Below are 57,471 nucleotides of genomic sequence, written 5' to 3'. Positions count from 1 at the left end.
ATTCATAGAATCATAGAATCATAGAATATCAGGGTTGGAAGGGACCCCAGAAGGTCATCTAGTCCAACCCCCTGCTCAAAGCAGGACCAATTCCCAGTTAAATCATCCCAGCCAGGGCTTTGTCAAGCCTGACCTTAAAAACCTCTAAGGAAGGAGATTCTACCACCTCCCTAGGTAACGCATTCCAGTGTTTCACCACCCTCCTAGTGAAAAAGTTTTTCCTAATATCCAATCTAAACCTCCCCCACTGCAACTTGAGACCATTACTCCTCGTTCTGTCATCTGCTACCATTGAGAACAGTCTAGAGCCATCCTCTTTGGAACCCCCTTTCAGGTAGTTGAAAGCAGCTATCAAATCCCGCCTCATTCTTCTCTTCTGCAGGCTAAACAATTCCAGAAGAGGGTGAAGATTGCTGGTGTGCTGCCACTGTAATCCCCCCTTAGCTACACCCCCGCCCCCCTTCAGCTCCCCGTCTGCCCCCCCGTCACTGTCCCAGCCCCCGCCCCGCGCACACCGGGGGCTGCGGCAGCTTTCCCGGGCCGGGGCAGGGAATCGCAGCCGGCTCCGCGGGGAGCAGCCCGGGGCCAAACCCGCCCCCTGCAGCCCGGGGGTGCCGGGGGGGGGCGGGTCTCTCTTACCTTCCCTCCGAGCGGGGCCCCCCGGGGCAGGGGCCGGGCCGGGAAGGGGCCCTGGCCGGGCTGGGGGCTCTGCCCTGGGAGAGGCTCCCGGGGAGCAGCGGGCAGGGCCCGGCTGGAGGTTCCCCTCTCCCGGCTGCAGCCCGGGCTCCGGGCTCCCAGCACCAGCCGCCGGGGCGCGGGGATCTCGCCGGGAGCCAGAGTCCCCGCAGCAGCTGCGAGCCACTTCCTGCGGCCGGGCCTGAGCCCCGCGATCCTCCCCCCAGAGCCGCCCCCCAGCCGCTCCTGGGTCCTAGCGATCAACCCACCGATCTGCAGGCCCCTGCCCCAGAGCCCTGGGCTGGGGCAGCTTCTCCCAGCGCTATGTAGGGATCCTGCCTAGAAGCCCCAGGATCAATGCGGGGACAGAAAGGAGCTCAGCAGATGGTCCAGCTTTGCTCTTTCACTTCCATTCTTCTTCACTTCTTTGGTTTCCGAGTAGCAGCCGTGTTAGTCTGTATTCGCAAAAAGAAAAGGAGGACTTGTGGCACCTTAGAGACTAACCAATTTATTTGAGCACAAGCTTTTGTGAGCTACAGCTTGCACCCAATGAAGTGAGCTGTAGCTCATGAAAGCTTATGCTCAAATAAATTGGTTAGTTTCTAAGGTGCCACAAGTCCTCCTTTTCTTTTCACTTCTTTGGGTGGCTGCATCTGCCATTGAGCAGCCGGATGGAAGTACCTGAGTCCTCTGTCTAGGCACACAGGCCCAGTAGCTAAAGCCAAGCCCCACTGAGAGCAGTGGGAGATTAGCCTGGAGTGTCAGGAGTGGAGGCTTGGCCCATGGGGACCCCAGGCACTGCAGCTGCTGCCACCTACATTGTGAATCCTCCAACCCATTGCCAAAGGGCTCTTCCACATTCTACAAACTGGCCTCACCGGCTGACTGTCTAGGAGAACAGAAATCCTTTGTTAGAGCAGGAGAGTCTCTTCAATGCAGCACTCTTTCCACGGCTTCCAGAGGGTCACAGTGAAACACCTGCGAGTCTCTAGGAGGCTCTCAAGAAGTTCCCTTCTCAGTCACTTGACACCCACTCGCAATGGTCTCTGGCAGTGGCATTGCACAGGGGAGCTCAGCAGATGGTCCCGTCTATGGCTTCCTGAGTGGGAGGGAGGTTGGTCTTGTCATTTAAGGCCTAGCTGTCAGAGTCAGGGTTCCTGGGTTCTCTGACTTTGGAAGTGGGTGGAGTCTAGTGGTTGGAGCTGGACTGGTATCAGTACCACACTTCCTTCCTGCCTCTGTCAGTGACGTTGTGTGTGACCTTGTAGCCAGTTGCTTTCTATCCCTATGCCCCAGCTAACAGGGATAATACTGACCCACCTCAGAGGGACTGGCAGGGGTCACCTTGGTCATGATTCAAGTTGGAATGAGTTGTGCTCTTGGTAGTGAAGGGCCCAGATTCAGTCCCCATGGATGCCCAGGGTGTCTCTATTGTGGCCGTGGTTTGACTCACCTAGCATTACAGGCTGTTTAGCCCGGTCCTGGCCAGGCGTGGTGCATCTTCTCCTGGCCCTCTCTGGCCCACAGCTCCATCACACACAAGAACATGGCCCACCAAGGACAATCTCTCAGCTCCCATCTGGTGTTCAGCTCCAAGATGGATGGTGAGCCTAGCCAGACCATAGAAAGAGAGGGTGGTGTTCTCTGGTGGAAACTGCTGGAGCTTCAGACTCTGCTCCCACCTCCACCCCCATGCTAAGGGCTTCAAAAGTGGTCCCTGACCCCAGGTAAACAAAGTAGTTGAGCTGCGGCCAGGGTGGGTGGAATTACAGCTGGGACTGATCCTAGGAGAAGGGCAGATTTCTCCTCTGCTCTAGGGAGATTCCCATCGGAAAAGTAGCTGAGGTGGGGGTGGGGGTAATACAAGCACCACCCCTCAGCCCTTGAATAGCAGGCAACTAGGACTTTGGGAGCCAAGGGACTGGTGTATCTTGCTGGAGAGCAGAAAGGGCATTGGAGAAATTGTACAAAAGTCAATGTCACGGCTGGGTCAAGGGCAGCCAGACCTACTGGTCAGAGCCAGAGTTCACACTCACATGACAGGAGTTGAGAGTCAGCTGGGTCAGGATACTGGAAGATCAGCAGCAAAAGGCAAACTTGCGATCACAACCACAAATCAGATGCCAGGAAACCAAGCCAGGGGAGTGGCAGCAGAAACAGGTAGCACACGGTCCTCAAACTGGGGCTGAACTTCATGGGTCCTAGGTAAGCAATTTTCAGCAGGCTTCCAGGTGGAGGGTTGGAGGGTGGCTGCTCCCATGAACCCTGCAGACCCAGGTTGAAGACCCGTGGGTCGTGACAGTGAGTGGTCTCTCCCCTATCTCTTGCAGCAGGAAACAGGCTCCAGGATCTTGGACACATCCTTTGAGAATAAAATGAGGATATCATGATGAGAAATAGGTCTCTCTACCAGGGCTGGGATCTGGGAAAGCTCCCAACCAGGATATGTTTCAGGAGGCCCCTGTTTGTTGCAAGAGCCCCAAATGGCAGGACGAGTGAACAGTTCTTACCTCCAGGAGGTGCATTGGATCTTCCATCTGAGCCTCAACGGGACCCATGTTGCTTAGTTTCGCAGGATGATATGACCTGTCCCCACTGCTCCCTGAGCTGGGCTGGCTGCAGGATATATCTGTGTGAGAGGCTGGGACAGAGCCTGAAAGGCAGATGTGACAATCAGGGTTCTGTCACCTCAGGGGGAGAACAGGGGGTCTGAACCCCAAAGACTAAGCAATTGAATCAGCTGATTCAATGAAGAATTATTGTGCCATACAGGTACATCATAAGGTCCTATCATGGATTGGTAACCGGTTAAACACTGCTCTGCACTGACTGCCCTGACCACATGTGGCCCAATGGCCCACCACACCCCCAACTTAGCAGCTCCAGCTACCAAGAGAGCAAGAACCAGAGGCCTTCCTGCTCCTGGGACAGAGGAGTAGGTTGACAATCTACCTGGATGTGAGTGTTGGCCTTCCCCATGCCCATGGGCTACACTTCATTCAGGGCAGCGCACAGGAACTGCGATTCCTATTCTGGATCGGGGCGGGGGGGGGGTTCAGTTTGCTAGTGGGAGACTGTACATGAGACCTTGCAGTTGCAGGGTGACCCAGGCACTAACATGGGCATGGAAGTTTGAGGAACAGGGAAGAGGCCTGTGAGGGGCAAGGGGGGCAGGGATTTGGGAAGCAAGAGCAGAGGATCAAACGCTTTCTTAATGTAGGACAGGATGATCCCCATTTCAAAGACAGGGAAAGTGAGGTACCAGGTGGGAGAGTGACCTGGCCAGGATCACGTTACCACTCAGTGGCAGGGCTGCAGTATAACCTGTTCCTTGCTCTCATCACTGGACCCTGCTGCCCCTTCTGTATGACCACTCCAGCCATCCCCTCCCATAGGCCATCCCCACCATTCTCCAATATCACACTGTTTCCATAACGGAAGCAGGCTTGTAACAGAGTTCACTCACCGATAGGTACCCCTTCCTGGCAAGGCCTGGTGTCACAGCTTTCTTGTGGGGCTTGCACCCCTGCCGAGAGTCGCTAGGGCACTCTGGCAGTTTTTTGCCTGGGAACTCAGCCCTTCAGCCAGGTGACTATCTTTTAGTTCACTCCTTCCTGGGTCGCCCTCATCCCAAACGAAAAGTCCAAAAATGTCTTTAACCGAAACAAGGTCCTCCGTCCCTTTGGGGGCTCTTCCTCAGCCTGACTTTGGCTCAGCCTGCCCTTGCTGGCCTTGGTAGCCCTTTCTATGGCCTTGTACGTCCCCTTCCTTAGAGACCATGGGAGAACCAGTCCTACCCTGGATTCTAGGTCCCGCCCCAAGGCCCTGTACCGAACAGTTAGGCCTGCTCCTGTACCTTTGCTGTGGTTTTCCCTGGCTTTCCTCTCAGGTGGAGCTCACTCTGTAATCCATTTGGCCTAGCTCCAGGCTTTATTGCCCACAGGCCAAGCCCCCCTGTCATATACGCTCCTCCTTAGAAACTGGCCCACATGAGGGGCAAGTTCTATTCTTGTCCAAGCTTCATCCCTCGTCATCTCGTTGCTGTCACCAGCTGCGCGCTTGTACAGCCTGCACCCACTCCACTGTCTCCCACTCCACTGCCAGTTCGCTCACCAGAACTCAGAGGCCATCCTTCTCTTTTGCAGTATCCCAACGCTCTTCCTGCAGCCACTCATTCCCATTAACAGCTGCTTGCAGAGCCTCTTCTGAAGCCTTTAGCTTCTTCTGCAGCCTTTTTGCTATGCCACTGCACACACCAAAACCTTTTCCATCAGGGTCGGAGCGCCCACCATGAACTGCTCCACCCTTGTGTTTGTCCCTCCTTCAGTCTGCTTCATCTCTGGGCCAAGCATTTCGTCCTTCACCAACCTGCAGCACCCGACAAGGTGTATTGGTGGAGGCTCTGCAAAGCCCATGGCCATCCCTGCCACTACCACGTTGCCTGCCTCATGTGGGTTTCTATCAGAGGAACCTTCTCCTTTCTTTCTAACTTCTTGGGGCCCTGGCCCCTCCTTTTGCCACTCAGCAATTTCCTAAGCAGGCCGGGTCTTTTGATATGGCCTGCTTCTCTGCACCCAAAACAAAAAACTCTTGTCCCCATCTTGGCATTAGGCCACGCGTGTACACTTTCTCATGCCCTGCTCTCCTGGGCTAACCTTCTCCGCACAGCCCAGGCATGCTCTCTGGGTCTGCTCTTTTTGTCCATGGGCGTTCCCTTTGCAAGATCTCTCACAGGCATTGCTGCTGCTGCGTCTATAGCTCCACCTGCACTTCCTTCTGCTCCTGTTGGGTTTCTAGGAGCTGCTGGAGAAACCCCTAGACCTGCTTTGGCTGCTTAACCAGTCCCTGGAACTCAAAAGGGAAATCCAGTGACCGGCTCGGTCCCTCAATACACCCGCTTGGGAGGACAGACCTTCCTTCAGCAACAAAGACTTCCTTCCATCAGTCCTCATGGATCACAGGCAGAATTCAATCCTCCTGACTATGCCAATCATAAATAAATCTACCCCCGGCGGCCAGACATGGCATCACAGCCCTCTCGCTGGGCTAGCGTCCCCCGTCCATGGTCGCTCCAGCACCATGGCAGTTTCTCTGCCTGGTAACTCAGCCCTCCAGCCAGGTCACCACCTTTTGTCCACCCATCTGGGGCCCAGCTTGTCTCACACTAGAAGTCCAAAGAGGTCTTTCCACAGAAAGAAGTCAATCACTGGGGCTAGAAGTCCATCACTAGAAGTCTATCGCTGGGGCTCTTGCTCAGCCTGCAGCCTCCTTGCAAGGCTTGGTAACCTCTCCGGGTGTGTGTACACCCCCTACTTTGGGGCCAGTAGGGGAACCCAGTCTCACCCTGACATTAGTAGCAGCCCAGGGCCCTGTACCCAACAGCTAGGTCTGCTCCTTTCTCTTTGCTGCAGGTTTCCCTGGGCACTTCCTGCCTCTTTTCTCTAGTTTCCTTGCTGCTCTGAACTACCTCGTTCTCATTCCTGTAGATACCCCAGCTGGGCTGTGTCACCACTGAAGTCTGGCTCTTTACGGGGAGGTACATGGTGCCTCTCAGTTAGGGCTCATTCTGTAATCAGCTTGGCTAGGCCCCAGGCTGTGCAGCCCAGGGGAAAGTACCCTGTTACAGGCCTGCTCTGCCCACTCCTACTGTTACTCGGCTGGGGTCCTTGCTCCCCATTTCAGACCTGGTTTCCAGAGGGGCTGAGTACACAGAGGCCCCACTGCCTGGAACTGGAGTTTGCTTGTTCTGGTGACTTTGACATTCAGGCCCTTCATCATTCAGAGGCTGACAGGTGTGGTGAGGGGGCTGGAGAAACCCTACTGCTGAGTGGAAGGAAGTCAAAGAGTTGGGATTCTGGGAGATGATGGGTTCGTTTGCCCTGCTGTGGGAAGTGGAGCTGGAGACCGGAGATGCCATGTGAATGAGATGACCTGATGCTCGCTTCATGCCCGAGGGGCTGGAGCCTCCTGCCAGAAATGCTCTCAGGAGCCCAGGTTTGAGGACGTCTCTGGGGAGCCCCTTCCTAGGAACAAAACCAGGGTGGTACGGTGATGGAGACATCTCTGTCCCAGAACTGGGAGCCAGGGACGGGGGAAGCTCCCAGCCACGCTATGCATCAGGGATGCCATTTCTCCCCCAAGAGACCCACAGCCCCAAGGAGTAAATGGCTCTTTTCTCCATGAGGGAGCGGGGTCTTCCATCTAAGCCTCTTTGAGAGCCAGCGTTGCTTGCTTGGATGGGACAAGGTGCCCTGTCCCCACTGCTCCCTGATGTGGCTCAGCTACAGGATGCACCCCTCTGGGAGGCTGTGCCAGATCCCAGGGCCTGGAAGAGAGCTGGGAAGGAGGCTCCTCTTCATTTCACACCCAGAGACCCCATAGAAGGGCCAAGGGGAGAATAAAGGGCAGGAGGTGAAGCTAGCCCTGAGCCTCTGTCCCACTCCCACTTCCTCAAAAGTGGAGCTTTCCGAGCTTCAGTGTGGCTGGGGCAGTGGCCCTAACACAATGGCCTTTCTGCATCATATGGGGCAGGGAGAGCTCTGCCTGGGCACAGGGGAATGGGATGCGGTCAGACCAAGGAAAGGGGGGGAGGGGAATGGGTGTGAGGGAAAGAGCTCCTGCCCCAGAAGAAGGAAACCTGGGGGACAGAGGGAAGGACCCAGCTCTACAGAGAGGGGAGAGAGTTTCTCTGAGTACCAGGGGCCTCCATTTCCCCTTCCATTAGCTCCCCATTTACAGGGAGCCAGAGCAGCAGGGAGTGGGAGTTGCTGGTGGCCTCAGAGGCAGAGCCCCTGCAGTGCCTTGGGCATCTGGCGCAAGTGCCGGATGATGAGGAGCTGGTGCATCACATTGGCTGTGACGTCCTCCTGCTGCAAGGGAACGAGGACCTGTCAGAGACTCAGACGCCCCTGCGGAATCAGGGCACCTGGAACCAGCAGCATTTCCACCCAGCACCCGCCCACCTCTGAGGGATGGATTCCCCCTCCTGGCCCCCAGAATGGAGTCTTGTTGTCCTTTCTAGTGACCTCCAGTGCCAACCCCCCTCCTTGCAGGGTGAGCTCCTGCCACCTCCCCCTCAGTGCCCCCGACAGCTGTTCCCCCTCCAATCCACAGCTCAAGTTCTCAGGCCCCACTGCTCCGCCCCCACCCAGGTTGGGCAGGGAGGGGGCTCTAGAAGGGGGGGCAGGAGGGATTCTGGCAGCAGTGAAGTGGGATGTGGGGAGGTTGAGACCTTTCCCCAAGTCATCCCAGCCACTAATGCTGAAGCCGCAGGATGGCAGCCCTGGTGAACAGGGCAGGTCAGCAGCCCCTGCTGATTGAATCCTCCCATTCTCTCTAGAGCGGGTCCAGCCCTGCCAGCAGCAGGACAAGCTTCCCCCGCCCATGTGCCTCAGCCCTTCCTGGTCAGTCGCCATCACCCGTCAGTCCTTGGCCTCCCAGGCTGCCAGTGATGGGAGCAACTCTGGGTGGTGGCTCGGGTGACAGGAGAGGCTCGCAAAGGGCACTTAGAGGACTCTGCTGCCCTTCCCAAGAACATAAGTCCGTGATGAGGCAAAGCTTGTCATTAATTAGCCTTGCTGAAGCCGCAGGATGGCAGCCCTGGTGAACAGGGCAAGTCAGCAGCCCCTGCTGACTGAATCCTCCCATTCTCTCTAGAGCGGGTCCAGCCCTGCCAGCAGCATGACAAGCTTCCCCCGCCCATGTGCCTCAGCCCTTCCTGGTCAGTCGCCATCACCCGTCAGTCCTTGGCCTCCCAGATTGCCAGTGATGGGAGCAACTCTGGGTGGTGGCTCGGGTGACAGGAGAGGCTCGCAGAGGGCACTTAGAGGACTCTGCTGCCCTTCCCAAGAACATAAGTCCGTGATGAGGCAAAGCTTATCATTAATTAGCCTCGCTAAAGAGCTGGGTTGGAGCTGCTCAGGGGACAAGCTGGTTCCCTCCTGGTCATGGAGGTGAATTCATCTCCCTACCCAGTAGCACCTGCTCTCACTCTCATTCCCCACCAGTCTCCTTGCTGCCAGGCCAGTGAATGGCCATAGGATGGGAATGAGGCCTGGGCCCCACCCCAATCTCCTGAGTCTAATGCAGCTGCTTACCTTGTCCACCATCAGCTGCTGGGCTTCCCTCAGGAGGGAGTAGGTGAGGAGCAGCCCAGCCTGGCTGACACGCAGCAGGGGGTCATGGATGGCCAGCACTGCCATCCGGAGGAAGAATCTTCTCTGCCCCTCCGAGAAGAACTTTCCAAAGACCTAAAGCCAACTAGATGTGAGGCTTCAGCAGATTGCCCAGAATCAGGCTCCAAATCCTAGACTAGAATGGCATCTCCATCTAGTGGCTCCAGGAGGCAGCCACCCGCACTTCCAGAGCTGTGTCATGCCCTGGCAGAGTGCCCTTACCTCCCCCACCTTGGCTGTGTTCTTGTAGCCCAGGAGCCTGCTGTCCTGGTGCCAGTCCCAGATCCACAAGACTTTGGCCTCATGGATGATCAGGCGTGGGAAAGAGACACAAACACACATTTGTCATTCTGGTTGCAACTTTTAGGTCTGTAATCGAGTGACCAAAGAGATTGAAGTGTTCTCCGACGGGTTTATGAATGTTATAATTCTTGACATCTGATTTGTGTCCATTTATTCTTTTACGTAGAGACTGTCCAGTTTGACCAACGTACGTGGCACGGGGCATTGCTGGCACATGATGGCATATATCACATTGGTAGATGTGCAGGTGAACGAGCCTCTGATAGTGTGGCTGATGTGATTAGGCCCTGTGATGTTGTTCCCTGAATAGATATGTGGGCACAGTTGGCAACGGGCTTTGTTGCAAGGATAGGATCCTGGGTTAGTGGTTCTGTTGAGTGGTGTGTGGTTGCTGGTGAGTATTTGCTTCAGGTTGGGGGGCTGTCTGTAGGCAAGGACTGGCTTGTCTCCCAAGATCTGTGAGAATGATGGGTCGTCCTTCAGGATAGGTTGTAGATCCTTGATGATGCGTTGGAGAGGTTTTAGTTGGGGGCTGAAGGTGACGGCTAGTGGCTACTACAGGACAGGCCCAACAAAGAAAATAACAGAACACCACAAGGTGCCACAAGTACTCCTTTTGTTTTTGCAAATACAGACTAACACGGCTGCTCCTCTGAAACCAGATAAAATAGAATATTTCAGCTATTCTATTATGTCATAATCTGATCTGAGTAAACGTGGTAGGACACCTCATATTATGCACTACTCCTATCCACACACACACACACACACACACACCTCCTGGTGTTGGGAGGGGAACAGGAGAAAGGACAAAAGAAGCAAGAGAAGAAGAGAAAGGAGGGAGGGAGGGAGCAAAAGGTGAAACAAAAAGGACAAACCCTAATGTCCCCAGTGATTCTAAGGGACAAAATTCTAGGTGCGGAATTAAATTCTGCCTCCTTAAGCTCATGTTTTCCACGCCTAGAATTTAACTGTCCCCAGATGGATCAGACTGAACAGGTTTCAAACCTCGAGGAGGCTCTTACCTTCTAAACAGGGACGTCTGTTTTCTAGTAAAATCAGTAAAAGGAAAGGAGAAGACTCGAAAGAGGTTCCGCCTGGTGCTCACGTACGTGAACCCTAATACTCTCTCAGTCCTCAAAGAGAGACCTGGAGAAGGAGACTTGCTGAAGCAAAGCCACAGGGGTCTCTGAGGTTTCCCTGGCCCCTCGCCCCTGTCCTGCCTGGCTGATGTCAGCATCTCTCTGTGAGGTCACCACCTCCCCACCACCTTTGATCAATAGTCTGAGGTCCTGCAAAAGGCCTTTGTGATGTCACTGCCACTCCCCTCCCTTGCTGTGCTAATGTCCTGCCGCTGGACAGACACTTTGGAGGTTTGAGCTGCTCCCTGTGGATCACCCCAGCCAATGAGTGTTCGTTCTAGGAAGCAAGCTGGCTAGACAGTAAAACATCACACGCTGCTCCCCATGCTACACTCAGTTTTTCAGAAATGAGCAGACTTTATGGCCAGAAGAGAACATTAGAGCATCTAATCTGACCCCCTGCGTATCACAGGCCTCCAGTATGACACAATAGCTACTTTTTGGGCAAACACATTCCAGAAAGGCATCTAGTCTTCAATAAATGACATCAAGCGATGGAGAATCCACCACTTTCCTTGGTAGCTTGTTCCTGTGGTGAATCATCCTTGCTGTTGAATATTTGTGCCTTATTTGTAATATGAATTTGTCTCTTTTCACCTTCCAGCCATTGGGTCTTGTTATGCCTTTCTCTGCTAGATTAATGATCCCTTTAATACCCGATATTTTCTCTCCATTAAGGCACTTCAACACTTCAATGAAGTCACCTCTCAATCTTCTTTTGATAAGCTAAACAGGTTGAGCTCTTTCAATAGCTCACTAGAAGGCATGTTTTCTCCAGCCCTCAGAACATTTGGTGGCTCTTTGCTGTCCCATCTCCAATTTCACAACATCTTTTTCAAATGAGGACACCAAAACCGGATGCAGTATTCCAATATCAGCCTCACTGATGCCGTGTCCCCTCCTGTGATGTTACTGACATAATCTGTAACTGGATAGATCACTGTTGCAACCACTGTTATATATTTGCAGCCACTATTGTATAAAGGTTGTCACGTAAGGGGTCTATGGAGAGGTTATGATTGGCGGATTTTCATTATGCTATCTGTATATGTGTATCATTTTTGTAGTTGAAGTTATGAATACTGACTCTATACTGTCTGTATTTCAAACTTGTGCTATGCTTCCGGGGAACACCCCAAACCAGTTGGTGTCAACTCTGCCTAGCCTGCTTGATGGCCCATTAAGGACCATCAGCTATACAATCGACCCATTGAGAGAAGGCAGATACATCTTGTGACTCAGCAAGGTATGCAGGGACCTGCCTATGGACAGAACTCATGCCACGGGCTATGCCACGGGCTGGATAGAGTGTCCTTGGGACAAAGAAAGCAAAGACCACATGGCAAGAGACTATAAAAGGCTGATGCCTCGCCTCCATCTTGTCTTCAATCCTGCTTCATAACCTCTGGAGGGACTTTGCTACAAACTGAAGCTCTATACAAAGGACTGAATGACCCATCCCAGCTGTGGATGTCCTCCAGAGACTTGATTTGAACCTGCAGTTTATTCTATGCTACAAGCCTGAACCAAGAACTTTGCCATCACTGTATGTATTTCATTTAACCAGTTCTAGCTCTCATCTATATGTTTTTCCCTTTATGAATGAACCTTTAGATTTTAGCGTGGGGCAGCAGCGGTGACTGCGGGCGGGAGGTGGAGGGGGCCTGGGCTGGTGGAGGGTCCCACCGAAAAAGGGAAGGATCTGAGGGGGAAGGGCAGGCTCAGAGTCAGTCTGCCCTGGCAGTAGAGGAAGGGGGGCACTAGGCCTGTAGTGTAGGAGTCTGCTCTGATAACTGAGCATGCTCAGTACACCATAAGTAGCACATTCCTATGCAGAGCAGAATCCTACACTACACCTGGACTGATCCCAGTGATCGCTCCCCCCAGAGCCGCCTCCCAGCTGCTCCTGGGTCCTAGCGATAAACCCACCACTCTGCAGCCCCCCCTGCCCCAGGCACTTGTCATCAGGGGCTCCATACAGAGGCAGCTTCTCTCAGCATTAAGGGGGCATCATGCAAAGAAGCCAATAGACTCATGAGAGGACAGACAGGAGAGGATTCCAGGGAGGGGGAGATGGGGCATATGTGGGGAGACTCCTGGTGCGTGGTGGGGTCTCGGTGCCATTCACCCAGTGTCACCCTGGTGCCCCACCTGTTTCATGGGGGGAGTGCCTAGGTCACACCTGAGTGAGCAGTGGGGCAGCCAGCACCGCTCCTCCTCACCGCTGCACTGTGGGACAGCCTCCTGACCCCACCCCTCTCCACATACACACACAGATTGGGCCCTAGACTCATGCCTAGATTGCCAGTGCCTTAATCTGGGTTTGACCTCACTTGATCCCTTCAGGGTTGGGGTTTTGGAGAGGAGGGGAATTGACTCATTAGCTGTGCCCAGCCCAGGCGGGGCCTTTCACTGGGCCAGAGAGAGAGAATAACTTTGTAGTCCAGAGGGCACCTGGCTGGGAGGGTCCCTGTCTCCTTCTTTAAAGACTCATCCAAAGTGCCACGGGAGGACACATGGAGGGAGTCCCAACCAAAAGATCCCATGGCCTAGTGGTGAGAGCACTTTCCTAAGAGCTGTGGGGGATCCTGATCAAATCCTTTCTGCAGTGCAGGAATTGAAGCTGGGCTTCCCACAGCAGGGTGACTGCTTGCACTCCTGGGCTGAATGTTTAAAGGAGGAATCCCCGCCACACACTCCTCTCTTCTGGCTAGGTGGAGCAAGGCACCTGTCTAACTCACTTGCTCCCATAAGGAAAGAGCTTAGGAACTTGCCTTCCTTCCCAGCTGTGCATTCACAATCAGACATAGGTGCTGTGATGCTACTCAGGGCCGGGTGTTACCTTGCTGTCACCAGCATTAGGGAGTCTTGCCTTTGCCAGTTGGGAGTTAGCACCTTAACACAACCAGCCTCTCAGCCACCATACCTCTCTCCCCTGGGCTACACCAGGCCTGCCTTTGCCCTCCAGGTGACAATAGATGTACCCCAGCTCCTGCTTCCCTTCAAAGTGCCCCCCAGTGGTATCCAGCCCTTAATCACTGGATATCCACAGGCGTCCCAGTTCTATTGTTCCCAGGGGAACAGCGTACGCTGGTTTACCAGTTGCACCATACACCACCATCCCAATGTCGCATGCAGCACTGGAGTCTGATAGTTTTTTTAAAAAAAAGCTTCTTAAGGATAGAGATTCAAATAGAAACAAATGTGAGGTACTCCGGAGAGAATTCTGCGCCAAAAAATTACAAATTCTGCACACAATATTTTAAAATTCTGCTGGGGAATCTCTTCTTTGTTCTCACTGCCTGTCTCATCACCTGTTGGGATAGGGAGTGAGAATCCAGACAGGACTCATTGTCTGTGCTGGGGAGAGAGGACAAAGAGAGGAACAGAAAAGAGAGAAAAACACCAGAACTGTTGGGTGGAGAAATTGGAGTCTGTCTTCATGTCCCATCCAGACAGCAGAGGGGAAGCAAAGGCAGGGAGGGAGTTCATACCAGCTGTTGGCCAGGATGGGTGTGAAACTGTGTGTGACATCTGCCATGAAGATATGACACCTGCTAGTTACAACCCTGACCTGGAGAGATGAGGTGGAACTGGGGAATCCCTCTCATAACATTTCTGGAGGCATCTGGCACTAATCAGAGGGTTTCTCTACCAATTTCATTGGTACTTCGCCTGTGCGAGTGCCTTTCCTAGCTTTCCTCAGCGCACTGGAGATCGGGGACCATCAGCTCTTCCCCTTGTTCTAGCTGGGAGATCAGGTCAGGTTCGGGAATGGGGGTGAAATCAGGATGCATCATGTTTGATTAGTTTGTCAGAGGAACATTCCTTGATTGTGCCTTGGCCCTGCACTGTGCTGGGAGAGAGACATGGAATCTGAATGCGTCTGAACAGAGGGGAACATGGTCACTGAGCAGCAGATGTCTGTTTAGGTGTGGGGGGGGTTGCACCCTCAGGAGGGGCACTTTCTGTGTCCCCTGTGACCGGGGGAGCGGGCTCTCCACACCCACCCCCTGCAGCCGGAGGGGCTGGTTCTCCCTGATGCACGCAGCCCTGGGGCCGGTGGAGTTCGCTCCCCGCAGCAGCCAGAGGAGCTGGATCTCCCTACGCCGGCCCCAGAGGAGTTCTGTGCCCCCACAGATTGGGGGATCCCATGTCCCTGCTTGCCCCCCCTTGTGCACAGCCCTGGGTGCAGCCGCATTATGCATTGAAGCATCCACCTCAATGTGGGATTGAAAGGGGATGACTTCAATATCCCAGGGAGAGCGGACAAGGGGGATTTCTATGGGGACTGAGGATTGTTCCTGAGGGTCTCCAAAATCAAAGGGAACACAGGGCAATGGGGGCCTGGCCCAGGCAGTGCTTAATTTGTACCAGGGCTGAGCCCCGGCACCTCTATGCTTGTTGCATCAGTTATGAATGTAAAAAAATTGCTTGAGCCCCCCAGTCCCTCTTTCATTACAAATTAAGCCCTGGATCCTGGCCCTAGGGAGGCTGCCCGTAGCCCCGAGGCGTTTCTCAGTGGCACTGATCTGTCTGCTATTTCCTCTGCAGGTTTCTAGAGTTCAAGGGCAGAGAGAGAAGGGCTCTGGCCCCAGATCTTTCCTGGGCCAGGGCTGTGCTAGGTGAGGGGGGCAGAGAGTTTCATTAGCTGCTGTATCCAGAGGGCTCTGGTTCTCGCTGGGGCCAGGAGGGGGAAGCTGTGTTTGCTCTGGCTCTGTTTATCTTCCTGGGTCAGGAGCTGCTGTCTCCTCCCTTGTCATCTGGGGAGGAACCAGCATCTGCTGCTCCCCAGCCGGGTCTGTGCAGGGGAGAGACCTTCATTAAAGCTCCTTCTGTGCCCAGCCCAGGTGGGGATTTTTTTGGAACTATCCCCTGGGCCCCGGGGGCATCCCCAGGCTCTGCCAACACCAGCTCCTGAGCCGGAGACTCCAGGTGATGGAGGGATGGGCAGGAAAGTGACGGCACAAAGGGCCCCAGGAGACTCGGATCTGGCAGCTGTGTGAAGTTGCCTGGGAGTTGATCTCTCCTTTGCAGCACCCCTTTCTGGGGAATCTGCTCCGGGGGCAGGGGGGCAAACTGGGGGATTCAGGAGGGGAAACAGGGAAGGGGAGACCAGGAACGGGCCCCACCCACTGGGTTTTCCCCTTTGTGTTTCTGGATTGTCAGAAAGGGAAGGGGGTGAATAAGGAGGCAGAAATGAAGGAAAAGCAGTGAGGGGAATGGGGAGGGTGTGTTTGTGGAAGGGTGGTTATTCTTCCTTTAAAAACCAAACCCATTACTTCCCACCCATCTGCCCTCCCAGCCCTGGGCCCCCCCCCCCATTTGAATTCCACAGAAATCTCTTCACTATTCAGCTGCTGACAGGGATGTTTCCTGCAGCAAATACATCCCAGCTACAAGGAGGCAGGGTCCTGTGTTAACGAATAGTGCAGTATGTGATTCTAGCCTTAGAGATTGTATTACAGTATAATGCGCTGGACGAAATTGATATTCCCCAGATACCCTTGATTCTGGTACAGCCTAGCTGTGAGTGTTGGACTTTGCAACCTTAATAACATTTTCCTAATGTAGTTTTTGAGGGTAATATAGAAAAAAAACCCTCCAATTCTGATGCTTCTCTTTATAATTATCTTCTCTGGCCACTTTTCTCTCCAATAATCAAACATTGCTGGACCATCCTTCAGCTTTTTGCTCTTCTTGAATTTGGATATAAAATCCTATCTGATTTTGATCCGTTTCTCTGTATTTATACATTATTAATCTCTGTGTAAATATTGCTTATTGTTTTCATCTACATATGCATTATTAATATAAAAACCTATCAGATTTTGCTGGCTTTTTTGTTTAATTAGTGAAGATATACACATTTTCATAGATTTCCCTAATTTTCTCACTCACTTATCAATCCTGATAAAAAAAATCTCAGTATTCACTGATGTTTTGCCACCTCTAATTATTGAATTATAGATGATTCCCTCCGTTTTGCAGAACTATTGCCATGAATTATTGACTTGATTACAGGGAGAAAATATCAGGTACTTAAAATTTCTTTCATCTAGCAGAGAAAGGCATAACAAGAACTAATGGCTGGAAATTAAAGCCAGACAAATTCTGATTAGAAATAAGAAATAAGAAAATTAGAAATAAGGCCCGAATTTTTAACATTATTAGCCAAAGATTTTAGTACTCCTGCAATGTTGGGAGACCCACATTCAAATCCCTTCTCCACATCCCAAGCAAGTGCCTTAGCCGCCGGGGTAAAGGTTATAAAGGAGGCATCACTCTCTTCTCTTCTGGCCATTTTGTGAAAAGTGCCTTGGCCCCTCCACACTTTTGAGAGGTGCGGGGGGGACAAACTATTTGGGGAGTTCAATCAAATTCACAAATAGTTTCAGGTCGACTGAAACTATGTTCTTCAGCAAATAAACTCTGGCCAAAAAATTCAACCCAGCTCTATTTGTGAACAGACTCCCGCAGTTCTGCTTCACCTCCATCCAACCAGGGTTGAACCAGAAGGTGTCATCATGCACTCATGAACTTGTCTCTCTCCCCAGCGGAAGTTGGTCCAATAAAAGATGTTACCTCACCCACCTTGTTTCTCTAATACCCTGGGACCGACACGGCTACACTGCACTGCATACATCATATACTCCTAGCTTCTCACCTGTCCTAACTGACAGCTGGCAGGAGTTCCCGCCCTGACTTTGTTTCCCCTTGAGTGTTTGGATGGGATGGGGAGGCAGAATCTAATTCCTCAGTCTCCTAAACAGTTATTATATTGTGTTTCCGCTCTTTGCTATACTCTTTTCTTTCCAGCCCAGGGAATGACTGCTCTCTGGATTCTATTTCTCTCTCTCTCTTTCTCTCTCTCTCTCTCCCTCTCCCAGAAGGTGATGGGACAGTGAGTGAAAATGAAGGTCGAGAATCCTCAGTAGAAAATCCTCAGCAAGTGTAACTGCGCGGGACGTTATCAAGAAGAACTGAAGGGAAATTTCTTCCAGAGTCGTAAGAGAGGCAGCTAGGAAAAAGGTGGATAAATCTATTTATTGTGGGAGTGGCTGTGGGAATCTCAAGGAGACTACAGCCCAGCAAGGAATCCAAATGGGAGAGAGAAAAAACACATCCACTGAGTTTGGGAAAAGTTTTAATGACAGCTCACATCTTCCTAGACATCAGAGAACGCTCATGGGGGAAAGACCCTTCAAGTGCTCGGACTGTGGGAAAAGCTTCAGTCTGAGCTCAAACCTTCTTACCCACCAGAGAACCCACACGGGAGAGCGACCCTATAAATGCTTGGACTGTGGAAAAAGTTTCAGCCTGAGCTCAAACCTTCTTACACACCGGCGACACCACACGGGAGAGAGACCCTATAAATGCTTGGACTGCGGGAAAAGTTTCGTTCAGAGCTCCGATCTTATTTCACATCAAAGACTCCACACGGGAGAGAGACCCTATAAATGCCTTGTCTGCGGGAAAAGTTTTATTCAGAGCTCGCACCTTATTAGACATCAGAGTCTCCATTTAGGAGAGAAACCCCATAAGTGCCTCATCTGTGGGAAAAATTTCACTCAGAAGTCACACCTTATTAGACACCAGGGAATTCACACAGGAGAGGAGCCCTGTAAGTGCCCTGACTGTGGGGAAACATTCGTTCAGAGCTCACAGCTTATTGTGCATCAGAGAATCCATACGGGAGAGAAACCTTTTAAATGCTTGGACTGTGGGAAAACCTTCAGTCGGAGTTCCCACCTTATTGTACATCAGAGAACCCACACAGGAGAGAAGCCGTATAAATGCTTTGACTGTGGCAAAAGTTTTAGTGTCAACTCAAACCTTATTACGCATCAGAGGACCCACACAGGAGAGAGGCCCTATAAGTGTCTGGACTGTGGGAAAAGTTTCCAGCGGAGCTCACATCTTATTAAACATCAGAAAACCCACACAGCAAAGAGGACCTGAATGTGGGTGACTCTTCACTTGGGGCTATGATCATAACAGGCTTCTGCAAATCCATACAAGATAGAGACCTCCTAAACATCCTCTGTGTGGCAAATGTTTCAAGCAGAGTTCACATCATATTGGACATGAGAGACTCCACACAGCAGAGAAATTGTAGCGGGCTGCCAGCCTCTGTTGTTGTTTAACTCTGTAGCTTTCTGTTTAATGCTTGTCTCTTCTAAGTGCTCTAAAACTTGCATGGTTACTCGGATTGCTCTGATATTTGGTGTACCTCATGGGATCATGGGGTAGGGTTAGTGAAATAAAATTGGGGTCACTTGAATATGGGGTTCCTGAGATACAGCCCCCTGACCACAGCTTCTTTTTGCAAAGTTGAGCGGTTCCACCAATGTTTTTTTGCCCAGATTTGGGGATCTGTTACAGGGTTCGAGGCTGCATCACTTCTAACCCTGTAACTCTGAGAGCCTCACAATGCTTTGCTACTGTAACTCCCTGCCTGGGATGGTCACAGTCAGCAACAAGCATGCAGGTCACAGTTTGAGTGTCTGTGTATAACTCCCACCCTGGTCCAGCCACTCTGACCCCAGCAACACAGCAGTCACACTCCCTGCTCTCTACTAGCCTGGGTTACCACCAGCAGCGTGACCCCAACACACTCCCAGTCCCAAATTTTCCCCAAACTGTGTGCTCTGCAATGCCCAATGTCAAACAGATTTATTAACAAAAGGTCATAGGTTAAGTGATGCTGACTAAAAGGAATAAAAATAGAGATGGTTACAAGCAAATGAAAGTGAAAATTTGCATCTAAAAGTTGAAAACTGAATCTAGTGAGGTACAGGCTTTATTAAAGATGGTTTCTCTCAGCAATCTTCCTTCTTGCTAGCCAGAGCTGACTTTCTCTCCATCAGGATCTTCCGCAGAAGCCCAAGGGGCTGGCTTCCCTTGTCCTTCTGGGTGAAAGACCTTTGCCTTTTGATTTCTTACCTATATTCAGTTCCCAGAGACTTCAACCCCCGCCCCTTTGGTTGAAGGGCCCAACTTTCTCAGCTCGCAAGAGTGCTGTTCCTTTGTGTCTATCTAATGAGGGATTCCAAAGACGGCTTCTGTCCTTGCTTATGTTTTCCAAATTTCAATGACCTTGCTTCAAGAGGCAGGATGACCTCATGCTCTACTTCCCTTTCTGTGGACTTCCCAACCCCCTACTGATTTCTGTGTAAATGGGGCTTCCATTGTTTTTGGTTAAACCTTGCGTTTAGGGTGACCAGATGTCCTGATTTTATAGGGACAGTCCTGATATTTGGGGCTTTGTCTTATATAGGCACCTATTACCCCCCACCCCGTCCTGATTTTTCACACTTGCTGTCTGGTCACCCTACTTGCATTTCACCTTTCATTGCAGCCAGGTAGATAGTTGCCTTCTCTCCTACGTGTTTCTCCCTGTCTGGCCACAGACTTTAAAGCATAATATCATTAGGTGTCCATATTTCCTCATATAGTGTTAATAAGGACCATTCATAATGCTATTAATCACCAGTGTGTCATTAGCTTTCAGAAAAGACCTCACTCTATATACTTCTATAAGTACAGTAATATTATATCCAATCAGTTGATTCAGTCGCTTATCACTTGAGGTTCAGCTCCTCCGTCTTTATACACCAGTAAACGTTTGCAATATATTCTCCTGAATGTTACTCCTCCAAGTAAAGTTTATGTGAGGAAGGCAACATGGGGTCGTGTGATGATGGAAGCTCCATGCTGGGTTTTCCCCCTGCTGGTATTAGCTAAAATTCAACTTGTTCTGTTCCCTGCAATCTCTTTCCTCAGATGTCTGGATAGTCCCGTTTATAGGTAAATTGAGGTAAACACACATTCCTTTGTTTAGGACAAACCTATGTCACACCTTTACCAAGGCAAGGCTGTCTGGTCTTGAACATGTTCTAGTAACATCATATGGGGGAACTTGTAAGTTTACATATAGTGTTGCTACGTACATTTCACCATGGTATGGTTGAGCAGCTAGTGCTTTGTTTTTAAATGATACCTCACAAGGGCTGTTTCGTGCAAAGATCGTTGCAATAGTGTGGCGGGGTGTGTGTACCTGGATGTTGTGGGTCACAGGGTCAAACCATGGCTCTGATCTGGGCACAGGGATCTCCGGGGCTGGAGCACCCAGGAGGAAAAAACAGTGGGTGTATTTAGCGGCGGGGAGGAGATGCTCAGGGAGGGGGCAGAGCTGGGGCGCAGCGGGGTGGGAAGAGGCGGAGTGAGGGTGGGGTGTTGGGGGCGGGGCCTTGGGGCAGAGTGAGGGTGGAAGCACCCAATCAGAAAAATGAAAGTCAGCACCCATGCTAGCACTGCACATGTATCACAGCTAATGGGTGGCATCTACTGTCCCTTTAAAACTGATGTTGACAAGAGAGCTAGGTCTCAAGTTAGTCACTGACCTAACACTCATGAGTTAAACGGATTCCACTGAGCATGCCCAGAAAAGGCAGCCAACAGGCTTTTGAGTGTACCATTTCTCATGAAGTTGAATAGCTCAAGGGCACGTGCAGTTGTCACTGTTCAACCCAACCTTCAGCCAGTGGTAGCTTGTATCCAATCGAGGACTAAACTCTGTCTCTCTTGGGGGACAAGGCAGGGGAGATAATACGTTTTATTGGACCGACTTCCCTTGATGAAAGAGACAAGCTTTCGAGCCACACAGAGCTCTTCTGCAGGGCTGGGAAAGGTACTCCGAGCATCGCAGCACAGTGCAAGGTGGAGCAGGTTGTTTAGCAAAAGCAGTTAGCACATATTGTAAGTGACCATTCAAGGCAGACCATTACCACCTCTGCAGGCATAGGACAAAAAGAGAGGGGTAGCGGGTTACAGGTTGGCCTAATAAGCCATAAATCCAGTGTGTCTGTTCAGTCCTTGATTTTAGGTGTCTAGCAGTTATGAATTTAAGCTCCCAGGCTTGTCTTTTGAAAGTGTTGGGCAGGTTTGCTTTGAGGATGAGGACTGAGAGGTCAGATATGGAGTGATCACCTTGTGAAAAGTGTTCACCTCTTTTGTCTTTTTGCATTTTCTTGTGTGAGTTCGTTCGAGAGCGTAGTGATTGTCTTGTTTCACCCACCTAGTTGTTATTGGGGGAGTTATTTTGGGGAAGTGTCATCAAGCTACTTTTTAGAAATAAAATAAATTAGACACACGATTGCTTGTTGAGAGCGAAAGGGAATTTGGGGACAGAGGTGATGGGTGGGAGAGGGGTTTGGGGCTGCAGTGACTCGGGGGAGAGGGGCTATAGGGCCAGTGACTGTTGAGGCAAGTTTATATCAGCATTTGATAATTAAGAGAATATGAGGAAAACTCTGAGAAGATTACACAAATTGGCTATCTTGAGACAGGGGAAAAAGCAAAATCTGAAAGGTTTGATATTGATAGTGGGCATTTAGAGGAAAAATAAGCGATATTTGTGCACACAATATATTAGTAATCCCTAAACAGAAAACTTTATCAACAGCTGTAGGGGTTTTATATTAAAATTCAGTATGTGACTAAAAGGGAGAATAGCGAGAGATTGTGCAGCCATATTTGAATACTGGAGAGAAAAAAGCCAAGAACAGAGGGGATTATAGCTACAGATTAGCTAATTATATAGAAGAACAGAAAAAACAGGAGGGCTTTATATTAACATTACCCTCGACCTGTTACATTAAAAGGTAGTTCTTAAGGCTGAAAAGTCAAGCAGTTTCAGTTAGGCAGTGCCAGAATCAAGGATGTGTGGGCAAAGTTATTTCTTTTCCCTTGTGTCTTGGCATTAGGATATAATCTCTCATGATAAGATCACATGCTACTGCGCTTATTAGCACAGGACATCTCTCCTGGAGCAAACATGTCCCTGTCAGCACTTAAAACTGGGAAGATTTGCCCATCTCTGTGGAATTCAAGCTTGTTCCCGGGGCAGCCATGGGGTCAGATTAGTAGATGAATAATCATCCCCAAAACAAACACATTCTCCTCTCTGCTGTGTCACCATCTCTGCTCCATCTTAGTCATGGCAAAACACACTGACTCCCTTGAAACAGCTGTGTGTGGTGTTAGTTACATTTTCTCTGTGTGGGCCACAAATCGTGCTTTTGCCCTTTCTGCTTGTCGTTTTGAACAATTTAAAACTGAAATCCATTTTTCTGAAGCTTTACTGGAGTCTGGAAACGGGCGTGGATGTGAACTGTTGACTCAGAGAAGTCATAAAACTTACACAAAAAAATCACTCTTCGGTTCAAGGGTTGCCCTGTACAGAAATCTTCATGTTCCGTGTGAAGACGAGAGAAAATACTGACAGAATCAGCCCACAGCAAGTAGGACACAACTTGTTCCCAGGTCACAGGATGCCTCTGATATTAAGCCAGGAAGTGATTGTAAGTCTGGCAGTCCCTGGGATGGGGATGTTAGACTGTTCAGCATCTAACGCAGCACAGCCAGGCCGGATCGACGCACACGACTGTCACTGACACAACTATATGGGTTTAATTCCCCCCGTTGGTTATTTCAGTGCAAATCTGTATGTGTCTGAGACACACTCGTTTCAGATGAAGAGCAGCCTAAATTTGTTTCTTTTCATATTCATCGCCCACTTTATCCTCCCCCCGCCTTTTCTTTCCATTCCCTTTTTATTTCTCTACCCCCTTCCCCTCGCATTCCTTCTCCCCCTCGCCCCATGTAGGTCAAACTTCCTTATTTTCTTATCTTTCCTCTATTCCTTCTCCCACCCCCTCCTTTTTCTGCACCTTCTGCTCCTGTGCTGGAGAGCAGCTGATAGCAGATCAGGCAGGGACCTTTCATTATCAGCAAAATCACTTCTGATTTGGAGCAGAAGGCAGAGAGAATGGAAGCCCAGCTCCTCACTGCCATGGCTTCAGGGGCTTCTGAACAGGGACTCCAAGAGGAAACCAAATGTCCCATCTGCAGAAACTATTTCACGGAGTTAGTGAGCGTAGACTTTGGGCGCAGCTTCTGCCGTGGCTGCATCTCTCAGCACTGTGACACATGGACAAAAGGGGACTATGACCCTTTGTGCTGTCCCGTGTGCAGAGCCCTGATCCAGAAAGAGAATCTCTGGGTTGACTGGGACCTGGCAAGATTAGTAGAAATCTATTGAAATAAAAGATTTTGTTTCAATATTGCCTTTATTCCTTTTATCGTATTATATACAATAAAATGTTAAACAAAGGTCATTTTGAAAAAAAAATCAAAATGTTTTGTTCTGTAAGTATCAAAAGGGGCATTTTAACATTAATGAAATGCTGTGTTTAATTTTTTTTCTAAACTAAGTTTTGTTGAAATCGACACACTCCCATGGAAAGTTCAGATATCGATGACATGGTATTTTCCAAAGAAAAAACATTTTGTCTCTCAATTTTCAACCAGCTCGACTAGATGTTTCCCCATCATCAGACATTTTACCAAAAATGTTTCCTGTGTGCATCTAACATAGCTAGAAAATTGTAATGGTAGTTGTGAATGACAATGTGTCCTTCATTGCCAGTCTATAACTGGGCAGATGGTCAGGGGAGCATCCTCTTTAGATCCATGTATACCTGGACTGAAGAAAGGCCGGAGTGTCCCAGGGAAGCTATATCTGAAAGTGTAGATATGGGAGTCATCAGATAAATTGTAAAATGAGAGCTCTCCTGCCTCATAGTCCAGAAAAATCCCAACCCTCGTGGGTTTTGTTTCCACGGTGATTGTTGTCTGAGGAGTGGAGAGGGCTTTGTATTCTCCATTCCACAACCTTATGGCCCAGTATCCATCTTCAGGTGCTATACTTTTGTACCTCTCCCTGTTTTCTGATTCAGAAGAAACCCCCAAGTGCCACATAGTCTTGTTCTTAAGCTCCACTTCCCAATAATGTCTCCCAGAGTTAAATCTCTCAGAGCCCAGGACACAGCGATAAGAATCAGCAATGTCCAGATCTTTAGGTTGTTCCCCCGTTATGTCTGCACATTTCACACTTTTGAGGTTCTTTGACACCCAGAGTTCAGGATGTGCTGTTTCTTGATCCAGAGTCACATTCACTGGAAGGAAGAAAGAGAGAGTTTTCCTTTTGGTGGAGATAATCCAAAAACATATTTAATAATATTTACATATTCACACCTAGTCATTTTAAATCTGTTATTCCTTTAAGTTAATAACATCTGGGAAGCCATCGCAGTCTATCGAGCCCATGTTCATTTTACCATAAAAGTAGTAGAGTTTCAGTATCTTTGTGTAGAAAAATTACAAGTTAAATGATCAGGTTTATAAGCATATTGTTATTGGTTTGAATGTCATCATGATTCCTTCCACTAGCCCAAAGGTGCCGACTCTATGGGTGCTCCGGGGCTTGAGCACCCCTGGGAAAAAATAGTGGGTGCTCGGCACCCATTGGCCACCTGCCGATCAGCTGTTTGGCAGGCCCCATCAATCAGCTCTTCCCCCATCCCCTCCAGAACCTCCTGCCCACCACCAATCAGCTGTGTGGTGGCATGCAGGAGGCGCTGGGGGGAGGAAGAAGAGCAGCCACGGGAACAGGAAGAAGTGGAGCGAGGGCAGGGCATGCTCGGGAGAGGGGGTGGAGTGGGGCTGGGAAGAGGTGGGGTGGGGTGGAGCAGGGGTGGGAAGAGGCAGAGCGAGGGTGGGGCCTTGGGGGAAGGGGTGGGGCCAAGCAGTGTGGAGCACCCCTGGGGAAAGCTGAAAGTTGGCATCTGTGCACCAGAAGTTCATAAATAATGTTTCATTGTCCTGGATCTAGAGAAAGAGGTCTTTAAATCCATTTATCCCCTACAGGATGGGCTATCTTCTCCTCCATCTCCTCCAGCCACCTCCTAAAGACAGCGAGTGGAAACATGATCAGGCATATTTTCATTAGCTATTTCTGGGAGGGAGTTATTTGCGGGTGGGGTATTTGGTGCGGGCATGGTGAGAAGACAGGAGTGTTTGGCATTTATTCATTTATGGAGTGAGCATTTGGAATGTTATTTGCTCCTTTGATGGAAGGGGGGCTACTCGTTCAGTGTGGAGGGAATTGGTTATGTTGTGTTTTGTTTTATCTTTAGATTTCTATTACAGGGATTGTGGTAGAACTGGTAGTTGGAGAAAGAGGGGTATTTGGGTACATTCAGCTGGGGTGACAGACCTACCTCTTTTGGATGGCTAATACTGTGCACGTAGAGAGGGTTGAGGGTAACGAGAGAGGTGAAAGTGATATCCCTGGTGTTAAGTGGAAGAGGGAATAGGAGGATATAATGACCCTCCTGTCCTAGGTGTGGATGAGAAACCTGCTAGAATGAGCTGGCCAAATTTTTAAAGGAGCTCCAGAGCCAATGTGATGAACTCTTGAAAATCTAGCCCTAAAAGCCAGAAATCACCTGCCTTGTTTCTCTGTGACCATCACTAAAGGAAATTCAGAGAATCCAAGCAATCGTACAGAATCCCTGCAATCAGATCTCTCTGTCCTTGGCTCACAGCAGCATTGCTCAAACGTCTCATTTATCCATATCAGGACCTACAAAACGGGGTGTAATAACCATCTCCTCGAAAAGCCTATTCTTCCCTCACCCTTCCCTTTTCCAGACTAATAAAGTTATCTCCAGCTATGATAGGAAGAAAATAACTTACAGATAACATTTAAGGCCCAGATTTACCTCCATCCCATATAAAATATGGAGTTGTCTCATTTTGTATGTTATTTACATCAAAGACGTTGAGAACGGTGGTTGTAGATATTTGCAGTAGCTCTTAGAGGAGCATTTAGTAAAGCACCTAAATCATGGGTGTTTTAGTTGCACTGACACTAAGAACATAAGAACGGCCATATTGGGTCAGACCAAAGGCCCATCTAGCCCAGTATCCTGTCTTCCGACAGTGGCCAAGGCCAGGGAATGAACAGAACAGGTAATCATCAAGTGATCCATCCCCTGTTGCCCATTTCCACCTTCTGGCAAACAGAGGCTAGGGACACCATCCCTGCCCATCCTGGCTAGATGAACTACTGTTTGAGTGCTAAGCTACATGTTAAGATGGCTAAACATTCATAGCCAAATAAGAAAACAATTCTTTCAAGATGGTCTTGTTCTGAGGTGGGACAATATTTGAACCACAGGGGCAGGACACTTCAGATACAGGAGATCTCCCATCCAAATTTGGATTGGCTTGTGTTTTGGGAGTGAATGTGTGCGGATAATAATTATGTCTAACAAGTCATGGATTTAAGCATGATTCTCCACATGGAAGCAAGGCACTTAGATACATGTTCCCTTCTGAGGCCTCACTCTACTCCAATGGAATAAATTAGGGGCTACAGCACAGATCTCTCAATGCATCAGATTTCATAGAATCATAGAAGAGTAGGACTGGAAGGGAACTCAATAGGTCATCTAATCCAGTCCCCTGCACTAATGGGAAGGCTAAGAAGAATATTATCTAGACCACCTCTGGCAGATGTTTGTCTAACCTGCTTTTAAAAGCCTCCAATAATGGAGATTCCACAGCCTTCCTAGGCAATTTATTCCAGTGCTTAACCACCCTGACAGTTAGGAAGTTTTTCCTAACGTCCAGCTTAACCTCCCTTGCTGCAATTTAAGCCCATTGCTTCTTGTCCCATCTTCAGATGTTAACGAGAACAATTTACCTCCTTCCCCTTTGTAACAACCTTTTATGTACTTGAAAACTGTTATGTCCCACCTCAGTCTCCTCTTCTCCAGACTAAACAAATCCAATTTTTTCCATCTTCCCTCATAGGTCATGTTTTCTAGACCCTTAATCATTTTTGTTGCTCTTCTCTGGACTTACTCCAATTTGTCCACCTCTTTCCTGAAATGTGGCACCTAAAACTGTACACAATACTTCAGTTGAGGCCTAATCAGCGTGGAGTAGAGCGGAAGAATGACTTCTCGTGCCTTGCTTACAACACTCCTGCTAATACATCCCAGCATGATGTTTGGTTGTTTTGCAAAAGTGCTACACTGCTGACTCATATTTCCGTTCCTCTGAGCTCTTTGTCCTGTTTATAATGTTATGGGTTGGGCTAAACCCATAAAAATTGGTGGGTCTAACAGCTGCCTTTCATTCAGTATCAATGGGGAAAGGAATTGAGCTCCTTTATGTAACCACGTAGCTGAAACAATAGTGTTTTCCACCAATAACACAAGCAAATAATATGGCCCAAGAGAAAGGCACATGTGAGGCGTATGTGGGCAGAGGGGTTTCAGTGGGTATTGTTTCAGTGGAGGTGTATGTGTGAGAGAAAGGCAGGAAGAACAAAGCAGAAACAGACACAAATAAGAAGCAGAAAGTGAGGGACACATCCTGAATAGACATTGGGAGTTTGGCCCAGGGAAAAAGCCTAGAGCAAAACTTTTGTGGACTGAATGTTAGCTGAAAGAGGCTTGGGACTGTGCAAAACGAAACTATTTCCTCTTGTTTGATTCTTCCTGTATTCAGGGATTCATGGCTTTCTACAGTCTTTGTAAATAAACAGGATTGCACCAAAGACATAGCTGACTCCAACATCAATTTTTCCTCCTAACAAACAACCTGCAGGACCCCAAATGCGGCTGACCGCTCAGGTCTAAAAGGGGTAAACGGTTACTTGCATTTTTATATGATCACCTCTTACATCTCTCTTGAGAGCCAATACTTTTTTATCCTGTTAATTTTGAGAAGAAAAGGGAGCACAGGTCTTTGAAAGAAAGGTATTTTGACATTGGTAACATGTCAATTTCAGTTACCTGCAAATCTTCTGGCTTTTCTGAGCACTGAAACAAAGGTACAAAAACAGCTGAAGACTTGTCCAAATACATGCAGTCTTAATATAATACAACTTGGTACCACTTTTATGGCCAGGAAAAAATATTTGTTAAACCCAAATCAGAATGCTACAAGCCTTACAAGAATACTGTGGTTTTGAACTCTAGAATCATAGAACATCAGGGTTGGAAGGGACCTCAGGAGGTCATCTCGACCAACCTGCTGCTCAAAGCAGGACCAATCCCCAATTTTTGCCCCCAGATCCCTAAATGGCCCCCCAAGGATTGAACTCACAACCCTGGGTTTAGCAGGCCAATGCTCAAACCACTGAGCTATCCCTCCCCTTTAACAACAACAATGGATTTGCACAGCTCTATTTGTATAAACTGTCCACTGTGGGAACATGCCTTACCTCTGCTCTGAGGCTCTAGACCAGTTTCCCTTTGTTCAATATATGTTGATGAAAAGCTTGTTTCCCTGACCGGGAATCGAATCCTAACCACTAGACCACCAGGGAAGTGGTAAATGGTGACTATGGTGACTACCTGTTTTTCTGAGTACTTTATCTCAAAAATGCCTTCTCTCAATAACCTCAAATACACTCATATTTCCTCTGCCCAAAGATTACGTATCCTAAGAGATAAAGCTAAAATACCCTTCACTTGGTATATTAGAAAAGGGCTTACAATGGTCAGGAATATTCAGTCTTAACTATGGAGTGGCTGCTTTTTCATAGTAATAGAGGAAAATGGAACTTACCAAATCCTGCAAGATATTTTTCTGAAACAAACAGAAAACAAGACCTGAAATGAATAATGCTGGAAAGAAAGACACTCTAGCACTGTAGTAGCTGTGCTAGTCTGTATTCGCAAAAAGAAAAGGAGTACTTGTGGCACCTTAGAGACTAGATTTATTTGAGCATAAGCTTTCGTGAGCTACAGCTCACTTCAAGTTGTTAGTCTCTAAGGTGCCACAAGTACTCCCTTTCTTCTAGCACTGTGTCTCCTGCCATTTTTAATTAGTTACATTACCTAACCTCTGATTTACTTGATAAGTGGTTAAAAGATACATTCACTCTTTTGCAGTGGGCCATCAATATTATGCATCGCTTAAATCAAACGAAGGTTTAAGCATGCTTCAAGCAGTGCGTGGGTCTGTGAGGTGACCCCTCTCCACAGAGATCAATTTCACCTTCTAAGATTTCCAGTTGCCAAGATACAGTGCGCACATTTAAAAAGTGCATTCAGGTTTTACAGGTATTACTGGTTCCAATGATATTCCCTATGCTGAAAATGGGGGTTACCACTGACACAGGTAATGGCCAGATTCATTGCAATGCTTAACCTCTAGGTGCCCTGATGCCTTCAGGAATTCTCAGCCCTGAGTTGAGTTTGAGGAAAGTTGCTCTGGTAATTTTAAAGTTATAAACGTTTATATCATATTCACTCCAGTGATGTCCTGGCTTATAAACAAAAAGGCTCTTCAATGAAACCTAAAGTTACAGCCTGTCTTTCCTTAGGTACACAGCTATGGAAAGAAAGCTCTGTTAGCAAACGTGTAATAAGCAGTTTCCGAAAGCGCATCCGAGCAGCAGCAGCCTAAATATACCGTCCGATGTAAAACTCTTTGAAATTTTTCAGCTTTTGATTTTATAGTGATGTTTTTTCATCAAAAACTCAAATTTTGACTAATACAGTAAAATATCTTGAGAAGGGTTTGCAAGTTGTGCTTATTTGATTGATTTAACCAGCTGCAATCAGAATGTTTGATATCTCTAATTTTTCTCTGTAATGTTTCCTCTCTATGAGGAAAACATTCACTTTTGGTTTACTTAAAAACACCTCTTCTACCAGAGATACAAAGATAAGCTTTTATTATTTTTTCTTCATTTTAGAGACACATTTAGGTAAATGAAATTTACCTTTCTCTTTCTCCACTTGAAATCGTAGTTTATCTAGAGGAAGAAGAGAATGAAATACGAGATTCCATATTGTCGTATTTTTGGTGATATTCCTACTGTTATTTCATATAATTATGCTAAAATTATTAAAAACAATGTGAGACAGAAAGATTGAAAATCTTTCTCCTATTAAAGACAAGATATTGAACTAGATGGGCACACATCTAATCCAGTATGTCCATTCCTGTTGCATGTTGTTCCTATGAAATAAGGACAGACACAAGTTGATCTTTCTGTGGAAGCCCAATTACAATTTATTAAAATTAAAAACATACTAAAATAGACTTTTTTGATCTTTTCCCTGAAATCAAGACCATAAAGACCACTTGTACAAAGTCTCATTCTAATAACGGGTTGCAGCGTTGCTCTCACAAGATGGGTTGGTCCAATAAAAGATATTACTTCACCCACCGTGTCATCACAGACATGGACCAACCCCACAAGTTTGGGGTGTTTTTTCTATATAAATAGGTTTTGTTATACTATTTACTGAAGCCTTCAACTTCTACTGTTCAGAGGATGTTCTTTTAGTGAAAATTTGATAGCCAATTGGCAATTAAATGGGTGATAGAGGGCCTCAGAGGGAGAGTGGTGGTCTTTGTCTCCTAGTTTGGTAATTGTGGTGTATTAGGACAGTGAAACCCCACAGCAGAGATTGATGGAATCTAGCCGGTGCTACTTTTGGCCTCCCTGGGAGTGTTTTCTGGTTTATGACCTTTGCCTGCAGCTCAAACTATGGTAGGCTGTGTGGCCAAGTGAGTTTCTGGAGAATCAGAAAAAGAAAAGGAGGACTTGTGGCACCTTAGAGACTAACCAATTTATTAGAGCATAAGCTTTCGTGAGCTACAGCTCACTTCTTCAGATGTTTACCGTGGAAACTGCAGCAGGCTTTATATATACACAGAGAATATGAAACAATACCTATTCCCACCCCACTGTCCTGCTGGTAATAGCTTATCTAAAGTGATTTCCAGCACAAATCCAGGTTTTCTCACCCTCCACCCCCCCACACAAATTCACTCTCCTGCTGGTGATAGCCCATCCAAAGTGATAACTCTTTACACAATGTGCATGACAATTAAGCTGGGCTATTTCCTGCATAAATCCAGGTTCTCACATCCCCCCCACCCCCATACACACACAAACTCACTCTCCTGCTGGTAATAGCTCATCCAAACTGACCACTCTTCAAGTTAAAATCCAAGTTAAACCAGAACATCTGGGGGGGGGGGGGGGTAGGAAAAAACAAGAGGAAACAGGCTACCTTGCATAATGACTTAGCCACTCCAAGTCTCTATTTAAGCCTAAATTAATAGTATCCAATTTGCAAATGAATTCCAATTCAGCAGTTTCTCGCTGGAGTCTGGATTTGAAGTTTTTTTGTTTTAAGATAGCGACCTTCATGTCTGTGATCGCGTGACCAGAGGTGACCAGAATCAGAATCAGAGGTGACCAGAAGCTGGGAATGAGCGACAGGGGATGGATCACTTGATGATCACCTGTTCTGTTCATTCCCTCTGGGGCACCTGGCACTGGCCACTGTCAGAAGAATTTAGAATTTGCTGCTTATCAGCTGGAGCAAGAAGCAGTCTATGGTTGGAAAATTGGCCACTGTCAACTCCTTGCTATAAGAATTATTCTTTGATTTCACTGCATTTATTAGCATTGATACAGTCAATAAATCTGTGGCCTATGTGCCATTCTTTCCAATCAGAGTGTGAGGACCCTCCTTATCTATCCTGGGTAAAGTCTCTTCTATCTGATCGTTCAGATAAACCACTCCTGGGGCTACAGACTGAGCTTCTAGGGGGCTTTACTGAAAGGTTTGCAAATGTAATGGCTGCCAAATCCCTCTGACCACACTTCCCAGCATTCGTGGAGTCAGAAGTGTGGGCAATAGGGACTGAAACCCATGTTGAGGCCAGTAGCAAGGCATCTGCATGGGGTGACCATATGTCCTGTTTTGGCCAGGACAGTCCCTTTTTTAAGCCCTGTCCTGGCCGTCCCAACTTTTTTGACAGGAGTGTGAACTTGTCCCATTTGCTCAGTTGGCAAGAGCAAACAGGACAAACGCTCTGTTTTGTCAAAAAGGTGGGGTGTGAAGGAACAAGGGGGGAGTGGTGATGCCAGCCCCATGCAGGGCTGGGGTGGGGGGCAGGCAGGCTTCGGGCGAGCAGCGACTCTAGCCCTGTCTGGGGGTGGGGGGCAGGGTTTGGGTGAGTGGTTCAGGCCAGCCCTGCGTGGGGAGGGGGCCTTGGATGAGCATCTTTGGGAAATATGGTCCCCATCTGCAGGGGCTGATCTGGACATGCAGTCTGCTGGCCCAGTGTCACCAGTGCCGCACAGCCCCCATCCCGAGGACAGCCTGATTTAAGTTTACACACAGAGTTTAGGACCATTTCGGCTTTGAGTTCGGAAGGAAGCTGGGGGAGAGACAGCGCAGCTCAGAGAGCCCCTGCTAAACTCCCAGTCCCCCCGATGGAGTCCTTGGTTCTCTGTGAGATCTAGCTGCATGGACCAGGCATTTCCAGCACTGCAGTGACCGGCATCCAGCAGAGAGAGATCTGACCCAGCGTCAGTTCCAGAGAGACAGCTGAGACTCCGGGAGAATTCCAGACTGAGAGAATACCTGAGCCTGGTTGGCATCCGGAGAGGACCCTGCCCCACCCAGGGGTGAAGATAAACTAAGGGAACTTTTATTTAAGCTGGCCGATACTACAGTGCTGCAACACTCCATCTTGGGACACCCGACCTCAGCCTGCAGTGTTGGGAAGGTGCCAGGGTGGGAGTTGGGGTTTGGAGGACTTTGTGAGTGCTCAGAGGCAAGGAAAAGGGTTGTTTATCAATGTTTATTAAGTATTAGTTAAACTTAACCCCTTCCTTCTCCACATCCTAATTTTCCTGTTCCCAATAATGTCCCTACCTCAGTTATGCTCTTATTTTGGGTGTATTATGACGTTGCTAAGTTTGTTTTGTTTGCCTTGTTGTCCCCTGTGTACTAGGCTTTACATTCCTTGCCAGCTCGCAGTAATTGTACTAATTTTCTCAGGGGACAGTACCCCTGCGTACATAGGTGCTGACTCAATGGGTGCTCAGCACCCACCTGCCACAGCTGTTTGGTGGCTGGAGGATGCACGTGGGGGAGGGGGGAGAGCAGTGAGCGGCAGGGGCCTGGATTGGAGCGGGGGCAGGAAGAGGCAGAGCGAGGGGGGGCCTCAACAGAGGGAATGGGGATGAGGGAAGAGATGGAGCGAGGGCGGGGGCCTCGGCGGAGGGGGCAGAGAGGAGGGAAGAGACAGAGCGAGGGCAAGGCCTCAGGGGAAGAGGCAGAGTGGGGGTGGGGCCTTGGACCGGAACCGGGGGGAGGTGGTGAGAGCACCCCTGGGGAAAAATTAAAGTCAGAACCTATGCCTGTGTATATGTAAACTCTTAATATTGGCCATTGCAAGCACCAGAGAGAGAAAAAAGGGAAGAGACGTAAGCCACACCTCGGAGGGGAGGGGACTACATATACATGATAATAAATGTTGTTTTCTTGACTTACCTTATTGCATGGACTATTTATATCAGATAGTTCACTTGCCCCATATAACCCATAAACTTACCTTCAAAGTCTTTCAATTTACAGCGCAGAGAATCTATTGGAAGGAAAAGATCAGATATGTTAGATGTCATCCTATCAATTTATGGTGACATTTCAACTAATATTTATTGTCATTTTGCTACAATTGTGATAGAAACAGAGATAACTGAAAAACAAACAGAAACCGGTGTACATGATGTGGAAGGTAATTTACAGTTAATCAGAAACCAAAAAAAGGTTAAAATAGTTTTGGGTTTTTTTAATCCCTAGATGTACGTTTGGATTGTTTTCCATACCAAGAAACCGCATTCAGCTTTGTTTCACTATGTGCAATTCACTATAGACAAAAGAAGCAGAATTATATCTTTCGTTTGTATCTTGCATTTCCTCATTACTATGCCAAAAAAAGAAGACATTCTAATAGTATAAAAATGATTTCTGTACAATTTCCATTTCATAATGAAACTTTTAAGATGAAATTATTTTTTCTCAAGTCTTCTTCTGACTCAGAGAATTGCATAACATTTCTTCATTGTATTGTATTTTAACTTGTCTTAATTGTACTGTAGTTTGTAATATACAGAATTTGTAGGAGTTCTCTTTCACATACAGCAGGGGTGGCCAAACCGTGGTTCACAAGCCCCATATGGCTCTTTTACAGTTAAAGTGTGGCTCGTGGAGCCCGCCACACCCACCCCTTCTCCGTCTATCAGGCTGGGAGCGGAGCTCGGGGTTTCTGCCCTGCGGCAGGGTGGTGGGGCTAGGGGCTTCTGTACAACAGGGAGGGGGGCCTTGTGGCTTCTGCCCCATGGTGGGCATTGTCGGTGCTTCAGCCCCAAGCCCCAGCAGGCACTTCTCACAGGGCAGAAGCCCCTAACCCCACCACCCCTCCACAGGGCAGGAGCCACGGCAGGTAAGCCCTGCAGGGCTGAAGTCCCAAGCCTTGGCAGGCACACCCAGCCACAGGTACTGGCTTCTTCCGGGCCCCGGGGGTGTTCAAACCCCCGTTCCATTCCAGGCCCCACCCCCACCCGACCCCTTCCGCCAACGCCCCACCCCTGCCCCCACTCTGCCCTGGGCCCCACCCTAATCCCACCTCTTCTCTCAAACCCTCACCCCGCCCTGCCACGTCCCTCCCAGTTCTGCCCCCTCCCCTGAGCACACCCTGTCCCCGCTCCTCCCCACCCCCCAGCGCCTCCTGTATGCTGCGGAACAGCTGATCGCGGCAGGCGGGAGGCACTGGGAGGGAGGGGGAGGAGTTGATCAGCAGGGAGAGGAACGGGGGAGCTGGCTGCCGGTGGGTGCTAAGCACCCACTAATTTTTTTCCATGGGTGGTCCAGTCCTGAAGCACCCACGGAGTCAGCGCTTATGCGCCCAGTCCTTGACCTTCTGAAGATTATCGTATGTGGCTCAGAGGCTCAGTACGTTTGGCCACCCCTGACACAGAGTGTCAAGATGCCTCTTCCAGAGGGACGGTTTTAAGTATCTGAAGGCTGCGGCTCTCTTCCACGCTTGGTTTACAAAGGGGCAGAGTTTCCAGATAACCTGCCGACAGTTAGACCGTGACACGGTGTAACGATTGGCCACAGTGGGATTGGCTCCCTAGGGAGCACGGGAGAACCCCAAGGGAAGCTGAACACTGAACTGAAACCCTCTGTTAACCCTTCTCTACACCACCCTCTCTCATTTTAAAAATCTCTCCCTGACTATATCTGTATCACGGCCGTCCCTAGGGGGGGGTGCGGGGCCTGGGACAACCCCCCCACTCTGGCCCAGGTGCCGCCCCCACTCTACCCCTTCCCCCAACCCCCCGCCCCGCCTCTTCCTGCCCCTGCTCTGCCCCTCCCTGCCCCATTCCACCCCTTCCCCCAAGCCTCTGCCCCGCCTCTTCCAGCCCCTGCCCCACCCCACATCTTCCTGCCCCTGCTCCGCCCCTCCCCGCCCCATTCCACCCGTTCCCCCAAGCCCCTGCCCCGCCTCTTCCTGTCCCTTCACCGTCCCACCTCTTCCTGCCCCTGTTCTGTCCCTCTCCGCCCCGTTCCACCCCTTCCCCCAAGCCTCTGCCCCGCCTCTTCCCACCCCTTCCCCACCCCACATCTTCCTGCCCCTGCTCCACCCCTGTCCGCCCCATTCTACCCCTTCCCCCAAGCCCCACCCCACCTCTTTCTGGCTTCCGCCCCCTCCCCCGAGCAATGCCAGGAGCCGGAGGGATGGGGCAGAGCAGAGCGGGCTGGGGCCGGGTCACTTGCTGCTGCTGGCATCAGGCCCTCACTAATCACCCAGGCCCCGCTGGACTCCATGTCCCGAAACGCAGGGCCCCCCAAAGCACGGAGCCCGGGGCAGTTGCCCCGGTCCGTCCTATGGACAGGACGGCTCTGACTGTACTGTCCCCTTTATTTCATGTATTACTTTTTTCTTTGTGTTGCTTCCGTAAACAGTAAATAAGCAAGGGAATGAAAAAACCCAAAACCAACAGGTTTAGTGACAGGCGAATCACTGTCACGTGGGAGACCTTTGGGAAAAAAGAATCTGAAAAACAAATGAATATTATTAATTTATTATGAATTATTATTATTTTTTATTAAACTTATTATTGTCTCTCTTTTTTCCAATACCAGCATCCCAGTTTTAACCCCAGTGTCAACCGTCTGTCGAGTGGTAGCAAATATCTGGGTCTTGCACGTCAGTTTCCCGCAGAGGAAAACCAGTGACATGAAGTCAGGGCATATTCTCAGTGTAATTGACTTTATTTACACAGGGAGACTAGTCCTGAAATGAATGTAGGCCAGTGGTTTTCAACCTTTTTTCATTTGTGGACCCCTAAAAAATTTCGAATGAAGTTGCGGACCTCCTTAAGAAATCTTAAGACACAGTCTGCTAAACCCCGGGAGTCCATGGACTACAGATTGAAAACCACTGATATAGGACAGTTTCTCGAACCAAACTTCATATCAATGGATGTATGAACTGACCTGCTATATAAACGCTTGATACTTCTTCTTCATTCAGGATGTTGTTTCTGATTGTGCAGGTCAGATTCTGGTTGGAATTTTCTGTTACAATAAGTACCGATTCAGTCTGAAACAGCCCATGTTCATCACGGAAGCATTTTCCAGGCAATGATGGGAGAGGCTGTCCTTTGAGATCCTTCCACAGTGACTGAGGCTCTGGATACCATCCTCCCGATCGACACACCATTTAGATACCTCCGTCCTGGTAACCCTCAATAGAGATCAGGGGATTAGTACCTGAAACTGGAGAATGAAGTAAATCTGCATTAATTGTATATTCTGGGTTAAAAATTTAACATATTCGGCAACAGAGCATTGAGGGCTAGACTGATCCTTTAGGCTCAGCCTTGAGTAAGGGAGGACACATTTATCCTAAGGATAGGATAAATGAGGAGCAGCCTTGAAAGGAGCAGCCTTGAAAGGAATTATGACTCAGAGAGCCACAATTACCCCTTTACTACTCTTTTCCTGTGGGGAGGGAAGTAAGAGGCTACAAAAAGAGAAACCCCTATAATAACAGGGGATTTCAACTGTCCACATATTGATTGAGAACATGTCTCCTCAGGATGGCATGCAGAGATAAAATTTCTAGACATCACTGAGTGACTGCTTCTTGGAGAAGCTAATCCTGGAACACACAAGGGGAGAGGCCATTCTTGATTTAATCCTAAGTGGCACACAGGATCTGGTCCAAGAGGTGAATATAGCTGAACCGTCGGTAATAGCAACTATAATGTAATTAAATTTAACATCCTTGTAGGGGGGGAAATACCAAAGAAGCCCACCACAGTAGCATTTAAATTCAAAAAGGGGAACTACACAAAAATGAGGAGGCGAGTTAAACAAAAATTAAAAGGAACAGTCACAAGAGTGAAATGCCTGCAAGCTGCATGGAAACTTTCTAAAAGCACCATAATAGAGGCCCAAACTATATGTAGACCCCAAATTGAAAAAAAACAACAACACAGTAAGAGGACCAAAAAAATGCTACCATGACTAAACAACAGAGTAAAAGAGGCAGTTAGAGACAAAAAGGCATCCTTTAAAAATTGGAAGTTAAATCCTACTGAGGAAAATAGAAAGGAACTCTGGCAAGTCAATTGTAAAAGCATAATTAGGTAGGCCAAAAAAAGAATTTGAAGAGCACCTAGCAAAAGACACAAAAACAAGCAGCATTTTTTAAACTATATCAAAAGCAGGAAGCCGACCAAACAATCAATGGGGCCACTGGATGATCAAGGTGCTAAAGGAGTACTCAGGGAAGATAAGGCCATTGCGGAGAAGCTAAATAAATTATTTGTGTTGGTCTTCACTGCACAGGAGCAGCAGATTTCCACACCAGAGTCATTCTTTTTAGGTGACAAATCTGAACTGTCCAAGATTGAGGTATCAATAGAGAAGGTTTTGGAATAAACTGATAAACTAAAACAGTAATAAGTCACCAGGACCAGATAGGATTCACCCAGGAGCTCTGAAGGAACTCACAGGGAAGAAAGGTAAGCAGCAGGATACGGACCCTGGACTTCAGGAAAGCAGACTTCGACTCCCTCAGGGAACGGATGGGTAGGATCCCCTGGGGGACTAACATGAAGGGGAAAGGAGTCCAGGAGAGCTGGCTGTATTTCAAGGAATCCCTGGTGAGGTTACAGGGACAAACCATCCCGATGAGTCGAAAGAATAGTAAATATGGCAGGCGACCAGCTTGGCTTAACGGTGAAATCCTAGCGGATCTTAAACATAAAAAAGAAGCTCACAAGAAGTGGAAGGTTGGACATATGACCAGGGAAGAGTATAAAAATATTGCTCGGGCATGTAGGAATGAAATCAGGAGGGCCAAATCGCACCTGGAGCTGCAGCTAGCAAGAGATGTCAAGAGTCACAAGAAGGGTTTCTTCAGGTATGTTGGCAACAAGAAGAAAGCCAAGGAAAGTGTGGGCCCCTTACTGAATGAGGGAGGCAACCTAGTGACAGAGGATGTGGAAAAAGCTAATGTACTCAATGCTTTTTTTGCCTCTGTCTTCACTAACAAGAACAGCTCCCAGACTGCTGCGCTGGGCGTTACAACATGGGGAGTAGATGGCCAGCCCTCTGTGGAGAAAGAGGTGGTTAGGGACTATTTAGAAAAGCTGGACATGCACAAGTCCATGGGGCCGGACGAGTTGCATCCGAGAGTGCTAAAGGAATTGGCGGCTGTGATTGCAGAGCCATTGGCCATTATCTTTGAAAACTCGTGGCGAATGGGGGAAGTCCCAGATGACTGGAAAAAGGCTAATGTAGTGCCAATCTTTAAAAAAGGGAAGGAGGAGGATCCTGGGAACTACAGGCCAGTCAGCCTCACCTCAGTCCCCAGAAAAATCACGGAGCAGGTCCTCAAGGAATCAATCCTGAAGCACTTACATGAGAGGAAAGTGATCAGGAACAGTCAGCATGGATTCACCAAGGGAAGATCATGCCTGACTAATCTAATCGCCTTCTATGATGAGATTACTGGTTCTGTGGATGAAGGGAAAGCAGTGGATGTATTGTTTCTTGACTTTAGCAAAGCTTTTGACACGGTCTCCCCCAGTATTCTTGTCAGCAAGTTAAAGAAGTATGGGCTGGATAAATGCACTATAAGGTGGGTAGAAAGTTGGCTAGATTGTCAGGCTCAACGGGTAGTGATCAATGGCTCCATGTCTAGTTGGCAGCCGGTGTCAAGAGGAGTGACCCAGGGGTCGGTCCTGGGACCGGTTTTGTTCAATATCTTCATAAATGATCTGGAGGATGGTGTGGATTGCACTCTCAGCAAGTTTGCAGATGACACTAAACTGGGAGGAGAGGTAGATACGCTGGAGGGTAGGGATAGGATACAGAGGGACCTAGACAAATTGGAGGGTTGGGCCAAAAGAAATCTGATGAGGTTCAATAAGGATAAGTGCAGGGTCCTGCACTTAGGACGGAAGAACCCAATGCACAGCTACAGACTAGGGACCGAATGGCTAGGCAGCAGTTCTGCGGAAAAGGACCTAGGGGTGACAGTGGACAAGAAGCTGGATATGAGTCAGCAGTGTGCCCTTGTTGCCAAGAAGGCCAATGGCATTTTGGGATGTATAAGTAGGGGCATAGCGAGCAGATCGAGGGACGTGATCATCCCCCTCTATTCGACATTGGTGAGGCCTCATCTGGAGTACTGTGTCCAGTTTTGGGCCCCACACTACAAGAAGGATGTGGATAAATTGGAGAGAGTCCAGCAAAGGGCAACAAAAATGATTAGGGGTCTGGAACACATGACTTATGAGGAGAGGCTGAGGGAACTGGGATTGTTTAGTCTGCAGAAGAGAAGAATGAGGGGGGATTTGATAGCTGCTTTCAACTACCTGAGAGGTGGTTCCAGAGAGGATGGTTCTAGACTATTCTCAGTGGTAGAAGAGGACAGGACAAGGAGTAATGGTCTCAAGTTGCAGTGGGGGAGGTTTAGGTTAGATATTAGGAAAAACTTTTTCACTAGGAGGGTGATGAAACACTGGAATGCGTTACCTAGGGAGGTGGTAGAATCTCCTTCCTTAGAAGTTTTTAAGGTCAGGCTTGACAAAGCCCTGGCTGGGATGATTTAATTGGGGATTGGTCCTGCTTTGAGCAGGGGGTTGGACTAGATGACCTCCTGAGGTCCCTTCCAACCCTGATATTCTATGATTCTATGATTCAAATGTGAAATTGAAGAACTACAAACTGTGGCATGTAACCTATTGCTTAAATGAGCCTCTATACCAGATGACTGGAGGATAGATAATGTGACACCTGTTTTTAAAAAGCCTCCAGAGGCGATCCTGGCAATTACAGGCTGATAAGCCTAACTTCAGTACTAGGCAAATTGGTTGAAACTATAGTAAAGAGCAGAATTATCAGACAGATAGATGAGCATGATATGTTGGGGAAGAATCAACACGGCTTTTGTAAACAGAAATCATGCCTCACTAATCTATTAGAATTCTTTGAGGGGATCAACAAACGTGGACAAGGGTGATACAGTGGATATAATGTACGTGGACTTTCAGAAAGCCTTTGACAAGGCCCCTTACCAAAGACTCTTAAGCAATGTAGGCAATGATGGGCTAAAAGGGAAGGTCTTCTCATGCATCAGTAACTGGTTAAAAGATAGGAAACAAAGGGTAGGAATAAATGGTCAGTTTTCACAGTGGAGAGAGGTAAATAGCGGAGTCCCCTAAGGAACTGTACTGGGACCAGTACTATTCAATATATTCATAAATGATCTCGAAAAAGGGGTTAAACGGTGAGATGGCAAAGTTTGCAGATAATACAAAATTACTTAAGATAGTTAAGTCCAAAGCAGACTGTGAAGAGTTACAAGGAGATTTCACAAAACTGGGTCACTGGGCAACAAAATGGCAGGTGAAATTCAGGGTTGATAAATGCAAAGTAATGCACATTGGAAAACATAATCTCAACTATACATACAAAATGATGGGGTCTAAATGAGCTGTTAACACTCAAGAAAGAGATCTTGGAGTCACCGTGGGTAGTTCTCTGAAAACATCTGCTCAATGTGCAGCAGCAGCTATAAAAGCTAACAGAATGGTCTGAACCATTAGGAAAAGGATAGATAATAAGACAAAAAATATCATAACGCCACTATATAAGTTAGGGCTGTCAAGTGATTAAAAAATTAATCATGATTAATTGCACAATTAATTGCACTGTTAAACAATAATAGAATACCATTTATTTAAATATTTTGGATGTTCTCTACATTTTCAAATATATTGATTTCAGTTACAACACAGAATACAAGTGTATAGGGCTCACTTTATATTTATTTTTGATTACAAATATTTGCACTGTAAAAAAGAAACAAAAGTATATAGTATTTTTCAATTCACCTAATACAAGCACTGTAGTGCAATCTCCTTATCATGAAAGTTGAACTTACATATATAGAATTATGTACAAAAATAACTGCACTCAAAAATAAAACCATGTAAAACTTTAGAGCCTACAAGTCCACTCAGTCCTACTTCTTGTTCAGCCAATCGCTCAGACAAACAAGTTTGTTTGCATTTATGGGAAATAATGCTGCCTGCTTGGCATTTACAATGTCACCTGAAAGTGAGAATGGGCGTTCGCATGGCACTGTTGTAGCCAGCGTCGCAAGAGATTTACATGCCAGATGAGCTAAAGTTCATATGTCCCTTCGTGCTTCAAACACCATTCTAGGGGACATGCATCCATACTGATGACAGGTTCTGCTTGATAACAATCCAAAGCAGTGCAGACCAATGCATGTTCATTTTCATTATCTGAGTCAGATGTCACCAGCAGAAGGTTGATTTTCTTTTTTGGTGGTTCAGATTCTGTAGTTTCCTTGTGGGAGTGTTGCTCTTTTAAGACTTCTGAAAGCATGTCCCACACCTGTAGCTATCTTTAGAAATCTCACATTGGTACCTTCTTTGCATTTCATCAAATCTACAGTGAAAGTGTTCTTAAATCGAACAACATGTGCTGGGTAATCATCCGAGAATGCCATAATACGAAACATATGGCAGAATGCGGGTAACACAGAGCAGGAGACATACAATTCTCCCCCAAGGAGTTCTTTCACAAATTTCATTAACGCATGATTTTTTTAATGAGCATCATCAGCATGGAAGCATGTCCTCTGGAATCGTGGCCGAAGCATGAAGGGATATACAAATGTTTAGCATATCGGGCACATACCTTGCAATGCCAGCTACAACAGTGCCATGTGAATGCCTGTTCTCACTTTCAGGTGAAATTGTAAATAAGAAGCAGGCAGCATTATCTCCCGTGAATGTAAACAAACTTGTTTTTCTTAGTGATTGGCTGAACAAAAAGTAGGACTGAGTGGACTTGTAGTTGCTAAAGTTTTACATTGTTTTGTTTTTGAGTGCAGTTATGTAACAAAAAAAATCTACATTTGTAAGTTGCACTTTCACAACAAAGAGATTGCACTACAGTACTTGTATGAGGTGAATTGAAAAATACTATTGCTTTTGTTTATCATTTTTACAGTGCAAATATTTGTAATAAAAATAATAATATAAAGTGAGCACTGTACGCTTTGTATTCTGTGTTGTAATTGAAATCAATATATTTGAAAATGTAGAAAAACATCCACAGATATTTAATAAATTTCAACTGGAATTCTATTGTTTAACAGTGCAAACAATTAAAACTGTGATTAACTGCAATAAATTTTTTAATTGCAATTAATTTTTTTGAGTTAATCATGTGAGTTAACTGCAATTAATCAACAGCCCTAATATAAATCTACGATACTCCCTCATCTTGAATACTGTGTGCAGATCTAGTCACCTCATCTCAAAAAAGATGTATTAAAATTGGAAAAGGTACAGAGAAGGGCAATAGAAATGATTAGGGGTATGGAACAGCTTCCATATGAAGAGAAATTAAAAAAACTGGGACTGTTCAGCTTAAAAAAGAGATGCCTAAGGGGGGGATATGATAGAGATCCATAAAATCATGACTGGTGTGGAGAAACTGAATAAGGAAGTGAAATTTACCCTTTCACACAACACAAAAACCATGGGTGACCCAATGAAATTAATAGGCAGCAGGTTTAAAATAAACAAAAGAAGTACTGCTTCCCACAACGCACAGTCAACCTGTGGAACTCATTGCCAGGGGATTTTGTGAAGGCCAAAAGTATATCTGGGTTTAGAAAACAATTAGATAAATTCATGGAAGATAGGGCCATCAATGACTATTAGCCAAGATGGTCAGAGACCCAACCTCATGCTCTGGGTGTTTCTAAGCCTCTTGCTGGCAGAAGTTGGGACTGGACGGCGGGGGATGGATCACTCAGTAATTGCCCTGTTCTGTTCATTCCCTCTGAAGCATCTGACACCAGCCACTGTTGGAAGACAGGCTACTGAGCTATATGAAGCATTGGTCTGAATCTGTATGGCCATTCTTATGGGAGAAGTAAGTTGCTGCAGCCCATGGAAGGGCGTATCTTACTGCCATCTTCACACCTGGCCAGCTGTTCTGGCCAAACACAGGGGCGTAGAGAGAGCAAAGGATCTATCCATTCCCCTCCTTTCTCTCTCTACCCCCTTCTTCACCCTCTGATTCCCTGTGGAAACCGGGGAAAGAGCTCTCCAACACTCAGACCCAAGATCCAAGGAGGGGAGTAAAGCAGGACAGAATCTAGTCCAGGGGTTCTCAAGACAAATTATTTTGTGGCCTCAGAGTGCAGCCACCGACTTTTGCTGGTGGTTGCACTCACACTTTTCCCCTAAAATACTTAATTAGCTTTAGGAAAAACAAAGAAATACGCACATAGACACGTCCAAATCGTTGTAATTTATTTATTGCTAGCTAGTAAGTCTCCTGTGAAAAGTGATATTAACAAACACACAGATATCACTTTTCATTACAGACTTCCTCAGCCCCAGGCAAGTCTGGAGACTAATTAAGCCCTGGATGCGGGGAGGGGGAGGCAGCAGGGACCAGGGACGATGGGGGTGGGTGGGTGGCTGCGAGAGGCAGCAGGGGGCTGCAGCCTGAAACCCCGTGGCTAGGGGACAGAGTCTGATGCCATGTGGCCAGAGCGCGGGGCTGGAGCCTGATGCCACGCAGCCAGAGCCTGCCACCCTGCCATGCCCAGGCTGAAGCCCAAAATCTGAGCTCCACCGCTCCTGGGAAGGTGGGGAACTCACCAGCTGCCTGCTTCTCCAGCATTGTGCCTAAGTGTCTCCAGAGAGGGAAAGGGACCAACCCCTACTGGAAGCCCCAACACCAAGGCTGTGCATCCAGGAGCACCAGGGAGGGGGAGGGGCTGGTCTCCCCCGCACCCCCATCAAAGCCCAGGAGGCTGCAAGAAAAGCCCCCGGTGGCCACATTTGAGAAATGCTGATTCTAGTCTAGCATGTCTCTGTGTATTACCATATGTTACAAAACCACTGGATTATCTTCTATATAATCCCATAGGACTAGACTGTGCATTTTAGGGACATCCCGGGTTGCACTGGGAGGAGAAAAAACATTTCTTTTTCTTGGTGCAGCGTATTCTCACTGGGTACCTAGCCAGCTGTGTTGATGGGCACATGGGGGTAAAGGACCGCAGACATGGCTGTGCTTATGACTCACTTTTCTTTGCCTACTCGTCACGTATTTGGTCTGGTGGGTGAGCATCTGGTCCCTGCACTCCCACATGCTAAAGCTGGGGTACCTAAAAACCTAACATGGCCACACTTACTCTCTGCCATTCCCCTGCATGGCCAAGTTAGGGCTAGTGACAACCGAGCCCTGTAATTTCAAAGAAAATCAGCAAGACTGGGTATAAATCTTTCTCCTGTCATGTTAGCTGAAAGTAGTTTTCACCCGACAGAGTGGTGCAGGGGATTGAATGCAATGATAGGTTTTGGATATTTTGTATCACCTTAAATTAATATACAATATTTTCCTCAAAAACCACAAATATGGAGGAGAGGGAAGAAAAAACAGCTTTTCCACACATCTCGATTGGCAATCAGCGCTTAGAAATATAACTGCAGTGCACAGGCCAAAACTTTCAAGTGTCTCCTCAGATCTCAGACACTTAGCAAGGCTGGCAAACGACAGCTGATATCAGAAAGACAAGTGCTGTAATTGCCATTTAAAGGAGACATAGGCGCTGACTCCATGGGTGCTCAGGGGCTCAAGCATCCATGGAGAAAAAATAGGGGGTGCTCAGCACCCATGGACCTGCTCGGGGCAGCTGCAGTGGCAGCCCTAGGGCTGGCTGCCAATCAGCTGCTGAGCCACTTGCTCCTCTCTGCCCCCACCCCCACTCACTGCCCTTAAGGCAGGAGTGGGCAGAAAGGAGTGAGCGGCAGGCAGGAGGTACTCAGGAGAGGGGATTTCGGGGGAGGGGTAGAGCGGGGCCTCTGGGGGGCGGAGTGGGGGTGGAGTTTCGGGGAGGGGGTGGAGCTGGTGTGGGGCACCCACCAGCAAAACCAAAAGTCAGCGCTTATGAAATGAGATATAACGATGTCCTCTCAACCTAGGGAAGGCAATATAGAAAATCAAGTTTACTGACCTGATACCTATAGTTCCAATGCAGCTTCTTGACATGAGAACTCTGATCGAAAGAAACATGCGTACAGCCCTGAATCAGAGAGTCTGATATTGCCTATCCTCAAGGCAACTCTTCCATCAGCCAGGCCCTCTTTCAGAAACTCTGTCCTTCCCCGATATTCTGACATCTGCTCCGGATACTGATCCTTCCCTTCACGGTACAGGTGCACAACTGAAGAAAACTGAGCCCGGTACCATCTCACCTCCATGTTCTCAGCACTCATCCTGGGTGACAAGCGGCAGGCTAATCTGACTTCATCACCTACAGAAGCAGTGATAGGGCGATCGGGTCCAATCACTGAAAAGTGTACTGTTAAATGGAACAGGACATAAAAAAAATTGAATTTGGGAAGAACTGAGACTAGGATTTTAATTTCCTGGTCAGGCACAATATATAGAAAATATATCCCTTACAGCTTTACAATGCATTGTGGTTGTTCATGGGTCCTGACTTCATATGTGAATTTTAATACACTTCCATGCTAGTATTTGATGGGAAATTATTCAAATGGAGAATTAAAATTGGAATTTATTACAAAAATGGATGAAAAATATTGCAGATCAAATTTTGCCTTCAGATGCACAGACATACAACCCTCGGTGACTTGAATGAGCATTGTATAGTTTGTAGGTAGTATGGCCTAGTGAATGGGGTACTAGCTATAGACTCTGGCATGCAGGGTTCTAGCTCTCTTTCTATCGCTAGCTTTTGTGGCAACTTGGGCAATACACTTCCCCTCTCTATGCCTCAGTTCCTTCATTTGTAAGAATGACCTTCTTTTGTATGGGTTTTGAGATATGCAGATAAAAAGAGCTAAGCAGTATTTATCTGTGTGCAATATTTGGCCAGACTATTTTCCAATATAATTTTAAGACCCATATTTTCTAAAATAGCCTCGAACTCAACATTCTACACCCAAAATCTTAGGTCCACAATATTGGAGGTCCAAATCTATGTACATTAAAAAGCTAATATTTGCATATGCAAATAGTGTTTTTGTGAACAACCCTGATAGATAAGTTTCATTTTAAAAACTCCCTTCCCTGAAATAACATTTATACACTAATGATCAAGATTTTGGCCAAATGGTGTCAAGTGATTTTATTGGTGCTTCAGTTTTTAGATGCCTTAATTGGCACTTCTTGAAAATCAGGGCCCTTCCATGACTTATAATAGGTTTCCATTGTGCATCTGATTTCAACTCTCTTTCCCTTCCTTCCACCTTGTATGTATTAGAAGCTGGGCTGAATAATTATTGTTGTAGGTTAGGCTAAGTGGGTGTGGCTGCATTTTGGATGGCCATGGGAAACAGCTAGGCTCCCTCATAGCAGCTCCCCATTGGGCAGAGGAGTATGCAAGCCCATATACAAATTAAAAATATGTAGCTGGATGGCTTTGCTGAGTATTGTTGGACCAGAGAGGTGGGTCAGGAGTTGGGTGGGTGTCTTAGAAAAGCAGGAGACATGGCACACAGAGAGAAGCAGAAAGAAAGGCAGGCAGATGCAACCTGGAAGCACAGTGTGAGGCCATGGGTAGTGTGTGACTCCTCCATTTGGGGAGGTTGGGGGTGCCCAGACTGTGGCCCCGTCCCTGCTCAGCCTCTTCCCCTGGAAGCCCTGTCCACTCTTCACCTGTGGCCCCGCTCAGCCCCCATCCTGAGGCACCCGCGCCTCCGAGCCTCTTCGCCCCTGTCCCCCACCTGCCAGCCACTCACACACTTCTTCGACCCTTCCCCCAGCCCACATCTCTTCACTCCCTTCCCTGGCCGCTCACACACCTCTTCGCCCTCTTCCCCAGCTCCCCGCCCTCCCCCCGGCTCCCCGCCCTCCCGCCTCTTCACCCCCTCCCCCAGCCCCCCGCCCGCTGCTCACACCTCTTTGCCCCCTCCTGCCTGCCACTCGTCCAAGATGCCTGGGAATAGACCTGCTCGAATAATGTGTAAAAAACCCTGTCACTGGATTCTTTTTAAAAATTTGTAACTGGGTTTTTGAGTTGGTTTTGTGGTTTCCAAAATGCTGACAACATTGTTGACATGAAGTGCCTGTTCCTCTTCACTTATTCCTGTTCCCCCCACAACTTCCTAAGCTTCCAGGGGCTCCCCAGCTGCAGCCATCCTGACCCCATGAAGGTCGAGAAGGGGGGAAGAAAGGGTGTCCCACAAGAATGGAGAACCTCTGTCACTGTCTACCCCTTTAAGGCTACCGTCTTGCTGTAATGTGAGACCGGGGCCTGGTCTACACTGGGGCGGGGAATCGATCTAAGATACGCAACTTCAGCTACGAGAATAGCGTAGCTGAAGTCAACGTATCGTAGATCGATTTAGAATCACTTACTTCGTGTCCTCGCGGCGCGGGATCGACGGCCGCCGCTCCCCCGCCGACTCCGCTTCCACCTCTCGCCGGGGCGGAGTTCCGGAGTCGACGGCAGAACGATCGGGGATCGATTTATCACGTCTAGTGTAGACGCGATAAATCGATCCCCGATCGATCGACCACTACCCATCAGCGGGTAGTGTAGACATGGCCCAAGAGAGAAGCGGCAGGACATGCAAGCTCTGGGAGAAGGAATCTGAACCTGTCTGTACCTGAGTTTTCAGTACATGAACAACCCGAAGAACATTTTTAATTAAAAAAAATATTCAGACACATTTATGTTTAAAAATGTCATGAACATTCTTCCCAAAAATTGTTCCATTTCCAACCCTTCAAAAGAGAAACAACTTGGAACTTTCATATTTTTTTCCATGGAATTAATATTTTATTTCCAGGAGGTGCCAGAAAGTATGTTCAAAAGTAGGAATTCTTACCTGAGTCCAACTTGTGAACAAGAAGAGAAATGAAGATTATGGTGTAACCAAGAAGGGAGGAGCTCCCTACTGAGCTCTTGGAGACGGAGAAAGGTCTCATCGTGATTTTGGTTGGTGCTGGGCAAAATAAAAAACAAAACAACCCCCCCCCCCGAGGGAAATAAGTGAGTGTCAGACAGTGAATTTGATGCAAGTATGGTGAATACTACATAAACACCCTGCATATTTTATTTGCTTTGAAGGTTGAAAACTGGGTGACCCATTAAAAAATATCTCCTGAGCAGCTTCCAAATATTTATCTTACCATCTGCACTCTGACCGGGATGTAAAATTGAAGATAATGAGATTGTGCTTCTCTTTATACTCCTGGGATTACTTAGTTTGTAAACTTTTTGAAGTAGAGGCCAACTGTATGTTCTGTATTTGTACAGCCCTTAGCACAACGGAGTCCAGGTCCAGGACAGGGACCCATGGGCAGCGCATGAACCGCCTGTTTGGGGAGGCTGGCCCCCAGCCATGCCCCTTCTGCCCGAGGCCCCGCCCCTCCACTGCTGGAGCCCTGAGCTCACCATAGTGGCCAGAGAAGCCCTTCCCCAGCTGCCTCAAGTCCCGGGCCCCGGGCTGGCCCCGGTTGCCAGCTCCCCCATCCCAGCCCATCCCAGCGCCCCCAGCCCCAGAGTGCCGGGCGGGCAGTCCCAGTGCCCCAGCTCCGGAGCACTGAGCAGCCCCAGCACCAGGCGGCCTGAGCACCATCCCCAGCTGTCCCGAGTCCTGGGCTGCCAGCCTTAGCCCCAGCCCCAGCCACCACCCGCTTTGGGAAGAGGAATCCTGGGCTGGGGCCATGGGGGAAGAGCAAGAGGCAGGAGGGGGCCTCGGGGTGGAGCGTGGGCAGGGCAACACCTGACTGTTTGGGGAGACTTAGTCTCCCCTGGGCTGCAATACCCACTGCCCATGCAGGGACCCCTAGACACTATGATAATACAAATTATGATTATCATTAATAAGAAGCCAGGATGAAAATCCTCCATATCTTTGCTCTGGAATTCAGTCTCTTAATTAATGGATGAAGTAATGAAAGGATGGATATAGCTCCATTACACATCTCAGTCCTCTGCTAGTGGGAGGCTATAGAAGCAGAACATCCATATTCCGAATATGGGAAAATATAGGTAAAAAGGGCATGAGAGAATTAATCTCCTACTCTGCACTAGACACACACTCTTAGAGAAAAAGCTGAGAAAGCAGCTTACTCCCCTCCATATGCTCCTATCTTTGAAAACCCTCTTGACACAGCACATGCAGGTAAAATATATCCTCTTACCACCAGTAATATACAAGAGGTAAACTATATAAAAATGTCATTACCTGCAGCTATAATATCCCATCAGTCCTCCTGCAGAACTCTACATTAATGACCTTGGAGAATTCTGCTTGAGAACTGAATGTTAGTGTCCTAATCATAATAACAAAAGAAAGTACCAGCCTCTGACATAAGCTAATATTTCTAACATCATTTAAATGCAAAGAAAGAAACTGACGGTTTATCTGTGGATGTCCTAGGACCAGTGTCTATTTGACATTAACAATTCATCGAAAGAATAAATGCCACAGAGTAGGGAAACCTAGAAAAAAGCAGACTAGATGGTGTTCAGATGAACAAAGATCACCTACCTGATGAATCCTGGAGCAAAAATACTTCTGCGTATTTTCAAGCTCCCCACAGTGTTCTCAGCCACCTTAACATCCACTTCAAGGCATTAGCGTTAACATAATATTTTTAGTGAATATGTCAGTTGAGCAGGGTGCATCTTTACCTCTACATATAAAATCGGAGTTTTACATTAGCCTGATTGTATTTTTACCCCTTTACCTGACCTGTTTTGCATTGATCTGAAATGTTCTTTCACTGCGCTCAGTAACTTCAGATGTGAAAGTAGATCAGCAGCCATGATCCTTATCATGTGCTGGTTATATTAGAGAGATAAAGACACTACCTTAAAGAAAAACACAATAATAAACAGTATTTCCAAGGCAGCCGTTTCAAGGTTCTCTGCTTGCCTGATGATCATTGTAATTATGAAAATGTTCTTTTTCCCCTTGCCGCCAAGCATTACAAGGCTAAAATAAAATTGTATTTAGAAGGCAACCATCTGTCTCATTTTTCTGCTGGGGAGAATCATCTATGCGAAATTTATCTGTATTAATTCAGCTGTAGCTAATATTAAATCACTTCATAATTGTGCAGAGCAAATAGGCTGCGTTTCAATGGGGCCAAATAATACACAGAATTCCTTGTGTAACCGTTCTGCCCGTCAGAGCTGGCAGCAACGAGAGCCGGGTTCAGTATCTAGGGGTTCCGTTCCAATAACACAATGCAAAACCAGCTCGAGCCCCCACCCAGTGGCCTGGGACAAATATATACCACCCCCCTGGGCGCCTCTAAGAGGCAATACTTCCCCTCTCGCAAGCACGGAGTCTGAGTGTAGCAAAAGCTTTTTGCTAAAGGAGGGAAACAAGGTGGCATTATGTTGGGGAAACACCACCAACAAGATTCCTAACACAAACCATGAGCAAATGACTCACCCCCAAGTAAGTTTGGCAGTGTCCTTTTCCCCTCAGGGTCTTAAGTCCAGCAACCCAACTGTCACCCCACCCACAGTTTCTGACCTTGGTCAGGGCAGCCCCAGAGTTCAGAAGGTCATCTGCAGAGTTTACCTCCCAGCCCAGGTGAAGGTGGAGGGAGATAGGCAGGGGGGCATCAGGTTGACGGCCGAGTGCCATACCGCTCCATGGGGTTCTACTGCAACCTTCACCACCAGCCGCCCTGCTATCCTCTCCGCTCGCCATCCTACTAGCAGCTCACCAACTTGTCTTCAGTCCCCCCCAGCCCCTACAGCTCACCAACTTGTCTTCAGTCCCCCCCAGCCCCTACAGCTCACCAACTTGTCTTCAGTCCCCCCCAGCCCCTACTTAACCACAGCTCTCAGCGAGTTTAGCTGGTAGTAGGGGAGCCTCAGTGCTGGTGCACCACTAACCCAAAGTAGGTCCAATACTTAGACCTAGGTATCAGTGATTTCAGCTCTGCAGCATGTAACAAGACTCCTAATAGAGTCAAAATTAGGTCTGTTATTACACAATGGAAAGAAAAGAAAAGAAGTCAAAGCAGCATTTAGGTCCCTCAGAATAAGCCCACACTACCAGGTACATATGCCTACCCCTAACCTCACCCAAGTCACTGGTTTTGGAACCCATATCCCTTGCCTAGCAAGTGCTGCTTAGTTGAGGGCGAGTCCCTCCATCATAAAATGCCAAGTACAGTTCTACTGTCTTTGATTCACATAACCAGAATAACAACCCTTTATTACTCCTGCCCCAATAACAAAGAGACTGGGGATCCCACAGCAGCCAAAGTGACCATTTGGGCAGGCAGTCCATCGTGTTAGGCAGGGTGGGTGTGCTCATGCAAATGAGATCAGCCCCTGAAGTCCTTTTCCATAGCTCACCACCAGATATCAGGGTAGAGTTCATTCTGACTCTGCTTACACTTGTAAACTAGAAACTCTTGAAGAAAGGTGGAGGATTGTTCAAAGGGCAGGGACCATATATGGTAAGTTAACAAAAATGGAGAAAGCAGAAGAAAAACAGAGACCTCATGGAGGTTTCCAAATACATTCTGCAAACATTAGTAGCATACAGGTATACGGAACCAAATTGGGAGTTTCTGTTTCCTCTTTCTCATATAATAGAAGGAGAAATAGAGCAACTAATGAAATGTAAGGGCAGCTATTTTAAAAACAGATAAAAGGAAAACCTTTTTCACAAACAAATAGTTAACCTTTGAAACCAACTGGCACAGTCATTACCTGAGGCCAGAGGTTTATTGGAGTCAAAGGAGAATTAGTTATTGCTATGGATAACGAAAACAATTAGAGTTAGAGCAAGGGTAAAAATTACACAGGACTTTCTGTTTCATGGCCCAAAGTATAACTAGGTTCAAAAAAGAATTAGATCAGTTCATGGAGGATAGGTCCATCAATGGCTATTAGCCAGGATGGTCAGAGACACAACCTCTGACTGCCAGAAGCTGGGATTGGACAACAGTGAATAGATCACTCAACAATTGCCCTGTTCTGTTCATTTCCTCTAGGCACCTGGCAATGGTCACTTTTGGAAGACAGGATACTGGGCTAGATAGACCTTTGGTCTGACCCAGCATGGCTGCTCTTACCTTCTTTCGGCCTCTCTTAAGTTCTTATATGTAAGACATATTTCAGTCACTCACTAAGGCCCAGATCCTAATTTCAGAGGGAGTTTGGCACCTAAATGCCTGTGAAGATCTGGACTTAAGTGCCTGAGGTTAGGAAGAAATGTGCCCTATTGGCAAGTTATTTCAGAATTGTCCACTGCTGTTTAAGGTTTCTTGCCTTTTCCTCCAAAGCAGCTGGTACTGTCAGCTCAGAGACAGGAGATTGGATGAACGGCTGCTCTGATAAAGTACAGCAATTCCTGTACACCAGACTTCCATTGACATCAATGAGAGAATGTTTATGGAGTAAGGACTAAGTAAACCCAAGATCCCAGGACACAGTTCCCCAAAGAGCTCAATCACATGAGAGGCGGTGTGGATAAAACAGTGTAGTGAGTACAACAAGAAACTCCTGCAATCCAATCCTGGCTTTAGCATCAACTCTTGGCATCTGTAAAACTGATATTTCTTCTCTACCACTCAGAAGTGTTGTGCAGATCAACTAGCTAATGGTTGGTTTCAGAGTAACAGCACTGTTAGTCTGTATTCGCAAAAAGAAAAGGAGTACTTGTGGCACCTTAGAGACTAACCAATTTATCTGAGCATAAGCTTTTGTGAGCTACAGATCACTTCATTGGAGCTGTAGCTCACGAAAGCTTATGCTCAAATAAATTGGTTAGTCTCTAAAGTGCCACAAGTACTCCTTTTCTTTTAGCCAATGGTTGTTTAGCACTATGCAAAACTAAAACTCCCTGTACAACAAGACCTCCAGCAATTGGGGACCTATTTTTCCTCAAGCTCTTTACCTTTGTTGCAGAATTGTTCCTTGCAAAACTTCTCTGAAAGTTGGCAACTCCACAGAGACACCAGAACAAACAGCCAGGCATAACTTCTGCAGCAGAGGGGTGAAGAGAGGGGTCCTGTGGTTTTTCACAACGGTTCATAAAGAAGTAGTCAAGTTTAGGGATGTGCCACAGAATTCTCTCACTAACATAGCTTCTGCCACCCCCAAAAGAAGACCAACCTTCAGGCTGATCCTGTGTATAGTGTTGTGATTAAAAATGGATGAGTTTTTTCAGCAAATAGTAAATAGACATTCTATTCTAAACAGGACTTTTATTAATGAAAAGTCTGAAGGTAAAAGCCCATCCCATATCAAAATGCAAGGCTGCCTGGAGATGGCTAAACCATAAGTTTTATTAGCACAATATGCTGACAAAAGATTAATCATGCATTCTCTTTTACCAGTCTCATATTCTAGCCCCTTCTCCTTTTCTCTAATCTTCGTCCCCGATTTCTACATTTGAAGACTTTTATTGACTATACTAAATTCTCTCTGCTAAAGTTTCTGAGGATTTCTTCTTGGTCATATCACAGGGCATCTACTAAAGGTGCTCAAAAATTTTTCATTTAAAATTTTTCACTGGATTTAGTCTTTTTTTTTTTTTTTTGGACAAAACACCAGTTTCGCAGCAAGTGTCTGCTTTCCTCAAAAATATTCTTGGAAAACTCAACACCTAAAAGCTGGAAAAATGTGTACTTTTCTTTTTTGTTATTAGTCAACATTAAAAATCAAGATTGGGTTATTTGTTTGTTTGTTTGTTCATTTTGCATTTTGAGCCAAAACCCTTTTGGTTTTCAGTTGCCAAAAAACTGGAAAATCGGTTTTCTCATTTTCATCTTTTTGACAAAAAGTGAAAGTTTCAGCTGAAAGCATCAATGAACATGAAATATTTTTTTGCTTCCATCAAAATTTTCCATGGGAAAAACTCATTTTCTAAGCCACTTTGCTTCTACTCTTTACTCACTGTCTTCACCTTCTCCACTGCTTGTGACACCACCAATCATACTCTCCTTCCTGAAACCTTCTCTTCCTTGGGATTTTGTAATAATATCCCTCCTCTGGAGTTTTGCCTCTTATTACATTGACACAAAGTGTAGGTCTGATGGTGAGTTTCTTGAAGGGATTCTATTTATCTGCATGTCAGGAAATGAGTCTTGAAGATGCTGTAATTTTCCAACCTCACATCTTCATCAAGGCTAAATAAATCAATGACATTTTTCATGTAGATTATTTCAAAGCGGATAAACAGGATTCAATATGTAATGATGCCCCTGTTTGGGACTGAACTTCAAAGCACTTGAATCTAAAAGCACAAGCTCTGCTTGAGATAAAGGACTAGTTACATAACCTAAGATGCAGTAGTAGACTCAAAAACATTTATATATGGTCTAGGCCAGCATTTCTCAAACTGGGGGTCACGACCCAAATGGGAGTCGCAAGGCTATGTGGGGGGGCTCGCGAGATCACAAAAAATAGGGTTACTTTACATCCAGGTTTTCCCAGACATGACCTCTTTTTTGGTCCTTGCTCATCCTTTTTTCTTCCTTCAGAGCTGGGTGCCTGGAGAGCGGCACGTGGGTGGCTGGACGCCCAGATTTGAAGGCCGCCAGCAGCAGCGCAGAAGTAAGGATAGCATGGTATGGTTACTTAGCTCTATAGGGATCTGCATGGATGCCATGAAAGCTATGTCCAGTATCTTGGGGAGGCAGCGGGGGGGGGGGGTGTGGGTAAGAGGGGTTGTCACAGCCTGAAAGATTTTCAAAGGGAGGCCAAGCAAAAAAAGTTTGAGAACTCCTGGTTTAGGCCAATAGACAGGGACACACAGTGACACTCAGTTCAGCCTCAATTACACATGCACTTTGAAGAAGGAGTTGTTTTAATTTGATCACAGAGAGAAAAGTTTCAACAGACTGTCATGACCTACCAGATGTGAAGCAGAGGGTTGCGAAAGGGAAAGTGATGGATTCTAGCCCTTCACGGACGTTTCAGAGGGCAGCAACCGAATTGAGTGAGCTCTGCTGAGGCTGAGCACCCACAGAGCTGAAGGTCCAGAGATCAACAAAGCATCACAACCTCTAACTTTTAAGCACCTGGAAAATCACTGGAACCACACTGGGATCCACAAATCCTGAGTTAGGCGCTCAGAATCCCTACACAATGAACGGGGAGAGAGATAGGTGCTAAGAATGGACAGCATAAAAGCTTCCAAGCTAGGCAGGGAGTCACCTATGCTAACCAAGAGGAGATGCCAACCAGAGTAGCGTGTCCTAAAACCCCTGCCCCTCTCTCCAAGTTCAGAGCCTTCTGGGCCTGGGCTGCTGGGGGGTGCTTCTTTCTGCTTCTGATCCACAGCCGGGAACCCCTTTCCTGGAGTCGGGCAACTTAGGCACCTAAGTCGTTTTTTGCAAGATGGAGTTAGGCATCTGCCTCACTCCACACAAAATGGCGGGGGTGTGGATGCTAGAAGAGGTGGTATTCTCCTTTATAACCTTTAGCCAAGTGGTTAGGGCACCCACCCCTCTGCCTGAGGGGGATAAAAAAAGGATTCGAACAGGGATCTCACGTGTGTGCCCATAACCTCTGAGGTATAGAATAAAGAAAAGGAGTACTTGTGGCACCTTAGAGACTAACCAATTTATTTCAGCATAAGTTTTCGTGAGCTACAGCTCACTTCATCGGATGCATACTGTGGAAACTGCAGAAGACATTATATATACACAGAGACCATGAAACAATACCTCCTCCCACCCCACTCTCCTGCTGGTAATAGCTTATCTAAAGTGATCATCAAGTTGGGCCATTTCCAGCACAAATCCAGGTTTTCTCACCCTCCGCCCCCCCCCCCCCCCCCACACACACACACAAACTCACTCTCCTGCTGGTAATAGCCCATCCAAAGTGACCACTCTCTTTAAAATGTGTATGATAATCAAGGTGGGCCATTTCCAGCACAAATCCAGGTTTTCTCACCCCCCCACCCCCCTCCAAAAACCACACACAAACTCACTCTCCTGCTGGTAATAGCTTATCCAAAGTGACCACTCTCCCTACAATGTATATGAAAATCAAGGTGAGCCATTTCCAGCACAAATACAGGTTTTCTCACCCCCCCCACCCCCTTTTTTCAAAAAAACACACACACAAAAACTCACTCTCCTGCTGGTAATAGCTTATCCAAAGCGACCACTCTCCCTACAATGTTAGTCTCTAAGGTGCCACAAGTACTCCTCTTCTTTTTGCGAATACAGACTAACACGGCTGTTACTCTGAAACCTTTATTTATCAAGTGATTTTGATAATATTTGAAACGAGTCAGTTTTTTCTTTTTTAGAGGCCCCTCATATTGCAAGGCCCTAAGATGTAGCTTAGTTATCTTACGTGTTAATCCGGCACTGCTGCCACCGCCAGAGCAAGTGTCCGACGTGCAGCATCCCGCAGCGCAGCCAGGGCCCCGACAGGAGGCCTGGGACATGTGGGGCACAGACTGTGAACTGCCCTGACATTCCAGAGATGGCTGTTTCTGGTTTCCCCGTGCCACAGAGCAGGGTGACGTGTGTTTTCTTTTAACCTTTCCCATTTTTTCCTTTTTTTTCTTTCATTGATTGCTGTTTGTATTTGTATTTGCTTTGAACTGTATGTAATGATTTAAATTGTATTTGCTTTGAACTGTATGTAATGATCAGTGGGTCAGGGAAGTGTCCAGTGCAGAGAGAGCACCCCAGAGTGGGGACACCCTAGCCCCTGCCCTAAGTGACCACGACAAGGTTGGGGGTCGAGCCCCCCCAGGAATCCTGGACCCAGCCTTGTCAGGGTTACTGGGACTAGAATGGAAGGGGATCCCTCAAGGTCAGGCAGGCCTCTGGGTAGAGAGAGTGGGAGCGAGGACTGAGATCCTT

The 57,471-nt window shown here is 47.5% G+C and overlaps 2 protein-coding genes across 7 annotated transcripts; one reads left to right on the top strand and one right to left on the bottom strand.

Moving 5' to 3' along the window:
• Positions 1 to 15,055: 15,055 nt before the first annotated feature.
• On the top strand, positions 15,056 to 19,105 carry LOC140898414 (uncharacterized). Of its 6 annotated transcripts, none has more exons than XM_073312226.1 (2): positions 15,056 to 15,144; positions 17,188 to 19,105. In XM_073312226.1, the coding sequence occupies exon 2, from the start codon at positions 17,399 to 17,401 to the stop codon at positions 18,254 to 18,256; it is 858 nt and encodes a 285-aa protein (XP_073168327.1). In that variant the 5' UTR covers positions 15,056 to 15,144; positions 17,188 to 17,398; the 3' UTR covers positions 18,257 to 19,105. The 6 variants fall into 6 exon arrangements, with proteins under 6 accessions (XP_073168327.1, XP_073168325.1, XP_073168324.1 ...); XM_073312224.1 differs by having other exon boundaries at positions 17,185 to 19,105; XM_073312223.1 differs by having other exon boundaries at positions 17,114 to 19,105.
• Positions 19,106 to 23,559: 4,454 nt separating this feature from the next.
• LOC140898413 (butyrophilin subfamily 1 member A1-like) lies at positions 23,560 to 48,079 on the bottom strand. The gene is made up of 8 exons (XM_073312220.1): positions 48,013 to 48,079; positions 45,641 to 45,988; positions 36,544 to 36,825; positions 33,593 to 33,625; positions 29,949 to 29,981; positions 28,787 to 28,807; positions 28,009 to 28,035; positions 23,560 to 24,315 (listed from the first exon to the last, which is right to left on the bottom strand). The coding sequence occupies exons 3-8, from the start codon at positions 36,767 to 36,769 to the stop codon at positions 23,777 to 23,779; spliced, it is 879 nt and encodes a 292-aa protein (XP_073168321.1). The 5' UTR covers positions 36,770 to 36,825; positions 45,641 to 45,988; positions 48,013 to 48,079; the 3' UTR covers positions 23,560 to 23,776.
• Between the last annotated feature and the right edge of the window lie 9,392 nt (positions 48,080 to 57,471).

Source organism: Lepidochelys kempii, chromosome 14 (genome assembly GCF_965140265.1).
Source record: "Lepidochelys kempii isolate rLepKem1 chromosome 14, rLepKem1.hap2, whole genome shotgun sequence".
Classification (NCBI taxonomy): Eukaryota; Metazoa; Chordata; order Testudines; family Cheloniidae; genus Lepidochelys; species Lepidochelys kempii.
The sequence above is the reverse complement of the archived record's forward strand: the minus strand, read 5'-3'. Positions and strand labels throughout refer to the sequence as shown.

Bases quoted from the DNA above. Each gene is read 5' to 3' on its own strand.
- LOC140898414 (XM_073312226.1), top strand. From the start codon at position 17,399: ATGGGAGAGAGAAAAAACACATCCACTGAGTTTGGGAAAAGTTTTAAT.
- LOC140898413 (XM_073312220.1), bottom strand. From the start codon at position 36,769: ATGGTGTGTCGATCGGGAGGATGGTATCCAGAGCCTCAGTCACTGTGG. The intron at 33,626-36,543 runs GTCAGTTCATAC...TCCTTCCAATAG, and splicing joins ATCAAGCGTTTATATAGCAG to ATTCTCTGCGCTGTAAATTG. The intron at 24,316-28,008 runs GTAACTGAAATT...TCTTCCTTCCAG, and splicing joins AAAAGCCAGAAGATTTGCAG to TGAATGTGACTCTGGATCAA.